Here is a 72,089-nt window from a genome sequence, read left to right as displayed (position 1 = left end):
TGGTAACAATAACCCTGTGTATGAGACAGCAAAAGAGACACTGATGTATAGACAGTCTTATGGACTCTGTGGGAGAGGGAGAGGGTGGGAAGATTTGGGAGAATGGCATTGAAACATGTAGGATATCATGTGTGAAGCGAGATGCCAGTCCAGGTTCGATGCACGATGCTGGATGCTTGGGGCTGGTGCACTGGGACGACCCAGAGAGATGGTATGGGGAGTGGGGAGGGAGGAGGGTTCAGGATGGGGAGCACATGTATGCCTGTGGCGGATTCATTTTGATGTTTGGCAAAACTAATACAATTATGTAAAGTTTAAAAGCAAAATAAAATTAAAAAAATAAATAAATAAACCAGAGATGTTTTCATATCATATTTAAAAAAAAAAAAGGAAAAAGCCCCTATTGGACAAATTTAGGACAATTTAAATAGCAGAATGGATGTCTTATGAGATTCTAGGAGTCCCTCCTGATGCAAAAATAACAACAATGACAATAATAAAATTAAAAATAATAGAAAAGGGAAAGTACTTCTTTACAGGATGACATCAATTAATGATATAATTAGAATGATATAATTCTATATATAAATCTATATCTGATATAAATTTATATATATAAATATATATTGATCCTATATTATACATTACTTTTTATACTTATTATAATTATATTATACTTATTGTATATAAAACATTTACATATATATGTATACATATAAATATAAATTCAGATTTAAATCTACATCTGAATGATACAATAGAAACTTTTTTTTTTTTTGCTTTAATTTCATTTTTATTTAGTGGGGTCTTTCTTTCTGTAGACTCAACCTGTGTTCTAGACATACTCTGGGATTCTTGTGTGGATTCTTTTTTTTTTTTTTTTTTCTAATTTTATTTTATTTTTAAACTTTACATAATTGTATTAGTTTTGCCAAATATCAAAATGAATCCGCCACAGGTATACATGTGTTCCCCATCCCGAACCCTCCTCCCTCCTCCCTCCCCATACCATCCCTCTGGGCCGTCCCAGTGCACCAGCCCCAAGCATCCAGCGTCATGCATCGAACCTGGACTGGCAACTCGTTTCCCACATGATATTTTACATGTTTCAATGCCATTCTCCCAAATCTTCCCACCCTCTCCCTCTCCCACAGAGTCCATAAGACTGTTCTATACATCAGTGTCTCTTTTGCTGAATGATACAATAGAAACTTATCAAGTTGCAATGACCATACTAATTGAATTAGGTAAGAATCATCAATGGAAACTAAAATCAATGGGTTAAAAGAAACTCCCTCTTAAGGGAATAAGAGCAAGAGAGACCTACAATCTTAAGGTATCATGTCGCAGATTACTCATTCATAATAAAGGGGAAAGGAGTACCTCTACAATAATAAATTTTAATGGAAACCTTTTTAAACCAAACCATTAAATTTAACATTAGCAATAATGGAACAAATTGATGTATTATGCCTCCTGCTGTGATTTTCTGAAAGAAATAACACAATGTCACTTAAAGTAGCCATCTGAGCCAAAGATGTTTAACCTGAATTTAATCACAAGGAGTTAGACAAATGGAAACTGAAAGATCTTCTATAACATAACGAACCATGTTCTTTTTAAATGCCAATATCATCAAAGACTGAAAAAGGCTGGGGAAAAGACTTTAAATTATGTATACTAAAGGGAAATGTCAATTAAATATCATGCTTAGTTAGCTCTTAGATAAAAAACAAAGCAAAAATAACCTATAACACACATTATTGGGGACAATTGAGGATATTTAAATGAGGGTTATGTGTTCATCAGTAAAACTGAGTCAATGTAGAATTTACTGAGTGAATAGTTGCATTATGATTGTATAGGAAAACATCTCCTTTCTTAGGGGACTTAAGCCAGACTGTTTAAAGTGTCATGATGGATTGCGAGGAGTCATTTTCCCAATGAGATGGCATTGTGTGCATGTGTGTGTGAGGGGCGGGGGTTTCCCAAATTAAACACAGTTCAGTTTTATGGTGACAATGGCCATGTTTTTCTTGTGTGCCTTTCTATCTCTAATATCTAGGGTAACAAATGACACACAGTTGTTCAAACAATATGCACTGAATGACTCAACAAATCTGAGAATAAGAGTGACAAGCAAGAATTTAATAAATGAAAAATAAGTACAGGTAATGTATGCAGTCAAACTCCTAGATGCATATATTTCTGTCTTCTGGGAATATCCCTGTCTAGTCTCTGTCTCTAGTTCAATATATTTCTTACACCTCTTCCTCAGTTTTCTCTTTTCTGCCTGAACAAATTGTTCTTATTCCCAGGTCACAATACAAGGGCTAGGCTGGAAGTGAAAGACAAATTGATACCCAACAACTGAGTTTCAAAAATATTAAAAGCTAACTTATTAAACACCACTTTATAGACATTACCTCATGTCATTCAGACAAAAGTCCCATGATCGAGAATCTCAATTTTTTAGGGTAAATAAATGGGAAATTTTAGATTCAGCAGAGAATAAGTTACTTATTCTCTGCTGAGTCTAAAATAAAGATCTCAGCTGATAAATGGCAAAAGAAGAATACTTTGCAAATTTATATATTCTCTGTTATCTTTATGAATATAACCATATTTGTACACTTTTTCCAAAAAATTAGAATTTTGATTTTTAATTATGTCTGTTTTTTTACTCTATTTTTTTATATATTTTCTCTGGTGCATTTTCTGATTTATTAATTTTTTTCTCATTTTTGGAATTAAGAATTTAATTTATATTCTAGTGTTTATTTTTGAGATATTATTTACATGCAGTGAAATGAACAGATAGCAAGTATGCAGTTGGATCAGTTTGAAAAATGAACACTCTGTGTAGCCTATACCCAAAAAAAGATGTAAAATATTTCCATAACTGAGAATGTTCCTTCTTGCCCATTGCTCACCCCCACCTCCAAATCACTACTGTTTATTAATTTTTAACCATAGCTGAGTTTTGTCTGTGGTTGATCTTCATATGAATTTAGGGGACAAGTTTTTCTCTCTGAGATAATTACCAGTAATCTTAGTTCATCCATGCTCTCTTCTGTTGGTACGAAAGCATGAAGTATAATATAAAATGTGCTCAGTCATGTCTGACTCTCTTCTCCCCCCCAACACACACACTGCAATCCACCAATATGTGGTTCTTTGCTATAAGTACTGCATCCTCACAGCTCGGTCATGATATCAATATTCTCAATATTTCACTATAATGGCTTGGGGATAGGAAAAAAAAAAAAGCTTCCCTTGGAAGTTTAAAAATACCTCTCTTTCTGCCTTTCAAGATGTTGAATCAGTTAACATCATCTGTTTTCAAACACAACCTTGAATCCACTTATTTATCAAGCACTTTCAAAATTGATATCTTCAACATATTCTTTTTCGTTGTTGTTCACTAGCCCTCCCTCTTCTGCCAAATCCTGTTCCTTGAATACAAGTAAAATTTCCAAATATTATATTGGCTATGAGAAAATCTTATTGTTTGATAAAAATGACCAAAATGCCTCAAACATTCTCAGGTACAAATATATATTTTGTAAGTAACAGTGCCTTTTGTCTCTAGACGAGAAAAAGAAATAACACAGAGCTCATGACAATTTTCCTCTGGTTCACTTCTTCCTCTCCGTGGAAATCTCCTTTGTTGGGGTGACTACTTTCCCCTAAGCACCTTCCTCAGTGCATTCTTCACATCCTTGTTCCTTAAACTGTAGATCAAGGGGTTCAGCATGGGGATCACGGTGGTGTAGAACACGGAGGACACTTTCTCCTGTTCCATAGTATTGCTCGAAGTGGGCTTGAAATACATGAATGTTATAGACCCGAAAAAGATAACCACAGCCATGAGATGGGAGCTGCAAGTGCCAAAGGCTTTGGACCGTCCCTTGATGGAGTGAATACAGAGGATGCTAGAGAGGATGAACGCATAAGAGATGAGTACAGCCAGTGTCGGTGCCAAGGTATTAACTCCTCCAATAATAAACAACAGTATCTCATTAATGTGGGTGCTGGAGCAAGAGAGACTCAACAAGGGAAGAATATCACAAAAATAATGACTGATAACATGAGACCCACAGAAGGACAACATTGACATGCGGATAGTATGAACTGTGGCCCCAAATAAGCCCAGTGAATATACTACACCCATCATTATGGAACAGACCCTATGGGACATGATAATATTGTAATGCAGTGGGCTGCAGATTGCAACATAACGATCATACGCCATGGCAGTGAGAAGATAACCTTCTGCTATTACAAAAATAAGGAAGAAGTAAAGCTGAGCCATGCATTCCAGGAAGGAAATAACATTCTTTTCTAACACAAAGTTCACCAGCATCTTTGGAGTAATGACAGAGGAGTAGCAGAGATCAATGAATGACAAATGGCTGAGAAAATAATACATTGGAGAGTGAAGTTGAGAACTGATAGCGATTAAGAAGATCATGCCCAGGTTCCCCACCACGGTGACCACATATATTCCAAGGAACAGGAGGAAGAGTGGCAACTGAAGCTCTGGGCATTTTGTTAACCCTTCAAGGATAAATTCACTCACTGAAGAATGATTCAAAGTAGTCATTCCTTACAAGATATTATCTGCAGAAAGAAGTGAGACAAAATAGGTGCATTAGAGTTATTTTCTGATTCCCAAAGCAGCATGAAAGGTCCTATCTTGATTGGGTCCATCTTTCATCTGTCCCATGTCTTTGTCCTTTCCAGTGATCTCTTAAAAGCTCAAGGACATGGTACCGATCAACCTACTTGCAGGGCAGGAGTAGAGATGCAGATATGAAAAATGGACTTGTGGACATAGCTGGGGCAGGAGAGAGTGGGACGAATTGAGAAAGTAGCATTGACATATATACACTACCATGTATAAAATGGGCTCCTCTGGCAGCTTATCTGGTGAAAAATCTGCCTGCAATGTGGGAGACCTGGGTTCCATCCCTGGATTGGGAAGATCTCCTGGAGAAGGGAACAGCTACCCACTCCAGTATTCTGGCCTGGAGAATTCCATGGGCTGTGTAGTTTATGGGGTTGCAAAGAGTCAGACACGACTGAACAACTTTCACTTTCATGTGTAAAATGGATAGCTAGTGGGAAGCTATCCATTTTACACGTGGTACTGTATAGACATCAATGCTACTTTCTCAGTTAGTATAGCCAGCATTGTAGAGCCCATCCTGGCACTCTGTGATGACCTAAAGTGGTTGGGGTGGGAGGGAGTCTCTAGAGGGATGGGATATACATATAACTATCACTGATTCAATTTCTTGTATGGCAGAAGCCAGCACAACATTGTAAAGCAGTTATCCTCCAATTAAAAATAAATAATAATTTAAAAGTAATAAGAATCTACCAAAAAACAAAAACAAACAAGCACTCAAAGACAAAGACTAGAAGTATAGCCCAGAGCCTCAGTGCTAACACGCAAATACCTGCCCTGTAAGTCATAGCCTTTTCATTTTACTCCAGGCTTAAGCCAACAACTACCTCACTTTGAAAAAAAAAGCACAAACTTTTAATATCTAATTAGTCTTTCTTTAATATACTTAAAGGAATGTTGCCCATCCCTTTCTCTGACATATATGAATAAGAACCTTCAAATTTGGTTGAAACATGGCTTCTAATCTAGCTCTAATGAAATGAAAGTCATCCTTTTCAATATCTCAACCCATCTATATGAATCATCATAATATTCTCTGAAACTGGGAATCTAGAAACATAATAGACTTATTAAAGAGATTGTTTATACAAAAAGAAATTCAATCAGTGCCTTTAATCAATTCAGACTCCCACTTATCTCTCTATTGTTCTCTGGATGGAAGACTTTAGTTAAGCCAGGAAACTCTTTTCATCCTCTGTCAGCAGATGCGGTTAACAGAAATAAGGTGCCAAAGGCTGTTCTTAGGCTGTATTTTAAAACTTTCTTGTTCAAGGAACAGCAAAGAAGGAAGATTAGCTTTCAGGTATACTTCCTGAACCATCAACAAATCAGTGTTTTATCCCTGGCTCTTCCCTACTGTCCGTAATCAGAGGCCAAACTTGCACTGAACTTTCTCTCTCAAAGCTGTTATATCAGAAACTGGAGATTTCTCCTCCACTGACTTAGTTTCCCCTAAAGAGGAATCAGAGGAAAGAGATTCCTGCTTTCAGTGCATGCACTCTTTATTACCTAAAGGAATCAAGCTTAATAACTTTCCATTGAGTGAAAAAAAAATCAATGGAGAAAATTTTCTGTACATAGAGTGATACAGAATTTGATTTTGTTTTGCATGAAAAATAAAAACAAATTTGGTTTCATCACAAGCAAAAATTTATAAAACTTTGCTTTAATTTATTTTCTCTCTCTACCTTCCACAACATGCTGAGGGTGCTCAATACATGTGTTGATTAAAAGGCTTAATTACACAGGGTCATTATCTTTGAGAGCACATGAGAATAAATATGTTTTGAAATTGCTTAGATGTGGAACCTAAACTATGACACAAATGAACTTATTTGTGGGACATAAACACACTCCAGACAGAAAACAAGCTTGTGGTTCCAAAGGGGAAGGAGGTAGGGCAGGGATAAATTAGCATTAGCAGACATGCACTATTGAATATAAAATAGATAAACAACAAGGCCATACTGTATAGCACAGGGAATTATATTTAATATCCTGTAATAAACAGCAATGGAAAAGAAAAATAAAGAATAGATGAGAAAAAAACATGGTTCTGAATTGAGAAAATTAGATAAAACTTAAGAAAAGAGAATCAGAGTTGCCAGGATAGAACTCAAAGTAACCAGATTAGCAAAAACCATGAAATTCAAACATCTCCAGGTAGATGCTCTGAATTTGTCCAAATAGAATTAAGACTGAAGGCGGTGGTTTTTGTTATTCAAACCAAATCAACACTCCATGAAAGGGAGAGGTGGGACATTTTGGGTTGAGATTCACTTTGGGTTGAGTACTACAGTTTTTAATAGGCTCACACATAAACTGACTAAAATTCTTTTTTTAATCCCAAATAATAATAAAATCATTACCAGTAAGAAGGGTTGTCCAGAGGTCAGAACCAAAAAAAGATTGTTTTCCTTGTCCAGATATTCCTGCTGATGTTGAGACTCAAGTTGCTGATCTGTCAAGTAAACAAAGCCCATTATTATATTATGCTTTGATGGAATCCAGTAGAATAAGAAAAGCAATATTATATGCATTAACTCTTCACTTGTTTAGAGATATTTATCTAGTAACTTACAATTTACCATGAAACTGAAGGTAAGTAAAAATACCTTGAAAAGTGAAAGTCATTCAGTCAAGTCCAACTCTTTGTGACCCCATGGACTCTATTGTCCATGGAATTCTCCAGGCCAGAATACTGGAGTGGGTAGCCTTTCCCTTCTCCAGTGGATCTTCCCAACCCAGGGATCAAACAGGGTCTTCTGCATTGCAGGCAGATTCTTTAACAACTGAGCAATCAGGGAAGCCCCAAATACCTTGAAGACACCAATATAAATGTCACACTATCATTTAATAAAATTTTTCCATTTGTCAATCCACTTAGGTTTCTCTTAGTGCCCTGTTATTCTTTTCCTTAAGAAATACTTCTAACAAACGTGGAGGAGATCAGAATGAAGTCAGAATTTTAAAAGGGGAGGGGAGACATGAGAAAGAAGCCTCAGGATAGCAAGAAGAGCAGCTTAATAGCAAAAAAGGAGGCCTCCAGAAGAGTGCTTAAAAAAACAAAAGGAAAAAATCCTCAAACTGCATAGATATATAGGACTCGAGAAAATTTGAATATATCAAAATGCAGATACATGCACAAAATACCTCATGTGCATAAAAATAATTGCCCTGAATCACCAAAAGAAAGTTAATTTTTAATATATTTAACTCAAAATGCCAGGGGAGCATGAAATGCAATATTTAAGTTTCCTATCAAAGTAATTCAGTAAATGAAACAAGAATAATGATATATTTACATATGTGAGATTTTTACTGGAAGTGAAATGTTATTATGCCAAATGAAATGAAAGTGAATAGCTACTATATATGTAGGTAATAGGCTTCTCTGTGGGGAGAGAAAAAAAGACAGTACTTTGTTTCCCTTTGAATTTCTCTCCCCCATAGCTAGTGGTCTAGGATGCTACTATTTTTAAACTTTTATAATACAACCAATAGTGCAGGCAGAAATGTGCCAGCTCCTATCCTTGGAGACCGTAAATGGAAGTAGGATCATTAACTACTCAAGGATGTAAGAATACTGCTCCTTATATCCTTCATCAAGTTACCCATAAAAGATTCAAAATTAAAATTTAAATATCTATACAGTATAAGTGTGCTTCCCTTGTGGCTCAGCTGGTAAATTATCCACCTGCAATGCAGGAGATGTGGGTTCCATCCCTGGGTTGAGAAGATCCCCTGGAGAAGGGAAAGGCTATCCACTCCTGTATTCTGGCCTGGAGAATCCCATGGACTGTAGCATTTGCATATGTGTATGTCTGTGTGTATGTGTCTGTATGCCTAATTAATTTTTTTTTAACTCTAAAGTTTTGTGTTCTTTAACGGAGATACACAAATCTAAGAAAACTCTTCTTGTAAAGGCCTACTTTTTTAACGCAGAATTATTTAGGGCAGATATTGATTTGCTATTTTCTCTCACTGAAAAATAACATAACACTAATAACATTTTCCTAAACTAATTTGTTGCAGGATCTGGAATACAGAGTTATAGTTACGGGAGAAATCCTGTTCTTATTCTTTCTACAATGTAACTTTATTTGAGAGAGAAGAATAAAATTGTCTTAATACCCGAATCTCAAATACTACTGGGAAAGTAGATGCCTGTCCCTTTAGGATCTGATGGAGTGGGTATTTTTGTCAAGAAAGTGGAATTCATAAAGTTTAATCTTTTGGGTAGAGAATGAAGCTTAATTCTTCATAGAAGTCAAATATTGTGGAAAGGAGATATTCCTGTTTGTTTCTTTATCCAAAGCAAATGTTATAAAATATCTGTATGATTTAGAACAAAATCTTTATTAATTTCAAATCTTAAATGCTATGATTGTATAATGACACACAGAGTCTGAAGAGGGGGCTAAGAGCACTTTGTATAGAGTCTGTGTGACTAAAGCAAGTCACTTACCCTCTCTGAATCTTTGTTTCCTCAACTAGGAAGAGTAACTATGAGGATAAAGACTTGTACAGAGATTTGAAAACTTTATAGCACTGGGTTACCATTTGTGATTTCTTACACTTACAAAACATATTCTGAGTTTACTTTACCTGTATATGCCAATGTTCCCCAAAGTAACAGGCACCCTTACCCATGTAATGAAAGTATAGGAGTGTATTCACCAAGAAAAGCATTGTTTGTTCCAGGATCTCATCAAGAAGGGCACTCTCTTTAACAATGAAAAGCAAAAAGTTTTTCAAATTATAATTTAAAAAGCAAAGCAGTCAGGAGATTCCAGGTGTTTCTACAGTGGCTTTGGGAGAACTCTCAAGAGTTTGGTGCACATTTGAGGCTATGAATAACGTAAAGTCTGGATTCAGATTTAAGAAGGAGCTGTTAGCCACTATATCAACTCTGTTCCTGCTGTCGTAGGAACAGATTGCAGTAAACTGCTCAGAAAAGCACTGGGAGCAACAGAAAGATGAGATCATTAAATGCTGGCAATCCCAGATGTGCTGTAATCCATGGGGTCACAAAGAATCCGATACAACTTGGCGACTAAAAAACAGCAATAACAATACAGCTGAGCATTCTGACCTTTTCATATCTAAATATTCTCACCAATTTCTTAAACTCTAACAATGACGGTTAACAGCCCAGTAACCTAAGTCTGATAATTTAGAGCTTCATTTGCCAGTTCTGCCTTGGATAGGGGACCATTTTGCTAGCAATTTCCATCTACATAAGAAAGATCATCTGGTGTTCAGTTGAGCCAATGTAACAGATTTCAGGACAAGAGGAATTTAAAACATTGGGCTCTGTGAAAACTGTTTAGTTCACTGGAGCATCTGATAGGAAATATTGAAACTGAATTGCAGATATTGGGTAATTAAATCAAGAAAATTGTCATCCAGTTTACAGACTGACTAAAAGCAAGTAAGTACATTTAAAGTTCAGGATTACCTTTCTCCAGGCAAAGTTTTCAGAATAATTGGCTTGTCTTGAAATGTATGTCTTTTTCTTCAGTCACTGAAAAATTAAATGAGTATAATATCAAAAAATAAAGAATAGAGTAACATATTGATTAGAGCTTTAATGACACTCTAGCCTCAGTCTTCCTAGAACCATATGTTGGTTTTACCACTTAAGATTTGTGTGATTTGGGACAATTATATCACTTGTTACTCAATGTTTTCATCTGTAAAATCTGTCTCCTAAGATTTTGTAGTTAATAGAGGTTAGTAAAAAACAAAAAAAGTGGTACATATTAAGTACTGAATAACTATTTCATACTATTAACCTAATATCATGAACAAAAAATGATTAATTAGGCTGTTTAAATAGAACCAATCCAGACAACACTTTAAACTTTTTCTCTGCTGAGAAGTTGATATACACTCACCTTAAGATATTTATTTATTTACCTTACAATATTGTAAAGTAATTAGCCTCTACTTAAAATAAATTTTTAAAAAAGATATTTATTTATTAACCTTCAAAGACTGCATCTTGATATTGTTTGCAAATATTGAGATGGGGCTTAGAAATACACAACAACTAATTCCCAAAGGTCTACAAATCTCTCAAGATTTGGCCCTATGTGTATTAGGCAATCAATGAAAAAAAAAATCAAAAAAAAAATAGAAATTACATCTCAAAAAGATTTCATCACCCAAGGAACTGGTCTCTGTTAGTAAAACACAATAAAAACCAATACAATATTGTAAAGTAAATAATAACAATAATAATTCATGTTGATGTATGGCAAAACCAATACAATATTGTAAAGTAAATAACCTCCAATTAAAATGAATAAATTTTTATTAAAAAAAAATAAAGTTACCTGGGAGCTTAAAAAAAAACACACAATAATAATACATACATTGTCTTCTGTAATAGAATTTACAAACTGTTTCACCAAACATTGCTCTTAGCAAAAATTTTTTGTCTGAATCCACTCTAGTTGTTCTCAGACAGCCCCAAAGAGATGTGCTATCTAGGAAAGCTTTTGAATTTTTTCTACTTAGTAGTCCATCTGTTTTCTGTCATAAAATTAACAAGGGAACATAGAGTGTCAAGTATAGTTGTTTCTGGAATAAATTTAATTCTTTTGTGTAGCGTATGATTTCAATATTTTAATTACTTTGGGTCACCAGGTCAAATCTCAGCTTCCTAAGCTGTGAAATAATGCTAGATAATTTAAGTATTTCTGTAGCATAACAGCAAAAGTAAATTTCTAATGCTTCTAAACAGCGTGAAAGTCATTCAGTCATGTTCGACTCTTGTGACACACGGACTCTATACAGTCCATGGAATTCTCCAGGCTGGAATACTGGAGTGGGTAACCATTCTCTTCTCCAGGGTATCTTCCCAACCCAGGGATCGAACCCAGGTCTCCCACACTGCAGGTGGATCCTTTACCAGCTGAGCCACCAGCAAAATCCTCCATATAGGTTGCTGCTGCTGCTGCTAAGTCGCATCAGTCGTGTCTGACTCTGTGCGACCCCATAGACGGCAGCCCACAAGGCTCCCCCATCCCTGGGATTCCCCTGGCAAGAACACTGGACTGGGTTGCCATTTCCTTCTCCAGTGCATGAAAGTGAAAAGTGAAAGTGAAGTCGCTCAGTTGTGTCCGACCCTCAGCGACCCCATGGACTGCATCCTTCCAGGCTCCTCCGTCCATGGGATTTTTCAGGCAAGAGTACTGGAGTGGGGTGCCATTGCCTTCTCCATCCATACAGGTTAGGTTGCCTTATTAATAGTTCTTTCTTATACTATCATCTTTTGGTGAGCTCTTAGTGTTATTGTTAACAATTTGAGGGAGCTATCCCTCTAGTTCTTCTCCTCAAAAATGTTCACATAAATTAGAGATATCTATGTTTGAAGTTATGTTATAATTTATATGTAAAATCACCACAGAATTTTTGTGAGGACAAAATTTTAAAATTTTTTAAAAACTGATTTGACTTTTTTTATTGTTTAAAGGTTTATTCAGACTATTTTAAGCTATTTTTAATTGAAAGATTATTACTTTACAATATTGTTTCATTTCTGCCATTCATTAACATGAACTAACCATAAGAGGGGACATATGCACAGACTATTTTTTGAAATGAGGTTGTGATAAGATGTCTTTTTACACAAAGTTACTGGTTGTATCTGAGCTTTCAAATTTATGTAAAATTATTCATATTCTCAGTATTTTTTTTAATATCTGACATTTTAAGTTTGTAACACTTCCTAATACATGATTATATAGTTGTTATTCTGGTCACCATGCTTCTCCCTGCAGTAGGAGGGCCTGATCTTTGGGATCAAGGATCACAACAGAGCACATGAATGCCAAAGAATTGATGCTTTTGAACTATGGTGCTGGATAAGACTCTTGAGAGTCCCTTGGACTGCAAGATCAAGCCAGTCAGTCCTAAAGGAAATCAATTCTGAATATTCATTAGAAGGACTAATGTTGAAGCTGAAACTCCAATACTTAGGCCACCTGTTGCAAAGAGCCAACTCATTAGAAAAGACCCTGATGCTGAAAAATCAAAGGCAGGAGGAAGAGAGGATGACAGAAGACAAGATGGTTGGGTAGTATCACTGACTCAATGGACATGAAGTGAAGCAAGTTCCAGGATATGGTGAAGGACAGGGAAGCCTGGCATGCCGCAATCCATGGGGTTGCAAAGAGTTAGGTACGACTGAGTGAAGGAAAAAGGAGAAGGTAAATGTTCTTCCCAATCAGGTAATGGCTAGCAAAGGGCGAGGTGATTTCACTAATGTTCCTACTCCGTATGGAAGGAAATTCTGAAAGCAGAGACTAAGTATCCCCTTATTCTCTTTTCTTGGCGTCCAAGTAGTCCCACAATATATTTTATAGATTAATATTCTACCAGTAAAATTGTTGAAGTTCTAATGTATCTGTTTGTTGTTTGTGCTACTTCCCACTCACACTGAATCATTCCTTTTTCTGTTTAAGTATTCAATTTCCCCTGAGAAAATCCCCTGCAGACTGACAAATGAGAAATTTCCACCCAGAGAAGTTTTGCATATTTTTCAGGCACCCCAGTATTATTATCTAAGATGAAGGAGCAATTGAATTCGAAGAAGAGAAAGACATTAAGCAAATATACACAGTTAGATATTTGGAATATTTCAGGGAAAAGTGGGTTTTGGGGGAGAGGGACTAGAAGGAGGCAGTATACCACGAGAAAATGCTATAGCTTTGATAGAGGCCAAATTATGAAAGGCAGTGTGGTTATGGTGTTTATTTTGAAATAGACATATGCTATGCTAAGTCGCTTCAGTTGTGTCCAACTCTGTGCGACCCCATAGATGGCAGCCCACCAGGCTCCCCCGTCCCTGGGGTTCTCCAGGCAAGAACATGTTTTGATAAGATGTCTTTTTACACAAAGTGGGCTACACAAAGTGGAGTGGGTTGCCATTTCCTTCTCCAATGAATGAAAGTGAAAAGTGAAAGTGAAGTCATTCAGTCGTGTCTGACTCTTAGCAATCCCATGGACTGTAGCCCACCAGGCTCCTCCGTCCATGGGATTTTCCAGGCAAGAGTATTGAAGTGGTGTGTCATTGCCTTCTCCGGAAATAGACATACACAGCGGCTATTTTTAATTTTTCCATATTATCTTATTCTGATAATTTAATGTAACCTACAAATCTGTACATGGTATATTAGTTGATCACTTTTGAACAGATATAAGACAGATTTGGTAAAAATAAATAAAATGTAAATATCCTGGATGATAAATTTAGAAGCATTGGGATTTCTGAGATAGGTTTCAAAATCATCTTCTTTGAAATACATCAGTAGCATATTTCTAAAGCAACCAGCTATATTTGCCCTTGAGATATATTCTTAGAAATTGCTACCAGTGTTAACAAAACATCTCTAACTGTTCTAAAACTCTTTTAATTTCTTTCTGCTTTTCATTTACCCTCAATAAAATTCCTTGATTTATATTTCCCTAAACAATTTCTCTTGGGAATGAGAAAAGCAATATGCTTGCCATGTGTTAATATTTGAAAATAGTCCTCTTATTTCAAACAACCTCTAAGACAAATATTCACCTAATTCATTGTCATATCAAAATGGAATTGTTTCTTGTCAGGAGTTAACAAATACTTTCATATATCTTATTTATGCCTTAAGATATGAAACTGCAACCACTTTTTAAAAATTTAAATTTATTTATTTTAATTGGGGGCTAATTACTTTACAATATTGTATTGGTTTTGCCATACATCAACATGAATCCACCACGGGTGTACACGTGTTCCCCATCCTGAAACCCCCTCCCTCCTCCCTCCCCGTACCATCCCTCTGGGTCATCCTGTATGCGAGAGAGCAAAAGAGACACAGATGTATAGAACAGTTTTTTGAACTCTGTGGGAGAGGGAGAGGGTGGGATGATTTGGGAGAATGGCATTGAAACATGTATAATATCATATGTGAAACGAATCGCCAGTCCAGGTTCGATGCAGGATACAGGATGCTTGAGGCTGGTGCAACCACTTTTATAATGATTTTTAATAAATTCATGCTCTAAAACTACAAAAATAAAATATACATGCATCATTTATATTGACTTTCTGAAAGTTTTAAATAAAAATATCACTAAGTTTAGATGCAAAGATAGTGCAGAATTGTTAAGCATCTTAATTATCTCTTAAAACTTTATATTAAGCAATATATTCTTCATACTGAATGGTTGAAACACAAAGTTTTATGTTTTAGAAGCAAAAAATATCATAATGTATTTTATATTACAATATTAAGAGTATAAAACACTGAATGATTTCCAAACAAAAACTGCATCAACACCAGGAATACAAAGATGAAAAAACAAAAACAGTCTGAGTTTTATAGGATTTCATAATCTATTAGGGGTAGCAGAGAAATAATTATTTTTCAAGATTAACTGTGTCAGGTAGTATAATAGGGTTAACAAAGACTACTTAAAATGATGAAAAACAGACTGATGCTAGAGAAGTTGATAGAAAGAAGACTGTGAAAGGCAGCGTTCACCATAGTACTTATTTTCAACACACATCTACACTAACAGCCATTTTATATTTTTTCATCTAATAATTTATACAGACTAACAGAAGTTGGTAAAAGTTTTGCAAAAGTTAATAAAACCAGGAAAGAATGAAAGCAGTAAATTACAAAAGCTCTTGTTCACTGCTTTTGTTTCTGTGAACAAATTTGAAACTGTGTTCAAATTTTTATATTCTTTGCAGCCAAAGATGGAGAAGCTCTATACAGTCAGCAAAAACAAGACTGGGAGCTGACTGTGGCTCAGGTCATGAAGTCCTTAGCCAAATTCAGACTTAAATTGAAGAAAGTGGAGAAAACCACTAGACCATTCAGGTATGACCTAAATCAAATCCCTTATGATTATACAGTGGAAGTGAGAAATAGATTTAAAGGACTAGATCTGATAGATAAAGTCTGCAACTGGTTAGTAAGAGAGAAGTCTGGCTCTACACAGAGTGGAAATAAATTGAGAGATGACTCAGATTTCCTTCTACCTGGTTAAAAAGAAACAAAAAAATTGTCAACAAAATTATTATGATTAAACACAGAACCTTTCTCCTGTGACCAACTGCACAGACAGATACCCTAGTATATTCAAAATTCTCTCCTACTCAGAGTTTTTCCTCAGAGCAGCTTTCACATTTTTATTTCTCAAGCTATAGATTAAGGGGTTCATCAAGGCAACCACATTGGTATAAAAGAGAGAAGAGACTTTTTGCTCATCCAGAGATCCAGCAGAAGATGGCCTGAGATACATAAATGCACATGATCCAAAGGACAGAGAAACAGCAATGATGAAGGAACAGCAGGTACTGAAGGATTTGGACCTGCCCTCCGTGGAGCTAATGTAGAAGATGCTGGAGAAAATGAGACCATAAGAGACAAAGATGGTGAGACTGGGCACAATGTTATTGATGTCACCACAATGAAAAGTACCAGCTCATTGATGTAGGTACTTGTGCAAGAGAGCTGGAGCAAAGGGTGGACATCACAGAAATAATGGTTGATGGTGTTTGCATCACAGAAGGTCAGTCTCAGCATGCATCCAGTGTGAGCTATGACACCAGATAATGCCATCAAGTAGGAACCAAGCATAAGGCTGGAACACACTTTAGGGGACATGACAACATTATACAAAGATGGCCACATAGCGATCATAGGCCACTGATGTCAGCACACAGAATTCAGAAATGACAAAAAAAATACAGAAAAAGTAAAAATGCAGCTGAATCATGAACCTCATGTGAGAAATAATATTCTTCTTCAATGAGAAATAAATCAGAATTTTGGGTATAAACACAGAATAATAACAGAGGTCCTTGAAGGATAAGTTGAAGAAAAAGTACATAGGGGTATACAGATGTAAATTCAGTGCAATTAGGATTATCAATCCCAAATTTCCCAGCACAGTGACCATACACATTCCTAGAAACAGAAAGAACAGAGGGAGTTGGAGATCAGGTCAGTCTGCTAATCACAATAGAATGAATTTGGTCACAAAAGAGACACTTCCAGTAGCCATTCTTCTCAAAGGGAATCTGTGGATACAGGAGGAAAGTGTTCCATTAGAGAACAACTCAGCTGTTCCCACAAAAGATCTCATCCTACAAAAGTATATTTTTTTGTTGTTGAGTTGCTAAGTCATGTCCAACTCTTTTGTGACTCCATGAACTGTAGCCCACAAGGCTCCTCTGTCCACAGGATTTCCCAGGCAAGAATATTAGAGTGGGTTGCCATTTCCTTTTCCAGGGGATCTTCCCAACCCAGGGATTGAATCTGCATCTCCTGCCTTAACAGACGGATTCTTAACACTGAGCTACCAGGAAAGTTCAGCACTAAAGAGTGCACACACTGCGGATGCCTGACACTATCCCAACCTAGTCCCATAGAATCTGCCTTCACCTTTGTCACAATATGGAGTGATGTGGACTTGCCCTTAATTAGAGCTTTTATAATCTAAATATAGCAAAGGATATCACAGACAGCCTACACAGGGAAGACCAGTGATACCATACACAACCATACCTGCTGGGAAAGCCAAGGTAGAGGAGGGGTGGATTAGTGCACTATCATTCTACTCTCATCTCAACATTTCCTCATTCACTTGAGCTCTTCCCTCACCAGTAGAACCACAAGTAGTGACCCTAGCAACCTGGTGCTGGCTTCTAATGCACATTAGACTTCATGTGGTCAGAACCAAGAATTCTGTTTCTAATCCAAGAAGATAGTCTATGAGAATTAAGTAGCTTCCCTTGTCATAAATGTAAAAGAGTGAGAGCTTTATTCTCTTACAGGAAACTTCCTGACATGTTTTGAGCCCACTCATGTCTTGGAACATTCTCTGATCTCTTTCCAACAGATTCTCTCGGTTCACTTGAGTCTCAGAACCACACAAAATGAGAAAGATTATGCATATATTAGGCTCCCCAACTTTCATCTCAAAACAAGAAATAAGTATTGTAAATTGAGTTAGGTCTGTAAGTTGAATTCAGAAACACTCTTCTTAGTTCAGAAAACCACAGAGCTGGTTCCCTTAGCATTGATTGTCACTCTGTTGGTATTGAAAACGTAACTTCAGGTTCTTGGGGCTTGATTTCTTTGATTCTAAGAGGAGACAACCTAGACATATGCCTAGGAAATGTTTATGATCTAGTGTCATTTCTGATTTTATTAAGTCCTTTCAAGAAGTAGAAAAAACAAAGCCTTTAATTACACACTTGTTAGTAATAGACAACAGAAGATTTAATGTGAGTATAATGATGTAAAGCTGTTAGTTAAAAACTTGGTAGAAGCTTTCTAAGTCTCTTCCTGGAGTAAAGAATATATATATAAATGGAATAAGGAAATTATAGATTCCAGTGTGTGATCTGTCTTTAGTTCTTATAGACCTACTCTTCTACTCATTTTTGCTTTACTCTGGGAACTGTACATCCCTCAGGTAGATCCAAAGTGAATTCCCATCTCTGCATTATCTTCACCTCTGAAGGGAAAGCTAGGACACTGCTTCAGTCCCTCTCTATGCCCATTTCCTAAGTGGACATATTTCCATAAGAGTCCTAATCCAGGTCTCTTTATTTCTTTATCTGAAATTTTTCAAATGTTGCAGTGTTCAAGTTTTGCAATAATATGCTCCATATTATACACATAAGCATCCTAACTTGATTCCCCTCCTTTTATCGAGGTCCAAGGAATGATGCTAAAGCTGAAACTCCAGTACTTTGGCCACCTCATGCAAAGAGTTGACTCATTGGAAAAGACTCTGATGCTGGGAGGGATTGGGGGCAGGAGGAGAAGGGGACGACAGAGGATGAGATGGCTGGATGGCATCACTGACTCAATGGACGTGAGTCTGAGTGAACTCCGGGAGTTGGTGATGGACAGGGAGGCCTGGTGTGCTGCGATTCATGGGGTCTCAAAGAGTCGGACACAACTGAGCGACTGATCTGATCTGAAACAGATACACAGAGCTTCATTTGCTAACAAGATATAATAATTAACTTGATTCCTTAAACCATTGCCAAATGTAAAGTTTAGAAGTATTATTTAAACTTCTATATTATTTTATACACAATATTCTGATAGAATGAAATCTAATTTGACAGAAAGTTTATTTTTAAAAAAAATGAAACAAATTCTATTTTGAGGCTTCTAAAATGGAAATCTTGTGACCAACTTTAACATATTTTAGCACATCAATTAATGCTAAAATACAAAAGAGTGGCTGTACCTCTGTATGCCTACAAGGGTTCCCAAATAGTGTAATTATTATTTAATTCTTTAGATACACTTCTTTTTCAATAAGGAAGACAAGTTTATAAAAAAGGGGTAAAATATAAATGAAAAAAATTGCCAACTAGGTCAACTATTTTATAAATATAGGCCTTGGTATGTGAAAATAATATATGTTGATATTGAGATCAAGGGATGTGGTATGAGTAACACTGAAAACAATAAATCAAAGATATAGCAAGGAGTTAAAAAATGTAAGTCAATGCTGAACATCTAAACTTACAACAAAAGCAAGCATATCAGTGTTGCTAAATTCATAATATCTAACTCTTCAGAAGAGGTTAGAAAGCAAGAAAAATTTTAAAATATTATTAAAGTTATCTTTTAAAATGCTGAAATTGCCACAAGTAAGACAAGCATTTTAATAACCATTTCCCCCTATTTTCTCAAAAGAAAAATAATCCAACATTCTATTCCAGAAAACACAGCGTCACAACATTTGATTCATCCACCAAATGTTTCTTGCAAATTATCATAGTTCTCATCATCCTAACTGCAGACTTATTTACAATTTCATGCCTTGAAATCCATAAGTACCATATGGAAGCCAACAGAAGCAGGAGTGATTTAGCTGTGCCCAGGTTACACCAAATGGATGCAGGTTCATGGGTTTAACTTTTTCTTTAAATATCAAACATTTTAAGTTTTTATCCTATCCAGACAAATCCTATGATCTTTATAATATTTCTGTGGCTGTCTAGAAACAGGAGACTTATAAATAGAGGTTTCTGTTTTCTATCATATTTTTCTAGATTCCATCCTTCTAATTTGAGCTTTAATTACTACTCACCATCTAATCTTATGAAAACGTATCCTATGTCTTTCTGGTTTTCCACAATTATGGCACAGCTTGTTCACCTTTATTCCTGCAAATACTACTGCTGTATGGTCACTATGCATTATAAGTTTAGAAAAACTTTATGGACTGGATATATTCACCTCACCAGATGGAACAGAATAAACATCCAGATTAAAATGCAGATCCTAAGCCTCACGACTACTCTCCACAGGGTCTTCTTATGTATTGGCCATGGATCTGTTGAGGTCCAGCCTCATGAGAGATTTCTGGGCTCCTTTCTCTCCCATGTCCTGTTCTCTGAATTACAAACATTGCAAGCATTCCAAAAACTAATTTTTAAATTTTGTGAATGAAGAAACATTCTTAGTCACCAATCTTCTCCCCAGTATACTAGCCCAAAAGGCATTATCTTTCCCATAAACAACTATAACAAAACCCCTGATGAAGTTTTCCTCAAAAATTTAAATAAAATTTAAAAAGAGCAATATGCACTCTGAGAGAAATTCATGTAACAACCTGAAACAAAGCATACTCAGATTAAAAACTAGGATAGTTTTTCCTGTGCCACGTTTACATAAACAAAATTAAAGAGATACAATAGAAGCCAAGTATATTGAGAAAAGTAGTCTTGAAATCAGAAACCTAAACTTATTCTAGACTATTTCATTAAAAACACATATGATTGTAAAAAAGTCATTAACCACTCTATGTAATGACCATATAATGAATACATTTTGACAATCCATTACATGCAGATAACAAAATCCTTTGTCAAAGGAGGCATTCACAGTGCTTACAGATACAAAGTGGGTTATACTTAACAGTCACTATAAAGTCTTCCACTTCAGAAATTAAAAGTGATATAATCTTGCTCAATGAAGCCTGGAGAGATGGAAAGAGGAAACATTCTCAGATTCATACTTCTAATGGCAATTGGCAGATAAGACATCCCCAGTGACATTATGTCACCCTCAGTTTCAGTCACTCAGTCATGTCCGACTCTTTGTGACCCCATGGACTGCAGGACACCAGGCATCCCTGTCCATCGTGAACTCCTGGAGTTTACTCAAATTCACGTCCATTGAGTCGGTGATGCCATCCAACCATCTCATCCTCTGTCGTCCCTTTCTCTTCCTGCCTTCAATCTTTTCCAGCATCAGAGTCTTTTCCAATGAGTCAGTTCTTTGAATCAGGTGGCCAAAGTATTGGAGTTTCAGCTTCATCATCAGTCCTTCCAATGAATATTCAAGACTGATTTCCTTTAGGATGGACTGGTTGAATCTCTTTGCAGTCCAAGGGACTCTCAAGAGTCTTCTCCAACACCACAGTTCAAAAGCGTCAGTTATGTCACCCTAGTGTTCCTTAATTTGATGATTTGTTGACCAGTCTTCAATTTCCACAGGTAAAGGTAAATTCAGACTAATGCAGAAAATATATTATAATAAATAATTTGATAAATAAACAAAATGATTATAATGAATTATAAGATGATAAATGTTCTTCTTAGTAGTATTAATAAATGGGAACATGTGAGGAAAGGAAATTATGCAAATGGTAAATAAGGAGAGAAGTCTACTCTGTGATAAGTTTAAATAAATTGAAACGTCAAAAAAGTCTTTCATATGATACAAACTAGAATAATAAGAGTGCTAATAAGATCATTAAAATTAAAAAGAGAATATCCCTATCCTGTGATTTTCTGCACAAAAAGGTGTTGTCTCTAATCAAAACTGTATTCCACTTACAGTTTTTCTCAGAGCAGTTTTCACATCTTTGTTTCTCAAACTGTAGATTAAGAGGTTCATCATAGCAACCACATTGGTATAAAAGAGAGAAGAGACTTTTTGCTCATCCAGAGACCCAGCAGATGATGGTTTAAGATACATAAATGCACATGATCCAAAGAAGAGAGAAACAGCAATGATGTGGGAACTACAGGTGCTGATGGCTTTGGACCTGCCCTCTGTGGAGCTGATGTGGAAGATGCTGGAGAAAATGAGGCCATAAGAGATAAAGATGGTGAGGCTGGGCACAGTGATGTTGATGCCCACCACAGTGAAAACAACCAACTCATTGACATAGGTACTTGTACAGGAGAGCTGAAGCAGAGGATGAATATCACAGAAATAATGGTTGATGGTGTTTACATCACAGAAGGTCAGTCTCAGCATGCATCCAGTATGAGCCATGGCACCAGAAAATGCCATTAAGTAGGAACCAAGCATAAGAGTGGAACACACTTTAGGGGACATAACAACATTATACAAAAGTGGGTTACAGATGGCTACATAGCGGTCATAGGCCATTGATGTCAGCACATAGATTTCAGAAATAACAAAAAAACAGAAAAAGTACAGCTGAGTCATGCACCCCATGTAAGAAATAATATTCTTCTTTGATATGAAGTTAATCAGCATTTTGGGTGTAAATACAGAAGAGTAACAGAGATCTATGAAGGACAAGTTAAAAAGGAAAAAGTACATGGGGGTGTGTAGATGTGAATTTAGCAAAATTAAGATAATCAAGCCCAGGTTCCCAATCACAGTGACTATGTACATTCCTAGGAACAGGAAGAACAAGGGGAGTTGTAGATCTGGTTGGTTTGTTAAACCCATCAAAATGAACTGAGTCACGAAAGACCCATTTCCAGGAGCCATTCTTCTCTAAAGGAATCTGTGGATACAGGAAAAAGAGTCCCATTAGAGAGCAACTCACCTCATCCAGTGCCCCATTCTCCAAAACAAAATACACAATGCAAACGCCTGACACTATCCTGACTCAGTCCCATACAGTCTGCTTTTTCCATTATCAGGATACAGAGTGATGTGGACTCACCTATATAGAGTTTCTATAAGCCAAATATACCAAAGGAGATCACAATCATACTAGAGAGGGAAGACAAGAGATGCCATATGCAAATATACCCTCTGGAAAAACCCAGGGAAAAGAAGGATGGACAAGGATGCAACTCTTCTACTCTCTTCTCAGCATTTTCTCTTCTCAGCATTCCCTCATTCCCCTGAACTCTTCCCTCACCAGTACAACTGGAGGCAGTGACCCTAGCAACCTGGCGCTGGCTTCTCATGCAGATACACCTTATGTGGCAGGAACCAAGAACACTGCTTCTAAACCAAGATGAGGGGACCTGAGTCTAGGAGAATTGTTACCAACCTTGTCACAGAGTGAAAATCATAAAGGAAGAAGAGTGAGAGATCAACCTACTTAGAGGAAATTTCCTGACTGATATGTCCTTTGAGCCCCTCTAATATTCTCTGATTCCTCTCCAACAGATATTTCTAGATGTTTACTTGCATCTCAGCTACACAAGACAAGAAAGAATGGACATATAATAGGTCCCTGAACTTTGAACACCAAACAACGAATAAATATTGTAAATTAAATTCAGAAACTCACCCAACTTTGATCTTAAAACCGCAGGACTGTCTCCCTTATCCTATGTCTTTACCCTGTTGGTTCTGGAAATGTCATTTCACGTTCTCCAGGCTTGATCCCATTGATTTCAGGGGAGAGGAGCTAGACATTAATTCACCTATGCCCTGGAAATCTTTCTGAGCTTTCATAATTTCTGATATCTTCAGCGTTTTCAAGCAACAGAAGAAAAATAATCCTTTTATTGTCATACTTGCTACTTGATTAGACACAGATTTAATGTGAGTGCAGTGATGTAATGCACTTGGTGAAATGTAGGTTAGAAGCTTGCTTGGTCTCCTCCCCAGAGTGTAGATTATATGTACAATATGGAATAAGGAAATTATGGATCCTGGTTCATGATCTGTCTTTAGTTCCTTAGGGGCTCACTCTTCCACTCATTTTTGCTTTACTCTGGGGACTGTACATCCCTCAGGTAGATCCAGAGTGAATTCCCATCTCCTCATTATCTACACCTCTGAGGGGAAAGCTACTATATTGTCTCATTTCCCTCTTTATTCACATTTACTAAATGGACCTATTTCTACAAAAGACCTACTTCCAGGTTTCTTTATTTCTTTATCTGAACACATCAAATGTTGCAGCAACTAATTTCAGTTGTTCTCTTTGTGAGATGTCTTTAAAATAATTTCAATATAGTATAGCCCTTCTATCGTTTATATTTTTTACATAGTCCTGAAATTTCTACCAGACGCTCCTGCTGCCTAATTTTCTGTAACATTTCAGTAAGTGAAGTTATCAGTTCTTCTCATCATAGAAAAGAGTATGGGTTATGAGTTAGAGAGTGCTATCAGTTCTTCTCATCATAGAAAAGAGTATGGGTTATGAGTTAGAGAGTGCTATGAATCCTACCTTCCTTCTTCCACTTTTACACACTATAACCTTTTGGAAAAGTTATTGAATCCCTTGGTTCTCCTATGTAAAATAAGGAATGTAAAAATAGCATCTCTTTCATTGAGCTGTTGTGTTAATCAAATGAAAAAAAAAAAAAAAAAACCAAAATGGTTGGGCCAGTATTGGCATATGAGTGTCAATAAAAGTCAGCTGTTATTACTCATGTTCTCATAAATTTCAGTAGATTCTCTTTCAGAATACTCATCAGACTTTTCCCCTTTAATTCATGCTTTTCTATAAACTGTATATTCTATGAGGACAAACATCTATTCTATCTTGTTAACTATTTGGACCCAGAAACTAAGAACAATGTTGGAACAATGCTGAGAACACAGAAAGAATTCAATGAATACTTCTGAAACTTAGAAAGATGGTAATGAAACTCATCTTATTTTTATCTAAGAGCTTTCAGAATACATTCAAAACTTCTCTTGTGCTAAACCACAACATCTGCAACCACAGTGACCTGCACCCATCTGTCCCCAGCCACCGCACAACTTCTGGCTTTATGATTAAACTGAACTAGTGTAATATTGAACTATAGTAGCTCCTAACTATTATTTTCACATTTTCCCACATATTCACTCTTATTTGGTCATGAATAATGCTACTAGATAACATCTGAAAACATGGCTCTGTCCCTCCCTAGTTCAAGAACTTTCAGTGGTTCTCCATTACCCACTTGAAAATTGAAGCTATGTTGTAAAAACGTAATTCTCAAAACTATGATTAAGGTTTGGTTAAAATTCAAGAAGAAACTGAGTCAGAGTTAACTTTGATGAGAAGCCTGAAAGTACCATTCTGATTAGTATCTTGCACACTTTAAATATGGTACAAAACTTTAACTTTATCAAAAACATAAAAAAGTAAGTAGGAGAATGTTTACTTAACAAAAACCATTCAATTGTCTTGGGAGATTCAACCCATTTTAGAAATATATATGTTTTTGTGTGAAAAATAAACCTACATGAGTCTATCTTTAAACACACTACTTATATTGAGTGGAAGGAGGGAGAAGAATATCATTCTAAGATAATGGAGTGTTCTCTCTCTTATTGATAGAAAAGCATCAAATGCTCAAAAATATGCCTTCAAAATGCTCCAGAAAAGAGGGCATCCACAAACAAAATAATGGCTTGTGCAGCTACCAAAATTATAGAATTTGTTTGTTTGTTTTTAGTGGGGCAAAACTTAAAAGGGAGATGGAAGAAACCACTAGGCACTGAATTTCTGAAGGACGAAAATTAAAATCATGCCATGTGAATATAAGCTTCTTTGAAACATCTTCTTAGTTCTCTATGTCTTGTTTAGAATCTTCCCAATATATTGTATAATATTTTAAATCACTAGCTAGCTAAATTAGGAAAGAAAATATATATTCATGATGCAACATTTTGGAAAAGAATCCAATTTCACAGCAATTTAGAAAAAGTTCTGTCCTGGTTGATGGGCAAAGGAGAAACCAAGGGCTTACAAGGTTGACTTTAAGATTGAACACCTTCAGCAGAACTGTAACTTCCCTCAAAACCTGTCAGTGCCAGTCACACAACTCAAGAAAGGAAGAACTACAAAGAGATCAAACCAGTCAGTCCTAAAGGAACTCAGTCTTGAATATTCATTGGGAGGACTAATGTTGAAGCTGAAGCTCCAATACTTTGGCCACCTGATGTGAATAATGGAATCATCAGAAAGGATGCTAATGCTGGGAAAGACTGAAGGCAGGAGCAGAAGGGGACGACAGAGGATGTGATGGCTGGATGGTATCACCAAATCGATGTACATGAGTTTGAACATGCTCCAGGAGTTGGTGATGGACAAGGAAGCCTGGAGTGCTGCAGCCCATGGGGTCTCAAAGAGTGAGACACAACTGAGCAACTGAACTGAACATTTAAAACACTCTGGCTTGTCTTTTGGACTCTGTGGGAGAAGGAGAGGGTGGGATGATTTGGGAGAATGGCATTGAAATATGTATAATATCATATATGAAATGAGTCGCCAGTCCAGGTTCGATGCACGATACTGGATGCTTGGGGCTGGTGCACTGGGATGACCCAGAGGGATGGTTTGGGGAGGGAGGAGGGTTCAGGATGGGGAACACATGTATGCCTGTGGCAGATTCATTTCGATATATGGCAGAACCAATACAATATTTTAAAGTTTAAAAATAAAATTTAAAAAAAAATAATAAAAAATCATATTAAAGTATAATAAAAAAAAAAATACTCTGGCTTGATTCCCCCTCCACTCAAAAGAAGTCCAAACACAGAGATGCACAGTTCCATTGCTAACTGAAACAATTCCATTGCTAACTGATTAATTTGCTGAACAATCAGCAAAGTTGCCTCCTTTACAATGTTACTACAGGTAATTATTACAAATTGTATTTTAAGTTACTTATAATTTTTTCAAATTAACCAAAGACATAAATTACTCATTTTAAAGAGTAGTTCTTTTATGTAAATGAACAGATTTCATTCTAATTTTGAGGATCATGAAATGAAAGATTAGTGCCAGGCTTAGTTCACTCCTAGGGATACTCAAATTTTTACAAAATACATAATAGAGCACATGCAGCTGTATTCTATAGGTTTCCAAATGACCCAGTTAATTTCACTTGTTTAGATACATTTCTTTCCATTCAAAAAAAAAGTTTATAGAGGGAAACATGAGTTTAAACAAAAAAACACAAAACTCTAACCAAGATCAACAATATTATGTAAATAGAACTTGTTAAGGAAAAATCAGTCATGTTCATATTGCAATCAGGAGATGAAATATGAGTGGTCATCTAAAAATATCAGCCAAGGATTAAGTTATGCTGAACATCTCAAACAAAAACAAGTCAAAAATCAGCTTTGCCAAATTTCAAAATACATAAATACGGACTGGAGATTAAGAAGAGTGTTTAGTAATTAATATTTTTCAAAATATCTTAGAAAATGATTAGAGGGTCACTGATACAGCATGTTGAGGATTTTTAAAGTAGCACACTTTTGCTTTCAAAAAATAATCCAACATTCATATCATAACTTGCTTTACTCTCCAAATATTTCTTTCACATTGGCATTATTCTCCCAGCTGCAATTTAATGTTTCTGTACCTAAAACTCCAATGAATGTAGCACACAGAGGCCAACAAAACCAAGAATAATCTACTTGTTCAAAAGGCATCTAGTCCTGTTGGTTTAACATTTTAAATCATAAATAACTTAAGCTTTCATCTTATATAGAGAAATTCTGTGATCTCAATAGTGTCTAGGGTCCTGCACAAGGAGTGAGTCCATAGGTAAAGGTTTTCTACTGAAATAGAATAACATTATCAGGAGTGTATAGAGTATACTGAAGAATAATATACTTGACTTGAAGTCAAAATGATAAGACTTTAGTCTACAATTTTTCTTTCTAAAGCTGTGTAACTTTAAGTAAATCATTATCCACTCTTGGCTTCACTTTCGCACCCATGCAAAACATGTATTTTGATGACTGGTTATGTGTCAGTTCTACTTACAAAGGTGAAAAATAAAACTCTTTGCTAAAAGAAGTTTAACACTAAAGGTTTACATATGGGAAATGGATTATCCTTGATACTCTTAGAACCATCAATCTCTGGTATTTCAAGAAGGTATATTATTGCTAAGTGAAATATGGAAAGATAAGAGTAGAAACAGAGTATCTTACTTATCCTTCTTATTGCAAGTTGACAGATTAAAAATAACCCATGTGATAGGTTTCAGTCTAATGTTATGTAATTCATTATTTGGAGGCCATTCATCTTTTCCCAGTGCAAAAATAATTTCAAAAAGATAAGGAAAAAAGATAATATATTCACTATTTAATGTTAGTACTATGCAAGAAAAAGAGATGATATGTATTTTTAAAACACTAAGAAAAACATATAAAAATGGAAATAAATTATTCAAACAGGATTTAAATTTCTTTAAGATACTAGGTTAAAAAAAGGTAATAAAAAATATGGTAAGAAGGTTTCCATTAAAATTAAAAACAATATATCACAATAAAAGTTACTTGTGCACACAGGCAGTTCTAATTAAAACTGTCTCCTACTCAGAGTTTTTCTCAGAGCAAGTTTAACATCTTTGTTCCTCAAGCTGTAGATTAATGGGTTCATCATAGGAATCATATTGGTGTAAAAGACGGAAGAGATTTTCCCCTCATCCAGAGACACAGCAGAAGGTGGTTTGAGATACATGAATGCCCCTGATCCAAAGAAGAGAGAAACAGCAACGATGTGCGAACTGCAGGTGCTGAAGGCTTTGGACCTGCCCTCTGTGGAGCTGATGTGGAGGATGTTGGTGAGGATGAGACCATAAGAGACAAAGATGGTGAGACTGGGCACAATGATGTTGATGCCCACTACAATAAACACTTCCAGCTCACTGACATAGGTACTTGTGCAGGAGAGCTCGAGCAGAGGGAGAATGTCACAGAAATAATGGCTGATGATGTTTGCATCACAGAAGGTCAGTCTCAGCATGCATCCAGTGTGAGCCATGGCACCAGAAAATGCCATCAAGTAGGAACCAAACATAAGGCTGGAACACACTTTAGGGGACATGGCACCATTATATAAGAGTGGCTTACAGATGGCCACATAGCGATCATAGGACATTGATGTCAGCACATAGCATTCAGAAATGCTAAAAAAACAGAAGAAGTAGAGCTGGGTCATGCACCCCATGTAAGAAATAATATTCTTCTTTGATAAGAAGTTAATCAGCATCTTGGGTGTAAATACAGAAGAATAACAGAGGTCTATGAAAGACAAATTAAATAGGAAAAAGTACATGGGGGTGTGTAGGTGTGAATTCAGAGCAATTAGTGTTATCAATCCCAAATTTCCCAGCACAGTGACCATGTACATTCCTAGGAACAGGAAGAATAGAGGGAGTTGGAGATCTGGCTGGTTGGTTAATCCCAACAGAATGAATTTGGTCACAAAAGAGCCATTTCCAGGAGCCATTCTTCTCTAAGGTGATCTGTGAGCACAGAAAAAAAAAAGGTTACATCGAGAACAATGTTTTCACACAGTATCTCCTCTCACAAGTGTGCTGCTTGGGCTGGAGATATCTGAGAGTAACCCAGCCTGGACTCATGGAATTGTCTTACCTACTCTCTCACGGAATTGTGTTACCATTATCCTGAAACTGAGTGACAGGGAATTTCACTTTTTGGTGTCTTTATAAACTAAGTAAGAAAGAGTATCAAAACTTAGCCTACAGAAGAAAGAAACCACTGCCCTGTGCAGACTTGACTGCTTGGGATAAAAAACAAACAGTGGATAAAGGAGAGGTTTGGACGAGGACTGACTCATTCTTCCCACATCTCAACATTTCTCCTTTCGCTTGGGGTCTCCCCTCACCATTAAGACTATGGGCAGAGACTCTAGCAATCAGGTGCTGGCCTTTAAAGCAGATTAGACTGGTGGGGTGAGAACAAAGGAAATTACTTCTTAACTAAAACTAAACGGCCAGAGTCTATGAGAGGTTAACTCTTCACCCCACATTACAGAGTAAAAGCTGTAACTGTAGATGAGTGAGACTTCCGTCCATGGAGAGGGAACTTACTGACTGATCTAATGCATCCTTTTAGGCCCCTAGTGTCTCTGAGTGTTCACTGATCCATGTCTTGAATAGACATTTTTCTAAGTTTTATTTGAGTCTCAAGGTGCTAAATTGGAAATAAACTGTGATATCTTAGATCTTTGAACTTCAATTTCAAACAAGAAGGACGTGAATAAATGGAATTCAGAAACTCACCTTCCTTTCTCCAGAAAACCCGAGGTCATTGGTTTTACCCTCTGGGCTTAGTAGGGCAATTTCAGGTTCTGAAGCTCTGGTTCCTTTGATTCTTAAGAGAATGCGGCTCACATATATTTTCTGATTTGACTTCAAAATCTTTTAGAAATATAGATCATAATTTCTGTTTATGACTTTCAGTCCACTCAAGCAGCAGAGAAAAATAAGCATTCTTATTATTATTTTTGCCACTTGGTAAGTCACAGATTTAATGTGAGGGTGATGCTATAATGTACTCAGTTATAAATGTGGCAGAAGTTTATTCAGTCTCTTCCCCAGGGAAACACTCTATGTATAATAGGGACCTGGGGGGATTGCATTTGCATCCTGTACCTTAATCTGTCCTTTGTCCCTTAGAGATTCAATAGTTTACTCAAGTTTTCCTTTCACTTAGGGATTGTCCATTCACCAAAGAAGAGCCAAATCTCCCATTTTTTGTACGTGTAGATTACAGAAATGAAGAGGAAGCCCTAGTCTCTTTTTTCCTACAAAAAAACAGCTGATTCAAAAACAATTTATGTACCGAATATGTAGGATTCAGAAACTTGTTAAGAGAGTCTTTCACCCAGTTCATGGAAAAAGATATACCACACAAATAGAGACCAAAAAAAAGCAGGAGTAGCAATACTCATATAAGATAAAATAGACTGTAAAACAAAGGCTGTGAAAAGAGACAAAGAAGGACACTACATAATGATCAAAGATCAATCCAAGAAGAAGATATAAAAATTATAAATATATATGCACCCAACATAGGAGCACCGTAATATGTAAGACAAATGCTAACAAGTATGAAAGGGGAAATTAACAATAACACAATAATAGTGGGAGACTTTAATACCCCACTCACACCTATGGATAGATCAACTAAATAGAAAATTAACAAGGAAACACAAACTTTAAATGATACAATAGACCAGTTAGACCTAATTGATACCTATAGGACATTTCACCACAAAACAATGAATTTCATCTTTTCTCAAGCGCACACGGAAACTTCTCCAGGATAGATCACATCCTGGGCCATAAATCTAGCCTCAGTAAATTCAAAAAAAATTGAAATCATTCCAAGCATCTTTTCTGACCACAATGCAGTAAGATTAGATCTCAATTACAGGAGAAAAACTATTAAAAATTCCAATACATGGAGGCTGAAAGACACACTGCTGAATAACCAACAAATCACAGAAGAAATCAAAAAAGAAATCAAACTTTGCATAGAAACAAAGGAAAATGAAAACACAACAACACAAAACCTGTGGGACACTGTAAAAGCAGTGCTAAGGGGAAGGTTCATAGCAATACAGGCATACCTCAAGAAACAAGAAAAAAGTCAAATAAATAACCTAACTCCACACCTAAAGTAACTAGAAAAGGAAGAAATGAAGAACCCCAGGGTTAGAAGAAGGAAAGAAATCTTAAAAATTAGGGCAGAAATAAATTCAAAAGAAACCATAGCAAAAATCAACACAGCCAAAGCTGGTTCTTTGAGAGGATAAATAAAATTGAAAAACCACTAGCCAGACTCATCCAGAAATGAGTCCTAGAAAATCAGTGCTGGTGCTGTGCTTACTCACTCAGTCTTGTCCAACTCTTTGTGACCCCATGGACTGTAACCTGCCAGGCTCCTCTGTCCATGGGGATTCTACAGGCAAGAATACTGGAGTGGGTTGCCATGCCCTTCTCCAGGGGATTTTCCCAACCCAGGGATCGAACCCATGTGCCCCTCATTGCAGATGGATTCTTTATTATCTGAGAAACCAAGGAATCCCAAGAATACTGGAGTGGGTGGCTCATGCCTTCTCCAGGGGATCTTCTTGACCTAAATAGAACAAGGGTCCCCTGCATTGTAGGTGGATTCTTTACCACCTGGGCTACCAGGGAAGCCCAATTAACTGGCCTATCAATGACTCACTTATAGGAAAAATGTTCCCTCTGAGATTTTCTAATCCATCAATTCTCTACACAGTCTAGAAATTAACTCTTATTAAAGAGTAAAGGAACAATGGGTCTTCAGGTAAAAGCTTTCTTATAATTTAAATGGTTCTGAAATAACAATTTTCTTCTGTATCAGAACTTGAACAGTGCAAAAAACTCAGGTTCTTGAGCACCCTCACCGTTTTTGGTTTCCACACCGAGGTAGAGTTTATAGTGAGACTGTATCTCAGCCTGTTATATCTACCTCTATGTGGCCTTTTTCTCACCTTACAAGGTGAAGAAAGTGCTCAGCAAGTTTTCAGATCTTTTTCAGAGGTGATTGTTTCATATATAGCTGTAGAATCACTGCATTCATGGAGGGAGGTGAGCTCAGGATCTTCCTATGTTCCCATCTTGAACCACGTTCCCTAAAACTGGGCTTCGCTGATAGCTCAGTTGGTAAAGAATCCGCCTGCAATGCAGGAGACCCCGGTTCAATTCCTGGGTCAGCAAGATCTTCTGGAGAAGCAATAAGCTACCCACTCCAGTATTCTTGGGCTTCCCTTGTGGCTCAGCTGGTAAAGAATCCACCTGCAATGCAGGAGACCTGGGTTTGATCCCTGGGTTGGGAAGAACCCCTGGTGAAGAGAAAGGCTACCCACTCCAGCATTTTGGCCTGGAGAATTCCATAGACTGTATAGTCCCTGGGGTTGCAATAAGTCAGACATGACTGATTAGTTTTCACTTTCACTAAATGTATACAGTCAATTTTTTCTCAATAAAACTGCATAAGTATGAAAAAGTTACTAAATAAGATACTTTATTTTTTTAATTTTATTTTATTTTTAAACTTTACATAGTTGTATTAGTTTTGCCAAATATCAAAATGAATCCACCACAGGTATACATGTGTTCCCTTATTTTTAAATGACAGAAAATGTATGGCCATCGGACTTCTACCACTTTACTACTGGTGGCCCAGTAGTAAAGATTCCACCTGCCAATGCAGGGGACATGGGTGCAATTCCTGATACAGGAAGATTCCACATGTGCTGGTACAACTAAGTCCATTCACCACAACTACTGAGCCCTTGGGCCACAACAACTGAAGCCCATGCTCTAGAGTCCAAGTGAGGCAATTCCTGAGTTTGCAAGCCACAACTTGAGAGTAACCCCCACAGGCCACAACTAGAGATAGCCCAGATACATGTTTGGAAAAACTTAAGTATGGGATTCTGTCTCTTCAACTGTAAATTTAATGAAATTTAAACAGAGGTCAAGTGCTCTTAATTTTTAAAATTTAGTGTCACATTGATCTGGGCTGTTCTGACAACACTTTGAAGGCTTAGTACAATAAAAGGTAAAAATATCTTAATTTTTATATTGGTTTCATGATAAAGTGATAATATTTTGGCTCTATTGAGTTACAGGAATCACTATTGTAATTAACGTCACATCTTTCTCTTTTATCTTTTTAATTCGGCTAGCAGAAAATTTGAAATCACATGTAAAAGGACTTGAAGTATATTTAAATTGGATATTGCTATAACCACTCTTTTTTTTTTTTTAATTTCCTTCCCATTTAGGTCACTACAGAGAATTGAATAGAGGTTTTTGTGCTATACAAGAGGTTCTCATTAGTTATCTATATTATACATAGTACTGTTTATATGTCAGTCCCAATGAACTAATTCATCCCACCTCCTCTTCTTATTTTTTTTGTTGTTGTTCAGTTTCCCAGCCTTGTCTGATACTTTGTGACCCCATGGACTATAGCATGCCAGCCTTCCCTGTCCTTCACTATCTCCCAGAGTTTGCTCAAACTCATGTCCATTGAGTCGATGATGCCATCCAACCATCTCATCCTCTGTCATCCCCTTGTCATCATGTCCTAAAATCTTTCCCAGTATCAGTGTCTTTTCCAATGACCTCATTCTTTGCATCAGGTGGCCAAAGTATTGGAGTTTCAGCTTCAGCATCAGTCCTTCCAATGAGTATTCAGGGTTAATTTCCTTTAGGATTGAGTAGTTTCATGTCCTTTTTGTCCAAGGGACTCTCTGCAACCCCATGAACTATAGCCCACCAGGCTCCTATGTCCATGGGGATTCTCTAGGCAAGAATATTGGAGTGGGTAGCCACTCCCTTCTCCAGGGGATCTTCCTGACCCAAGGATCGAACCCAGGTCTTCCATGTTATAGGATGATTCCTTACCTATCTGAGCCACCAAGGAAGCTTCTTCCCTTCTTAGTACCCATAAGTTTGTTCTCTACATCTGTGACTTTATTTCTTCTTTACCATTTTAACTAAAGGTAGTTAATCTCTGCCATTTTTCAGGATGTAATTTAAGAACTTTCTGGTCTGTGATTCAGAGAACCATTTTTGATAAAACTAGAAAACCAGACCTTCCAGCTCTGTTTAGTACATAAGTATAGTCACATTCCATAGTTTACCTGATGGACTCTCAGTTGTGAAAATTTCAACAATTTCCCTTGTTACTTTTTTGCTCCATTCACATACGTTAAGAAAGCAAAACCAACTAAGAATAACTATGCTGTGCAAGCAAAATACCCTGACCCTCTTTTGAAGGAAGTTCAAATAGACAGACGTTGTACTTATTTCTAACTAAATTGTGTTCAAATTGCTCAACTCTCTGCTAAGTTATCTCTTTAGAAATGTCACCACTCTTTATTATAACAAATACTATTTAAACTATTTTATTAATTTTTTCCAATCAGTCAAAGACAAATTACTTTCAAGGAAACATTTTCTGTAAATGAAGCACATTTCATTTGCATTTTGATGTTCATGAAAGATTAGTAACTGGTTTTCAGCCACTCTTGCGACCACCTCAAATTATGATAGAACATATAATTTAGTGGACACACCTCTGTGATGTCCACAGATTTCTAAATAACACTGATATTATTTATACCTGTTTATATATACTTTTTTTTCAGCAAAGAAAACAAGTTTTTAAAAATGAAGAGTAAGTAAAAGAAAGGGAAAAAAGCAAAAAGCTGCAGCCAAGATCAACTATTTCACATAATTAGAACTTGTAAAGTTAAAATAAATTGTGTTAATATTGGAATCAGGGGAGGGGATGAGTGGTCTTTTTAAACTAAGACAGGATTTAACAATCACAACATTCAAAAAACTAACAGACAAACCAGTTATGCTGAATTTTAAAATAACTGAATAATGAGTGGAGACTAGGAATGTGGCAAATGGTGAATATCATCAAAGGTATCTCAGAAAATATTTAAATTATCACTTGATACATTGAGTTGAGGGTTTTTAGAGTTTCCTTTTTTAACCTTTTTTCCCCAAAATGATAATAATTCAGGATCCTTTCCAGAAGTCATGGTCACAACTTGGTTCATTCATCCAATATTTTTTTTTTAATTTCTTTAATTTCTCATTGCCATACCAACTGCAGTTCAAGGTTTTCATACCTAAATATCCAAATGGAAATAGCATATGGGAGCCAACAAGAAGGTGTTATTTAGTACTTTCCAAGTCCTCCAGTCCTGTGAGTTTAGTTTATTTTTTCTTTTACATCAAGTAAATTATGCTTTTATCATCCAAATAAATTATGTGACCGCCACAATATATCTAGGGCCTTCCAGAATGGAGAAAGCAATAGGTAAGGGCTTCCATTATCTACCATTCTTTGTTCTAAATTCCTTTTTCTTAAATTGAGTTCCAGTTATCCCTAGCTATTTTATCTCCTGGGGCTTCCCAGGTGGCTCAGTGGTAAAGAATCTGCCTGTCAATGCAGGAGATAAAGGTTCCATCCCCAGGTTGGAAGATCCTCTGAAGAAGGAAGTGGCTACCCACTCCAGTATTCTTGCCTGGAAAATCCCATGGACAGAGGTGCCTGGCAGGCTAGAGTCCATCAGCTTGCAGAGTTGAATGTGACTTAAGCTACTGAAAAACAATTTTATCTCCTGAAGAGCTGTCCTTTCTCTACCTGCTTCCCCAAACATGACTATAACTTTTCCATCTTAATTTCCAAACACCACCAATGTATGGACACCGTACATTATAATTTTATCAAGCCTTTATGGACACTGGAATGTATTTATGATACTCAATGGGATATAAATTCAGATTGAAACTGTATCATGACCACTCCCAAGGGGAACCTCTTATTTACTGCCCATGTGTCCTGACATATTGCATGATTTAGGCTCCTTTTTCCCACATGTGCTGTTCCTGAATTACAGATAGTTGCAAACTTTCTAAATTCAAGTCTTTAATTTTTTTTTTTTCAGAAAAAGTAACTTCCTTGTTTGAACCAATCTGCTCCCCAATATATTAACCCCAAAGTTTTCCTAAGTCCCAAGAAAAAGAACAATAAAGCTATTTTTCGACAAAATAATTTTAAAAAGTAATAGCCACACTGAGGGAAATTCATTTATCATCTTGGGACAAGACAGAGTCACCTTTGAAATTAGCAGTGTTTTCTCATATTCCCCCATAACTGAAATAAAAGTAATAGAAGAAAGTAACAGCAAAATAGATTACAAAGTAGCAAACTTGAAATCAGGTTTTCTTTGTAAAGTTAGGTGACTTAAGTAAATCTAACCACTCTAACCTTAACTTTTGCTTGCATACAATAAATGTAGTTTGATGACCTGTTATGTCTATGCTTGACTGTACAAAGGTTAAAAAAAAAAACTCTTTGCCCTATCCTTGATAGTCATCATAGAACTTTTAAACTCTGGCATTCTTGAAAAGAGCATGAAAAGAGTAGAAATATTTAATTCATGCTTTTAATAGCAAGTGGCCGATAAAAACACCCTCAGTGATACAATGTCACTCTATTGTAGAATGCCGTTATTTGAAGACCATGCATAATGTTCCAAAGGAAAAAAAAAAAAAGAGTTCAAAAGTGACAACGAAATAAAAAGATGGAGACAATGTTATGATTTAATTAATGCTATTACTAAACAGGAAAAAAAAAAGGTAGAGAAGATATTTTGGTAATAGTGAGGAAAAAAAAAAAGACCCACTCCAAAAAGACTAGAAATTACTTATGAAAAAAGACTCAAGTTTCTTTTATCAGGTTAAGGAAAAAAATAGGATTAAAAGGCTGCCATAAATAATATATGATTTCAGCAAGAATCTCCTTGTCATATAACCAACTGCACAGACAGATACTCTTTGTTCATCACTATCTCATACTCAGGGTATTTCTCAGAGCAAGTATAATGTCTTTGTTCCTCAAGCTATAAATTAAGGGGTACAGCAAGGGAACGGTGTTGGTATACAAGACAGAAGAGATTTTTCCCTCATCCTTGGACCCAGAAGAAAATGGTTTGAGATACACAAATGAACCTGATCCAAAGAACAAGGAAACAGCAATTCTGTGGGAATTGCAGGTGCTGAGGGTTTTGGGTTTTCCTTACATGGACTTGATATGGAGGATGCTAGAGAAGATGAGACCATAAGAGATAAAGATGGTGAGACTGAGCACAATGATATTGATGCCCACTGCAATGAAAAGTACTAGCTCATTGACATGGGTACTTATGCAGAAGAGCTGGAGAAAAGGGAGCATGTCACAGAAAAAAAATGGCTGATGATGTTTGCATCACAGAAAGTCAGTGTCAACATAGAGTGTGAGCCATGGCACCAGAAAATGCCATCAAGTAGGAACCAAGCACAAGGCTGGAACACACTTTAGGGGACATGGCATTATACGAAAGCGGGTTACAGATGGCCACATAGCGGTCATAGGCCACTGATGTCAGCACATAGATTTCAGAAAGAGCAAAAAAACACAAAAAGTTAAGTTGGGTCATGAACCCCATGGAAGAAATAATGTTATTCTTTGATATGAAGGTAACCAGCATTTTTGGTGTAAACACAGAAGAATAACTGAGATCTATGAAGAACAAGTTAAAGAGGAAAAGCACATGGACGTGTGCAGATGTGAATTGATCCCAATTAAAGTTGCCACGCCCAAGCTTCCCAACACAGTGACTGTTTTATGTTACTAGGAACAGGAAGAACAAGGGGAGTTGGAGATCTGGTTGGTCTGTTAATCCCAATAGAAGGAATTCAGTCACAAATGAACCATTTCCAGAAGCCATTCTTCTCTAAGAGAATCTGTGGACACAGGAGAAAGAATTACACAGAGAAAAATTCAACTTTCCCACAACATCTGTTCTCAAAAGAATGCTGCATGCACTGGCAAGATCTGAGACCCGACCAATGTGGACCGTTGCCTATTTTACCATTATCATGAAACTGAGTGACATGGGCATTCCCTTGTTAGTCTTTATAAGCTGTATGAGCAAAAAGTATCAAGACTTAGCCTACAGCATGAAGCACTTTGCTTCCAGATGCAAACATGACTGCTGTAAAAACCACAGGATTGTGGAGAAGTTTGGACAAAGACATAGTCACCCTTCTATCCCTCATCAATTCTTCCTTCACATGACCCTTCTCTTCACAGTAAAATTGGAGACAGCAACCCCACTAACCTGGTACTGACCAACACAGATTTGACTTGGTGGAGGGGGAATCAAGAGGATTTTCTAAACCAAAACTAAGGGACCAGAATCTAGGAGGGATTAAGTTACTGCTCCATGTCACAAAGTAAAAACCATAAATATAGAAGAGTGAGATGTCTTTGATGCAACTGATTGAGATAACACATTCTCTGAGTGAAATAATGTCTTTAGTCTTTCCTGGCACCCTTCCTTTAATGTATCCTTCTGCCAGTTTCGCTGAATCCCAGGACTACAAAAATGAAAAAGAAAGTCATCTATCTTAGCTCCCTGAACACTCATCACAAAAGGAGGGCATTAATATAAGTGGAATTCAGAAACACACCTTATTAGGCCATCAAACCATGCAATTGCCTTATCTGAGTTCTTACCCCATGTCTTAGAAGAGCAACTTCAGGCTCTGAGGCCTTCTTTCCTTTGTTTCTAAGAGGATGCAGCCTACACTTAATGTCTGATATGCCCCATAAATCTTTCAGAACTACAGCTCATAATTTTTGAGCAAATTGAGTTTTAATTATTATTATCTTTGCCACTTGGTAAGCCACAGAAGATTTCATGTGAGTGTAATGATGTCATACAATCAGTTATCCCAGGGTAGAAGCTTGCTCAGACACTTCCTCAGGAAAACATTCTAGGTGTAATAAGGACCTGAGGGGATTTTATTTACAAATATGACCATTATGTGTTTTTCATCACTTAAGGATTCAAATGTTTACTCAAGTTTTCCCTTCACTATAGGTATTATTGTCTTCCCTGGCAGTCCAGTGCTTAAGACTTTGAGCTTCCAAAGCAGGTGGCCGAGTTCAATCCCTGCTTGGGGAACTAAGATCCCACATGCCACGTGGCGCAGACAAAATACATTTTGGGCTTCCCTGGTGGCTCAGCTGGTAAAGAATTTGCCTGCAGTGCGAGAGACCTGGGTTCAATCCCTGAGTTGGGAAGATTCCCTGGAGAAGGGAATGGCTACCCATTCCAGTATTCTGCCCTGGAGAATTCCATGGACTGTATACTTCATGAGTTGAAAAGAGTCAGACACAACTGAGTGACTTTCACTTTCATAGAGATTATACATCCCCCAAGGAAAAGCTGAAAATAAATTCCTGTTACCTATTCAGCAAGATGATAGAAAAGGAAGCCCTAGAACTATCTACCCACCATGAACACACTGATTCAGAAACATTTCAAGTACAGATTTCCTTTGTAAGAAATCCAGAGTCATTAAAAAGGTCCAGCTCCTAGTAATGTATGAAACCAGTTATACAGAAACTGTTAGGGAAATTCAGGAAATCCTCTTTTCATAGGACTTATTCTTCCAAAGAACCTTCAGGTTGGGACCAACTCCCCAGCTCTAGCTTCTCCCTGGGGAAGGAAAGGTATGCACTATGTGGCCAATGCCCCAACTTTTCTTCAGGCTGCGCAGGAGACTGGCTTCAAGACAGCCTGTGTGTCAGAAAGCACAGGGGACCCAGGATAAAGAATTAGTAGCTATCCTGGGTGAGAGAGAACCACCCAGGGCTGGAAGCCACCATAGCTCCCCCTCACCAGATCAGCTGAGAACAAAGTACTGAAAACCCCTCTCTCACAGCTTTCCCTGGAGAGGAAGGAAGTGCACCATACATCTCAGGACACAGCATATCTGAGGGCTGCATGTGGACTTGGCTTCGGTCTTGCTTGTTTAGACCACTGAGGGGACCACGCACACTTGGAATACCTGGAAGCCCACCAAGAACAAAGAGAGAAGGCTGAACTAACAGAAAGGTTGAGCAGTCCACACTGGCCAGGCTTATTAGTGCTTTCTCCAGCACAAGGCCAGCCCATGAAAATTAGGACAGGTGAGTGTTTTGTGCAACATGCAGACACCAAAGCAGAGTCAATGAAGATGAAAAATAGTTGAAATATTTTCCAAAAGAGTTTAAGATAAAGTACTCCAAACTGACTTTAATGGAATGGATATGTAAATTACCTGACACAGAATTCAAAAAAGTATCACGCTTACTATAATCAGAGAATAATACATAAACAAAGTGAGAATTTCACAAAGATACAGAAAACTTAAAAATACTAAGCAGAAATCATGGAGCTGAAGAATAGAACAGAGAGAACATAGAATGTCACTCAGTCATGTCTGACTCTTTGTGACCCCATTGACTGCAGTCTGCTAGGCTCCTCTGTCCGTGGAATTCTCCAGGCAAGAATACTGGAACTGGTTGCTCCTTCTCCAGGGTATCTTACCAATCTAGGGATTGAACCCGCACACTGCAGGAGAATTCTTTACCATCTGAGCCAACAGGGAAGCCTAAAGAACACATAAGTATGTGTTTATTTACACACATACACATATTTAGTAGGGCTTCCCTAGTGGATCAGTGGTAAAGAATCCACCTGTGAGACATGGGTTCAATCCCTGGGTCAGGAAGATACACTGGAGAAGAAACTGGCAACCCATTCCAGCATTCTGGTCTAGAGTCCATGGGGTCACAGAAGAGTCAGAAAAAACCTAGAGAATAAACAACATTTAGTAGGAAAAAACAGTATCATTTTTACCTATATAGCAGGGTACCCTTTGGAGAAGGCAATGGCACCCCACTCCAGCACTCTTGCCTGGAAAATCCACGGACGGAGGAGCCTGATAGGCCGCAGTCCATGGGGTCGCGAAGAGTCGGACATGACCGAGCGACTTGACTTTCACGTTTCACTTTGATGCATTGGAGAAGGAAATGGCAACCCACTCCACTGTTCTTGCCTGGAGAATCCTAGGGACGGGGGACCTTGGGGGGCTCCCGTCTATGGGGTCACACAGAGTCAGACATGATTGAAGCGACTCAGCAGCAGCAGCAGGGTACCCTTAGTAGTAAAAGAAAATACCAGACTCTCTGAAATTTGTCAAACTGCACAGAATAAGAAATGGTCACAATTCAAAACCCAGAACAATGACCTGTGCTACCACAAATATGGGATATTTTTTGCAAGGCAACTCTAAAGGGAGACATATTGAAAAGATTAAAAGACATTGTATGATTCCATTTTGGCTGCTACAATAAAATCTGGGGCTTCTCTGGTGGCTCAGATGTTAAAGTATCTGCCTACAGTGTAGGAAACCCAGGTTCAATCCCTGGGTTGGAAAGATCCCCTGGAGAAGGGAATGGCAATCCACTCCAGCATTCTTGCCTGGAGAATTCCATGGGAATTCAGGACAGAGAAGCCTGGTGGGTTACAGCCCAAAGGGTGGCAAAGAGTCAGACATGACTGAAAACTAACACACACATGCACACACACATGCACACACACACACACACACACACACACACACAGTAAAATCTACAGATTGGGGGGCTTCATAGAAAAGTAAAGTTTATTTCTCAAAGTTCTGGATCCAAGGAAGTCCAAGATCAAGGCCTTGAAAGATTCAGCATCTGGTGAGATCCCTCTTCCCAGTTTACAGCCTGCCATTTCTTGCTATATCCTCTCAGGACAAAAGAGAAAGGAGACCTCTCTGCTGTCTCTTTTACAAAAGCACTGATCCCATCTATGAGAGCTCTATCCTTATGATGTAATCAACTACCACAGTTCTCACCTCCTAAGGCCGTCACCTTGAGGATTAGGTTTCAACATATGAATTTCAGGAGGACACAAACATTCAGTCTATAGTAATCGTCACTCAAAGATTACACATTCTGACATTTTAATTTTAGGTTTCACTTTGAATTTTTTCCTTCATTCTTTGTATCAACAACCTAAGATCTATGTTTAGGATCATTCCAGTATATCGCATTGGATTTTGAAAATGCTATACTCACACAATTAGGTAGAATGGGGAAATTCATGATGTACTATTTTGGAAAAAAATCCAAATAAATAGACAATTATTAATTATGTGAATTGTGATTAAATATCCTGCTATGAAACTCCAGAAATGTTTGTGATATTAAAAAGAGACAGCAGACTCTCTTCAGAAGAATAATTTTAACAACCAAAACTCCCCATTTCAAAGCAAATAGCCATGATTGAGGGATATTCTTTTAGTCAAAACTTGTCATATTTTGAATTTTTAAACAGAAAAAAAGAATAGAAATCCTAGGTGCAAATGCAATGAATAATTGCATTTCTGGGCAACAGAACTTAGAAATGTGTTCTGGCAAATCCCACAGTGTTACCGTACGTGTATTATTAGAAGAGAAGTGCAGTTATCTGCGGTTTAACCTACTATGCATATTAACAGTCCTATCAATGACTTGTAGGATAAAGGTTTTCTCTTAGATTCACTAGTTCATATACATAAATTATCTACATAGTCTAAAACATAACTCTTGGCAAAGGAAAGGAAGAACACCAGTTTTTAGGGGACAGATTTCTTAAAATTTCAAGTATCTCAAAATAAGCTTTTCTTCTGTATCAGAACTACAACCTTGTGTGAAAACAAATAATGTGTTAATTGTCCCTGTGTATTAAGGAATAGAGTTGTGAGGTATGAAACAGTCCTTATCAGTGAAGAGAATTAGTCTCAATTGGAAATTGTTTCAGCAATAATCTAAGTAAACAGCTCCCTCTGATGGGGACTTCTGTCTTAAATAATATTGGAACTAACTTAACAGAAAAAAAATTGCTGTAAAAAATATACCAAGAGTATAGATGAGATTTTCCTAGAAACACATAACCTACCAAAAAGTAATCAAATAAAGATCTGTGGCAAGCAAAAGAGTAAAATTAGACCATTATCTTACACCAAACACAAAATTAATTCAAAATGGATTGAAGAATTAAGTGAAAGAACTAACACCATAAAATTTCCAGAAGAAAACACAGGTGGTTTTCCATAACATTAATACTAGAAATGTTTTTTAATTAATTAATTTTTAATGAAAGCATAGTTGATTTACATTGTTATATTAGTCTCACATTAGTTATATTAACAGCATAGTTACTCATTCATTTAAATTTTTATATTTCATTTATAAGTTAAAAATGTACAATTTATCTTTCTCTATATGACTTATTTCACTAAGCATAATAACCTCCCAAGTCCACCAGTCTTCCAAATAGCAAAGTTTTTTTTTGACTGATTAGTACCTGCTGCATATATATTCCAAATCTGCTTCATCCCATTCATTTACTAATGGACACTTAGGTTGCTTCCACATCTGGGCAGTTATAAATAATGCTGCTATGAACAATGGGGTTGGAATTAGTGTTTTCATTTTCTTCAGATATATACCCAGAGTAGGATTTGCTGGATCCTACAGTGATTCCATTTTTACTTTTCTGAGGAACCTCCATAATGCTTCGCATAATGGCTGTATCAGTTTACATTCCAACCAGACTCCATGTGGGTCTCTCTTTACAGCCTTGGTTGTGAACAGCTGTTCTGCTAGTCCCCACGCTGATTTCAGCAAGAGTTGCTCTATGTGTGGTTGTAGTCTGATATGTTCTTCAGGGAAGGTGAACCCACTGTCTTCCTACTCTGGTACCTTGATCTCCCTTTTCATATTTGTAGTTTTGATTGTTATAGGCAATCTCTGTGCTGAGGGTCAGTCTCAGGCAAAACAAGTTCTTCTCTGGTCTGTTTGAGCTTGCACCTCTCACTGTACATGCGTGAAGACTTTCTAATTTTTTGTGTGTATGTTTCTTAAAAGTCCTAGTCTTTAATGTCAGGCTCCCAAAATACCAAAAAAAAAAATGAAGATGGGAGGGATACAAGGTCAGTTCAGTTCAGTCGCTCAGTCGTTTCCGACTCTTTGCGACCCCGTAAATTGCAGCACGCCAGTCCACCTGTCCATCACCAACTCCCGGAGTTCACTCAAACTCACATCCATTGAGTCGGTGATGCCATCCAGCCATCTCATCCTCTGTCGTCCCCTTCTCCTCCTGCCATCAATACCTCCCAATATGCTATCTAGGGATACAAGGTGCTCTGCTGCTGCTGCTAAGTCTCTTCAGTTGTGTCTGACTCTGTGCGACCCCACAGACGGCAGCCCTCCAGGCTCCTCCGTCCCTGGGATTCTCCAGGCAAGAATACTGGAATGGGTTGCCATTTCCTTCTCCAATGCACGAAAGTGAAAAGTCAAAGTGAAGTTGCTCGGTCGTGTCCGACTCTTAGCGACCTCATGGACTGCAGCCTACCAGGCTCCTCCTTCCATGGGATTTTCCAGGCAAGAGTACTGGAGTGGGGTGCCATTGCCTCCTCCGGGGATACAAGGTACTGATCTTTAAATTCCCTGAAACTCACTTCAGCTGGGCTGGGGAGGGGCAAAGCCATGGTGGGGAGATGCACCAATTACAGCTGCTCTCCTCTCTGCACCTCTGATTCAGAAGCAACAATCAATAATCAGAGAACAGATATTGGATATTTGGAGGAAAATGTCCTATTTACCACCTGCCTCCCATAAGCATTCTTGCAAAGTTCAACTGGAACTTATGCAGGTGGGTTAGCCATAGAGTTATGTGGGAGCGTGGGTAGCTGCACTATAGTGAAAATGACTGAAATCAACCACAATTAACTATCCAAATGTCCCGGAATTTGGGCTTCAATAGACTACACAGCTCCAAAATAGTTATATAAGGTAGATTCTGGAAGTGCAATTGTTTTTAAGTGGGCAAATATTTGCAGGGCTTCCTGTTTGCCCTCTTCCCAGGATCCTCCTCCTTCCCCTTTTACATAGCCATCTGTTTCCTTTCACAGCTACCCTCCAGCTCATCAACCCAGTTACACATGATTAAACCTAGCATACCCTCTCATATTTTCTTACTTGTTCAATATACTCAAATACATTTAGAGGGGCTATGTCTTTGATTTAAAATAAACATTATTTAAAAGAGCATCTGACCTTTTGTTTTTGAAGAGCATTTCTGACCATTTAAAACAACTTCATTGAAACCTCTTCAGTGTTCTATGCTGTAAACATAATTTATCCAACCATCTCACATAGACAGAGATTTTATATACTTCCAATTTTTATCATCAAAAACAATGACAAAATAAACACCAGTATACATACGTCATTTTATGCCAGTACTTTTACTTCAATAACATCCCAGAAGGTTGTCTTTCTGTGTGTATATAAATCAAATATTTCTCTGAAGTGAGTCGGTCAGTCAGTTCAGTCACTAAGCCTTGTCTTTGGAATCCCATGGATGGCAGCATGCCAGGCTTCCCTGTCCGTCACCAACTCCCAGAGTTTGCTCAAACTCATGTCCGTAGAGTCAGTGATGCCATCCAACCATCTCATCCTCTGTGTCCCCTTTTCCTCCTGCCTTCAATCTTTCCCAGCATCAGGGTCTTTTCTAATGAGTCAGTCCTTCACATCAGGTGGCCAAAGTATTGGAGTTTCAGCTTCAGTATCAGGTCCTTCCAATGAATATTCAGGACTGATTTCCTTTAGGATTGACTGGTTGGATCTCCTTGCTGTCCAAAGGACTCTCAAGTGTCTTCTCTAACACCACAGTTCAAAAGTACCAGTTCTTCAGCACTCAGCTTTCTTTATGGTCCAACTCTCACATCCATACATGACTACTGGAAAAATCATAGCTTTGACTAGATGGACATTTGTTGGCAAAGTAATGTCTCTGCATTTTAATACGCTGTCTAGGTTAGTCATAGCTTACCTTCCAAGGAGCAAACATCTTTTAATTTCATGGCTGCAGACCCCAGCTGCAATGATTTTGGAGGCCCAAAAAATAAAGTCTCTCACTGTTTCCAGTGTCTCCCCAGTAGTTGCCATGAACTGATGGGACCGGATGTCATGATCTTAGCTTTCTGAATGTTGAGGTGTTTTTTTGTTTTTAATTTATATTTAATTGAAGTATAATTGCTTTACAGAATTTTGTTGTTTTCTGTCAAACCTCAACATGAATCAGCCATAAGAAAGAAAAGAAAGAAAGTCACTCAGTCGTTTACAACTCTTTGCGACCCCATGGACTGTAGCCTACCAGGCTCTTCTGTCCATGGGATTTTCCAGGCAAGAATACTGGAGTGGGTTGCCATTTCCTTCTCCAGAAGATCTTCCTGACCCAGGGATTGAACCTGGGTCTCCCACATTGTAGGCAGATGCTTCACCATCTGAGCCACCAGGGAAGTCATAGGTATACATATATCCCCTCCCTTCTGAAACTCCCTCCCATCTCCCTCCTCATCCCAACCCTCTAGGTTGATTCAGAGCCCCTGTTTTAGTTTCCTGAGCCAAATTACCAATGGCTATCTATTTTACATATGGTAATGTAAGGTTTCATGTTACTCTTTCCATACATCTCACCCTCTCCTCCCCTTTCCCCATGTCCATAAGTCTATTCTCTATGTCTGTTTTTCCACTGCTGCCCTGTGAATAAATTCTTCAGTACCATTTTTTCTAGATTCTGTATATATGTGTTAGAATACAATTTTATCTTTCTCTCTCTAACTTACTTCACTCTGTATAATAGGCTCTAGGTTCATCCACTCCATTAGAACTGACTCAAATGTGTTCCTTTTAATGGCTGAGTAATATTCCGTTTGCATATGTATCATACTTCTTTACCCATTCATCTGTTGATGAATATCTAGGTTGCTTCCACATTCTAGCTATTGCAAATAGGGCTGTAGTGAACAATGGGATACATGTGTCTTTTTCAATTTTGATTTCTTCAGGGTATATGCTTAGGAGCTGGGTCATAATGTGGTTTTATTCCTAGTTTTTAAAAGAATCTCCATACCATCTTCCATAGTAACTATCAATTTACATTCCCACCAACAGTGCAAGAGCATTCCCTTTTCTCCATACCCTCTCCAGCATTTGTTTGTAGACTTTTTGATGATGGCCATTCTGACTAGTGTCAGGTGATATCTCACTGTAGTTTTGATCTGCATTTCTCTAATAATGAGGGATGTTGAGAATCTTTTCATGTGTTTGTTAGTCATCTCCATGTCTTCTTTGGAGAAATGTCTGTTTAGGTCTTTCCCCTATTTTTTGATTGGGTTGTTTGTTTTTCTGGTGTTGAGTTGTATGAGCTGCTTATATATTTTGAAAGTTAATCCTTTGTCAGTTGTTTCATTTGCTATTATTTTCTCCCATTCTGAGGGTTGTCTTTTCACCTTGTGTATAGTTTCCTTTGCTGTGCAAAACCTTTTAAGTTTAATCAGGTCCCACTTGTTTACTTTTGTTTTTATTTCTGTTACTGTAGGAGGTGGGTCATAGAGGATCTTCGTTTGATTTATGTCATGAAGTGTTCTGTCTATGTTTTCCTCTAAGAATTTTATAGCTCTGGTCTTACATTTCTGTCTGTAATCCATTTTGAGTTTATCTTTGTGTACAGTGTTGGGAATTTTTCTAATTTCATTCTTTTACATGTAGCTGTCCAGTTTTCCCAGCACCATTTATTGAAGAGGCTGTCTTTGCCCTGTTTTATATTCTTGCCTCTTTGTCAAAAATAAGGTACCCATAGGTGCATGGGTTTATTTTTGGGCTTTCTATCTTGTTCCATTGACCTATATTTCTGTTTTTGTGCCAGTACCATCCTGCCTTGATGACTGTGGCTTTGTAGTATAATCTGAAGTCAGGAAGGTTGATCAATCCATTCTTCTTTTGTGTGTGTGTGTGTGTGTGTGTGTGTGTGTGTTTATTTTATTTATTTTTTTAAGCATACTAATTTCTTTCTTTTTTTTTTTTTTACAATATTGTATTGGTTTTGCCATAGGTGGGAGGGGGGTTCAAGATGGGGAACACGTGTACATCCGTGGCGGATTCATGTTGATGTATGGCATCCATTCTTCTTTCTCAAGACTCCTTTGGCTATTCGGGGGTTTTGTGCTTCCATGTGAATTGTGAAAAATTTTGTTCTAGTTCTGTGAAAATGCCATTGGTAATTTGATAGGGATTGCATTAAGTCTGTAGATTGTCTTTGGTAGAATAATCATTTTCACAATATTGATTCTTCCTAACCAGGAATATGGAATATCTCTCCAACCGTTTATGTCATCTTTGATTTCTTTCATCAGTGTCTTATAATTTTCTGTGTACAGTTCTTTTGTCCTCTTAGGTAAGTTTCTTCCTGGATAGTTTATTCTTTTTGTTGCAATGGTGAATGGGATTGATTTCTTAATTTCTCTTTCTGATTTTTCATTGTTAGTATATAGAAATGCAGGTGATTTCTGTGTATTGATTTTATACCCTGCAAGTTTGGTAAATTCCCTGATTAACTCTAGTAATTTTCCGATACTAACTTTAGGGTTTTCTATGTACAGTATCATGTCATCTGCAAACACTGAGAGCTTTATGTCTTCTTTTCCAATCTGGATTCCTTTTATTTCTTTTTCTTCTCTGATTGCTGTAGCTAGGACTTCCAGAAATGTGTTGAAAAACAGTAGTGAAAGTGAGCATCCTTGTCTTGTTCCTGATCTTAGAGGGAATGCTTTCATTTTTTTCACCATTGAGAATAATGTTTGCTGTAGGCTTATCATATATGGTCTTTACTATGTTGAGGTAGGGTCCTTCTATGACTGTTTTTGAAGTTTTAATCATAAATGGGTGCTGAATATTATCAAAGGCTTTTTCTGCATCTATTGAGATTATCATATGATTTTTATCTTTCAGTTTGTTAATGTGGTGTATCACATTGATTGATTTGTGTATATTGAAGAATGCTTGCTTGCCTGGAAAAAAACAAACTTGATCATGGCATATGAGCTTTGTGATGTACTGCTGAATTTTGTTTGCTAAAATTTTGTTGAGGATTTTTGCACCAATGTTCAAAAGTGATATTGGCCTGTAGTTTTCTTTTTTTGTGTTTGTCTGATTTAGGTATCAGGATTATGGTGGACTCATAGAATGATTTTGGAAGTGTTCCTTTCTCTGCAATTTTTTGAAAGAGTTTTAGGATAGGTATTAGATCTTCTCTAAATGTTTGATAGATTCTACTGTGAAGCCCTCTGGTCCTGGGCTTTTGTTTTTTGGAACATTTTGATCACAGCTTCAATTTCACTGCTTGTAATTGGGTTGTCCATAATTTATATTTCTTCCTGATTCAGTCTTGAAATATTGAACTTTTCTAAGAATCTGTCCATTTCTTCCAGACTATACATTTTATTGCCATATAGTTGTTCATAGTAGTCTCTTATAATTCTTTGTATTTCTGCATTGTCTCTTGTAACCTCTCCTTTTTCATTTCTAATTTTGTTGATTTGATTCTTCTCTTTTTTTCTTGATGAGTCTGGCTAAATGTTTGTTAATTTTGTTTATCTTCTCAAAGAACCAGCTTTTAGTTTTATTAATCTTTACTATTGTTTCTTTCATTTATTTTTCAATTATTTCTGCTCTGATCTTTATGATTACTTTCCATCTACTAATTTTGGGGGTTCTTTGTTCTTCTTTTTCCAGGTGTAAATTTAGGTTGTCTATTTGATGTTTTTCTTGTTTTTTGAGGTATGACTGCATTGTTATAAACTTCCTTCTTAGATCTGCTTTTGTTGCATCCCATAGGTTTTGAGTTGTCGTGTTTCATTGTCATTTGTTTCTAGAAACTTTTTGATTTCCCTTTTGATTTCTTCAGTGACCTGTTGGTTATGTAAAGTTTAAAAATAAAATAAAATTTTAAAAAAAAGAAAAAAAAAAGAATTACACATTAAAAAAAGAAAAGAAACGTGTTGTTTAATCTCCATGTGTTTGTGTTTCTTACAGACTTTTCTTATAATTGATATTGTCTCATAGCATTGTGGTTAGAGAAGATGCTTGACACAATTTAAATTTTCTCAAATTTACTGAGGTAATCCTGGAGAATGTTCCATGTGCACTTGAGAAGATGTGTATTCGTCTGCATTTGGACGGATGTCCTGAAGGTATCAATGAGATCCATCTCATCTAATGTATCATTTAAACTTGTGTTTCCTTATTAATGTTCTGTTTTGATGATCAGTCCATTGGTGTGAGTGGGGTGTTAAAATCTCCTACTATTATTGTGTTACTGCCAATTACTCCTTTTATATCTGTTAGTGTTTGTCTTATGTATTGAGGTGCTCCTATGTTGGGTACATAGATATTTACAATTGTTATGTCTTCCTCTTGGATTGAGCCCTTGATCATTATGAAGTGCCCTTCCTTGTCTCTTGTAATATTCTTTATTTTGAGGTCTATTTTGTCTGACGTAAGTGTTGCTAACCCAGCTTTCTTTTGCTTCCCATTTGCATAGAATAAATTTTTCTATCCTCTCACTTTATTCTACATGTGGCTTTAGGTCTGAAGTGGGTTTCTTGTAGACAGCATATATATGGGTCTTATTTTTATATCCATTCAGCCAATCTGTGTCTTTTGGTTGGAGCATTTAATCTATTTACATTTAAAGTAATTATTGACATGTATGTTCCTATTGCCATTTCCTTAATTGTTTGGGGTTCATTTTGTAGATCTTTTTCTTCTCTTTTATTTCTTGACTATATAAGTTCCTTTAGCATTTGTAGTGAAGCTGGTTTGGTAGTACTGAATTCTCTTAACTTTTGCTTGTCTGAAAGTTTTTTATTTCTCCATCAATTTTGAATGAGATCTGTTCCAGGTGCAATAATCTTGGTTGTAGATTTTTCACTTTCAATACTTTATATCCTGCCATTCCCTTCTGGCCTGCAGAGTTTCTGCTGAAAGATCAGCTGTTAAACCTATGGGGTTTACCCTGTATGTTAATTGTTTATTTTCCCTTGCTGTTTTTAATATTCTTTCTTTCTATTTAGTCTTTTTAGTTTGTGTATGAGTCTTGGCATGTTTCTCCTTGGATATATCCTCTACGGGACCCTTTGTGCCTCTTGGACTTGATTGACTATTTCCTTTTCCATGTTGGCGAAATTTTCAACTACAGTCTCTTCAAAAATTTTCTCATACCCTTTCTTTTTCTCTTCTTCCAGGACCCCTATAATTTGAATGTTGGTGCATTTGATATTGTTGCAGAGATCTCTGAGACTATCCTCAGTTATTTTCATTCTTTTTACTTTATTCTGCTCTTCAGAAATTATTTCCACCATTTTATCTTCCAGCTCACTGATTCATTCTTCTGCTTTAGATATTCTGCTATTGATTCCTCTAGAGGATTTTTATTTTCAGTAATTGTCTTGTTTGTCTCTATATGTTTATTCTTTAATTCTTCTAGGTCTTTGTTAATTGATTCTTAAATTTTTCTCCATTCTGTTTTCAAGATTTTGATCATCTTTACTATCGTTATTCTTAATTATTTTTCAAGTAGTTTGCCAATTCTTTTTCATCTATTTGGACTTCTGTGTTTCTAGTTTGTTCCTTCATTTGTGTTGTATTTCTCTGCCTTTTCTTTATTTTTTTTTTAATTTTATTTTATTTTTAAACTTTACTTATTGTGTTTGAGGTCTTTTCCCAGGCTTCAAGGCTGAATTCTTTCTTTCTTTTGGTTTCTGCCCTCCTAAGGTTGGTCCAGTGGTTTGTGTGAGCTTCATATAGGGTGATATTTCTGCTGAGTTTCCCTCCCCCTCCCCGCTCTGATGGGCAACACTGAGTGAGGTGGTAATCCTATCTGCTGATGATTGGGTTTGTATTATTGTTTAGTGTTTAGATGAGGCATCTGGCATATGGTGCTACTGGTGGTTGGGTGATGCCAAGTCTTGTACTCAACTGGTTTCCTTTGTGTGAGTTCTCACTACTTGATACTCCTTAGGGTTATTTCTCTGGTAGTCTAGGGTCTTGGAGTCAGTGCTCCCACTCCAAAGGCTCAGGGCTTGATCTCTGGTCGGGAATGAAGATTCCACTAGTGGTTTTCTATGTCATTAAGTGACATTAAAACAAACAACCAAAAATGAGAAACCAAAGACAAACCCCAGACAAGTGGCAGTTTAAAAATCAGGCAAATAATAATTTTTTTTTCAATATATGGAACACTTCACTACTTTTCAGGCCATCCTAGCACAATGGCCATGCTCTCTTCTCTGTAAGGTTCCAGTTTTAGTATATGTGCTGTTGAAGCGAGCACTGAAGATTGAGTTTTAAGCCAGCTATTAGACTCGCCTTCTTCAATTTCATCAAAAGTCTCTTTAGTTCTCTCACTTTCTGATGATCCAACAGATGTTGGTAATTTGATCTCTGGTTCCTCTGCCTTTTCCAAATCTAGCTTGAACATCTGGAAGTTCATAGTTCACATACAGTTGAAGCCTGGCTTGGAGAATTTTGAGCACTATTTTACTAGCATGTGAGATCAGTTCAATTGCACAGTAATTTGAAGATTCTTTGGTATTGCCTTTCTTTGGGCTTGGAATGAAAACTGACCTTTTCCAGTCCAGTGGCCACTGCTGAGTCTTCCAAATTTGCTGGCATATTGAGTGCAGCACTTTCATAGCATCATCTTTTAGAATTTGAAATAGCTCAACTGGAATTCCATCACTTCCACTAGCTTTGCTCATCATGAAGCCTCCTAAAGCCCACTTGACTTCCAATTCCAGGATGTCTGGCTCTAGGTGAGTGATCATACCATCGTGATTATCTGGGTCATGAAGATCTTTTTGTATAGTTCTTCTGTGTATTCTTGCCACCTGTTCTTAATATCTTCTGCCTCTGTTAGGTCCATACTGTTTCTGTCCTCTATTGTGCCCATCTTTGCAGGAAATGTTCCCTTAGTATCTCGAATTTTCTTGAAGAAATCTCTGGTCTTTCACATTCTATTGTTTTCCTCTATTTCTTTGCACTGATCACTGAGGAAGACTTTCTTATGTCTCCTTGATATTCTTTGGAACTATGCATTCAGATACTTATGTCTTTCCTTTTCTCCTTTGTCTTTAGCTACTCTTCTTTTCTTAGCTATTTGAAAGACCACCTCAGACAACCATTTTACCTTTTTGCATTTCTTTTTCTTAGACTTTGGTTTTTTTTTTTGTTTTTTGTTTTTTGTTTTGATCACTGCCTCTTGTTCAGTGTCATGAACCTCTGTCCAAAGTTCTTCAGGCACTCTGTGTATTAGATCTAATCCCTTGAAACGATTTGTCACTTCCACTGTATAATCGCAAGGGATTTGATTTAGGTCATACCTGAATGGCCTAGTGGTTTTCCCTACTTTCTTCAATTTAACTCTAAATTTGGCAATAAGGAGTTCATGATCTGAGCCACAGTCAGCTCCTGCTCTTGTTTTTGCTGACTATATAGAGCTTCTCCATCTTTGGCTGCAAAGAATAGAATCAATCTGATTTTGGTATTGACCATCTGGTGATGTCCATGTGTAGGGTCTTCTCTTGTGTTGTTGGAAAAGGGTGTTTGCTATGACCAGTGCATTCTTTTGGCAAATATCTGTTAGCCTTGGCCCTGCTTCATTCCGTATTCCAAGGCCAAATTTCCCTGTTACTCCAGGTGTTTATTGACTTCTTACTTTTGCATTCCAGTCCCCTATAATGAAAAGGACATCTTTGGGGTGGGGGGGGGTGTTACTTCTAGAAGGTCTTGTAGGTCTTCATAGAACCATTCAACTTCAGCTTCTCCAGCATTACTGGTTGGGGCATGACTTGGAATACTGTGATATTAAGTGGTTTGCCTTGGAAATGAACAAAGATCATTCTGTAATTTTTAAGATTACATCCAAGTACTGCATTTTGGACTCTTCTTATGACTATGAGGGCTATACCATCTCTTGTAAGGGATTCTTGCCAGCAGTAGTAGATATAATGGTCATCTGAGCTAAATTCACCCATTCCAGTCCATTTTAGTTCGCTGATTCCTAAAATGTCTATGTTCACTCTTGCCGTCTCCTGTTTGGCCACTGCCAATTTACCTTGATTCATGGACCTAACATTCCAGGTTCCTATGCAATATTGTTCTCTACAGCATCAGACTTCACTTCCATCACCAGTCACATCCACAACTGGGCACTGTTTTGACTTTGACTCTGTCTCTTCATTCTTTCTGGAGTTATTTCTCCACTCTTCTCCAGTAGCATATTGAGCACCTACCAACCTGGGGAGTTCATCTTCAAGTGTCCTATCTTTTTGCCTTTTCATACTGTTCATGGGGTTCTTGAGGCAAGAATACTGAAGTGGTTTGCCTTTCTCTTCTGCCGTGGACCACATTTTGTCAGAACTCTCCATCATTTTCTCAAGGGCTATAACAATTCCATTTTCACAGGGAATAAATGAAATATTTATGTCTTCGCCAAACTTTTCTGAATTACATTTCTCTATTATTCAACTTGAGAATCTTTTCATTAATTTCTAAATCAACCTGGGGACTAGCAGAACAGCTGTTCACAATCAAGGCTGTTAAGAGAGATCCACATAGAGTCTGGTTGGAATGTAAACTGATGCAGCCATTATGTGAAACATTATGGAGGTTCCTCAGAAAAGTAAAAATATAATTACTGTTCAGTTCAGTTCAGTTGCTCAGTCGTGTCCGACTCTTGCGACCCCATGAACCACAGCATACCAGGCATCCCTGTCCATCACCAACTAACAGAGTCCACCCAAACCCATGTCCATTGAGTCGGTGATGCCATCCAACCATTTCATCCTCTGTCTTCCCCTTCTCCTCCTGTGCTCAATCTCTCCCAGCATCAGGGTCTTTTCCAATGAGTCAGCTCTTCGAATCAGGTGGCCAAAGTATTGCAGTTTCAGCTTCAACATCAGTCCTTCCGATGAATAGCCAGGACTGACCCCCTTTAGGATGAACTGGTTGGATCTCCTTGCAGCCCAAGGGACTCTCAAGAGTCTTCTCCAACACCACAGTTCAAAAGCATCAATTCTTTGGCACTCAGCTTTCTTCATAGTCCTACTCTCACATCCATTCATGACCACTGGAAAAACCATATCCTTACTAGACAGACCTTTGTTGGCAAAGTAATGTCTCTGCTTTTTAATATGCTGTCTACATTGGTCATAACTTTCCATCCAAGGAGTAAGCGTCTTTTAATCTCATGGCTGCAATCACCATCTGCAGTGATTTTGGAGTCCAGAAAAATAAAGTCAGCCACTGTTTCCACTGTTTCCCCATCTTTTTGCCATGAAGTGATAGAACCAGATTCCATGATCTTCGTTTTCTGAATGTTAAGCTTTAAGCCAACTTTTTCACTCTCTTCTTTCATCAAGAGGTTCTTTAGTTCTTCACTTTCTGCCATAAGGGTAGTGTCATCTGCATATCTGAGGTTATTGATATTTCTCCCGGCAATCTTGATTCCAGCTTGTGCTTCCTTTAGCCCAGTGTTTCTTATGATGTACTCTGCATATAAGTTAAATAAGCAGGGTGACAATATACAGCCTTGACGTACTCCTTTTCCTATTTGGAACCAGTCTATTGTCCCATGTCCAGTTCTAACTATTGTTTCCTGACCTGCACACAGGTTTCTCAAGAGGCAGGTCAGGTGGTCTGGTATTCCCATCTCTTTCAGAATTTTCCACAGTTTATTGTGAACCACACAGTCAAAGGCTTTGGCTATACTTGTTACTTGCAGTTAAATTCAATTTCTTCCTAATCTACTATTGTCCACTGATTTACTTAGGATATATTTTGACAAAAAAAAACCATTAAATTTAACTCAATAAAACATGACTACATTTTTATTTATTATATATATATATATACATACATATATATATATACACATACATAAGATTAGACTCAGACGGTAAAGAATCTGCCTGCAATGTGGGAGACCCAGGTTCAGTCCCTGGGTTAGGAAGATCCCCTGGAGAAGGAAATGGCTAACCACGCCAGTATTTTTGCCTGGAGAATTCCATGGACAGAGGCGCTTGGCTGGCTACAGCCCACGGAGTTGAAGAGAGTCAGACACGAATGAACGACTAACACAACATTTACACAACAACAACATCCTATATATCACATCTATGACACCACTACCTTGATTTGAGAACCATAGTCAGTTACTGTTACTAGTGCTCTACAAACCTCTCCAAAGTAGATCTCTCATTTATTCGTTGCCTTCTACAGTTTATTCCTCCCATTAGAATCATGCTTAAAAATCTTACGTCAACTTATTTTTACTTTTCTGGACTCTATTTCACTCAAAGAAAAAGTTCGATTTTCACAATAACCCCTAAGATCCAAGGTGATCTTCCTCTTGTTACATCCCTGTCCTCATCTCTTTTAACTCTCTCCTTTACTCCATCATTCAGTACAGTAGCCCTTATTATTTCTCAAACACATTAGAAATATCACCTTAGGAGTTTTGTATTGGCCATTAATCTCTCCAAAACTATTTTTGCAAGTATCCACTTTAAACATCACTTTCTCAATGAAACAGGATTTATGTCTAATTTATCTTTGTATCATTGATCTTTAACACATTTTGTGACCTAGGGATTGTGGTATATTTGAATACGTTTTCCTTCTTACATGTCACCTAAGCAGGGGTGGGGTTACTGTGAGGATCTCTTAAAATGCAAGGTTAATTTGACTCTCTTTAAAATATTCTGAAGTGAGTGAAAATATTCTAGTAGAATAATTCCTTTAACAGCCTTTAATAATTCCTTTTTAAAAATAATGACGAATTTTTCTAACAACCTTTAACAATTCCTAATAATTAATTAATTAATAATTCCTTTAATAATTCCTTTTTAAATTAATGACATATTTTCTTTTGAAGTTTGAAGAAAATGTATGGTCATTTTTGTTGTTCAGCCCCTCAGTAATATCTGACTCTTTGCAACCCCACGGACTGTAGCACATCAGGCTTCCCTGTCCTTCACTAGTTCCCAGAACTTGCTGGGAATGGATAATACCGTCCAACAATCTCATCCTCTCTTGCCCCCTCTCCACCTGCCCTCAATCTTTCTCAGGATCAGGGTTTTTCCAATGAGTTGGCTATTCACATCAGGTGGCCAAATTATTGGAACTTCAGATTCAGGATCAGTCCTTCCAAGGAATATTCAGGGTTGATTTCCTTTAAGATTGACTGGTTTGATATTGCTGTCCAAGGAACTCTGGTCATAAAACAGATAATCAAATGTCAGGAGCAATGCTGATTATATAAGGTGAATTTTAGAATTCATTTCTGTGTAAGATATTATTCTATTGTGTTGCATTATCAAAATCTGTCATTTATCAGTCTCTTACATGGTCATTTTTATGTCTGTCAAATACAGCATATTGCAACACATTACTAGGGTCTCAGTGGATGAAAAAAAAAAAGTTGCTGCTGTTGGGTTTTTATCTAAGCAAATTAATCTCTGAAGCAATAACTATACCTTCTGATTAGATTCAGCAAGTACTTCTCACTCAGTCTGGGAGCTGGAGCAGGAACCATCTACCTGAACGTGCTTGAAAAGATTAAAAGTGGGCTCCACACCATGCAATAATAGACAGTGATCTCATCAAATACAAGACTTGAAGACACTGTGTGTGTGTGTGTGTGTGTGTGTGTGTGTGTGTGTGTAATCCCTGTAAAGGAAAAATAGAGGATGAAATTCAATATAGTGCAGTTTCAGGAAATAAACCGGTAAACAACTCAAAATTCCTTTTACTTCTCGTTTCCATCAACCCTTAACCACAGTGACCCTTATCATGCTCACTCCAAACCTGATCTTGAGTAATTAATAATATCAGCTCTCTCAGAGAACATTATTGAAAAGCAGAGACATTATTTTGCCAACAAGGTCCATCTAATCAAGGCTATGGTTTTTCCAATGGTCATGTATGGATGTGAGAGTTGGACTGTGAAGAAAGCTGAGTGCCGAAGAATTGATGCTTTTGAACTGTGGTGTTGGAGAAGACTCTTGAGAGTCCCTTGGACTACTAGGAGATCCAACCAGTCCATTCTGAAGGAGATCAGCCCTGGGGTTTTTTTGGAAGGAATGATGCTAAAGCTGAAACTCCAGTACTTTGGCCACCTTATGCAAAGAGTTGACTCATTGGAAAAGACTTGATGCTGGGAGGGATTGGGGGCAGGAGGAGAAGGGGACGACAGAGGATGAGATGGCTGGATGGCATCACTGACTCGATGGACGTGAGTCTGAGTGAACTCTGGGAGTTGGTGATGGACAGGGAGGCCTGGCGTGCTGCGATTCATGGGGTTGCAAAGAGTCGGACACGACTGAGCTACTGAACTGAACTGAACGAGAACATTTACATTGAACAAATTTGGGATGTGACCAGGGAATTTTCTTTCTGCTCTTTAACTTGGAGGACCATTTTCTGTTAAACTTACAAACATGAAGTTTTCACACTGACTCAGACACAGCTTTGTCCTTTTACAGCAGCACAGGGGAATCCCACGGCTTACCCAATTGATTCTCAGCTGTGGTAACTTCAATAGAACCATTCTGAGAGGGTAACAAGCATGAAGGAATAAATGGAGGAAATAGGATGCAAGTGTCGGACATTTTTTCTCTCTCTCTTAAGCAGCTGCTGCTGCTGCTGCTAAATCACTTCAGTCATTTCCAACTCTGTGCAACCCAATAGACAGCAGCCCACCAGGCTCCTCCCTCCCTGGGATTCTCCAGGCAAGAATACTGGAGTGGGTTGCCATTTCCTTCTCCACTCTTAAGCAGCAGGAATAAAAAAACTATAAATGTTAGATTTTTTTCCCTTTCTCTATACAAATTTAAAAGAGGTTTCTTTTAAAGTTCTGTGTTGCCCTGATGACACCTGGTTCCACCTGAACTTATCTTAAACCTTGACTTAACCAATGCATTTTTCTATGGAAATGTTTGTTTTAATCTATGTTAATGAACTATGTATTTGCCCTAGCCTCTGTGTTCAAGTCAGTTCACCTAAGACTCAAAACCAACTTGACAAACCAGTATGTTTTACTCATGCAAATGTTCTCTTAAGCTATGTTAATGAGACTGTATTTGCTTGGAAACCTGCCTTTCTTCAAGATTCATGTCAATCATTTTACGGCCCAGGACAACTCACCTTCCGCCAATGTTATCTCAAAATGCATGTTGTGGATGAGGGGCCTGGTGCTAGTCTCTGAGTTTTGAGACATTTCCTTTCTCCAATTAGCAGACTGCTAGTAGCTATATAACATCTGGCTAAAGACTAGCAGGGGGGCACTCTTTCTGCCCTCTTCTGATGTCTATGTCAGAAGTTTTCTTTATATCTTTTATACTTAATAAAACTTTATTAAACAAATGCTCTGAGTCATCTAGCCTCATCACTAGCCCTGGATTAAATTCTTCTCCTCTGGAGGCCAAGAATTCCAGCATCTTTCATGGCTCGGCAGCAACCTTTCAATTCTTTCCCTCAAAAGATGTCAGTGTCATTCATATACTGTGTCACAAAAGCAAAAATGATTAAGAAAAACTATGCTGTACATGTAAAATACTCTGACTTGATTTCCCTCCTTTTGAAGGAAATCCAAATGATAGACAGGCTTATTGTTAAATAAAAAATGCTTAAATTAATAAGCTATCAGCAAACTTGCCTCTCTTAAATTTAAATTGCCAGCCTTAACTATTACAAACTGTATTTTAAATATATTTATTAATTTTTTCAAATAAGTAAAATATAAAATTAACTGTGAAGACAATTAATCTTCTCTGAAAATGAACACATTTTATCTGAATTTTTAGGCTCATGAAATTAAACATTAGTGACCACACTAACCCACCGTTTGTTTTTGTTGTTGCTCAGTTGCTAAGTTGTGCCAACTGTTTTGCAACCACACAGACTGTAGCCTGCCAGGCTCCTCTGTCCATGACATTCTTCAGGCAAGAATACTGGAGTGGGTTGCCATTTCTTCCTTCAGGGTATCTTCCCAACCCAGGGACTGAACTCGAGTCTCCTGCATTGTCAGGTGGTTTCTTTATACTGAGCCACCAGGGAAGTTGTAACTTTGGAAAACCTCAAATATTTATAAAATACCTAACAGAGTGAATGGATGGAGATATGAAACATTTCCAAATGGCTCGACACATGAACTTGCTTAGAAACACATTTGTTATTATAGGGGAAACAAGCTAGAAACAGAAAATAAAAAAACAAAAGGAAACTCCAACCAAGATCAACTATTTTAAGTAAATATGATCTTTTCAGTGAAAAAGAAGCATGTTGATATTAGAGGTCAGGAGATGGGAGATGAGTGGTCATTTTAACCATAAAACAGGGATTTAGCCATGCTGAACAACTAAAAATTAAAAAAAAATTCAACATATCAGCTATGCTAAATTTCACAACACCCAAATATTGAGTGGAGATTAGGAAAATGATATATAATAATATTGTTAAAGTATCTTGGAAATTATTTTCATTATATTTTCACATATCATATTGAGGAGTTTTAAGGTAGTATTTTTCCTTTAAAAAAAAATCCAACACACTTTGCAATAAAGTCAGTGCCAAAATTTAGTGTATTCACCAGTTTTTTTCAAGTTATCATTATACTACCAGCAGGACTCTGAGGCTTAGCACCATAAAGTGTATATGGAAGTAGCATTTGGAAGTCCACAGAAACAGGAATGATTTAGTTGTTCTCAGGCTCTCCAGTTCTATTGATTTAACTGTTTCAAAAAAGTCCAATAACTTGAGCTTTCATCCTATCCAGAGAAACCCTGTGAGCTCCATAATATATCTAGGCCCTTCCAGGAAGGAGAGGGGAGTCATAGATATGGACTTTATTTATCCATCATTTTTCTTCTCTAAATTCCTATTTCCTAACTGAGTTTCAAATGCTCTTAACAATTTTATTACTTGTACCTGCTGCCTTCTTTCCTTGTTCCAAATGTGACCACAGCTTTTTCACCTTCGTTTCCCAAAGCACTATTAATTTACAGTCATGTGCACCATAGCTTTATCAAATATCTATAGACAGTGAAATACATTTACAGTCCTGTATGGAAAGCATACAGATTCACACTATTTGTCTCCTAATGTGCATGAATGCCTCCCACACAAGACCTCTTATTTGTTGAACACGTGTCTTTTTGAGGTCTGTCATAATGACATGATTCTGGACTCTTTTCTCACCCATGTCATATGCTCTTAATAAAAAAATCTCAAATTCAATTTTGTTAATTTTGCAAAAAAAAAAAAGCTCCCTATTTGAGTCAATCATCTTACCAATACACTAGTCCAAAAGGCCTTCTTTACCCACCCAAATAAACCCATGAAACTCTTTGCCTAAACAAACCAACAATAAAAAAGCAAGAAACAGCATGAGAGAAATTCATGTATTTCCCTGGAATGAACAAAAGTTAAGCTTCAAATTTAAAATGTCTTCTCATTAATGATCATACTGAAGCAAATAGAGTAGAATGAAGTGGATGTAAGCAGACTACAAAAGTAGCAGACTTGAAATCAGAAGGCTAACAGTTTAGTCTAGATTTTTCTTTATGAAGCTGTGACATTAAATCATTAACCATTCATTTCACCATCTATGAAATAAATATATTTATATGATCTGTCACTTGCTGGTTTCATTGAATTAAAGTAAAAAAAGAAAACACTTGCCCAAAGAAGCTTGATGTAAAATATTTAGAGATGCAAAATAAATTTATAGTCAATATCTTAATGAAGGCTTCAATCTCTGATATTTAAAGGTGACATACTCTTCCTAGTCAGATAATAGAAAAATGGGAGTAAAAACAGTAAAAAGCATCTGATACATGCTTCTAAAGCATGCGGAAGATATGCACAACTCCAATAAAATGATGCTACTTTAGCGATATCTAGCTGATTTCATCATTACTGTCTCATTATATCAAAGGTATCTCAAATTTGATCACTTGGAGACCATTTTTCTTCAGTAAAAATTAAAACTTTGAAATGAAGCTAGAAAATAACAGTTACATTTATAATTTAATACTATTAGCTAAAAGGAAAACCAGAGGAGATATTTCACAAATCATTTAAGGAAAAAAGAAGTCCAGACAGAAAAATTGGAAATACATTATTATGAGAAGGCTTAAATTTTCTTAGGCATGTTATTTTAAAAAATAGAAAAATAAGGCCATGACTAAAAATATTTAATTGAACACACAGAATCTCCTTGTCCTGTAACTATATGCACAGACAGATAATGTCTCTGATCAAAATTCTGCCACACATAGGGTTTTTCTCAAAGCAAGCTTAACATCTTTGTTCCTCAAGCTGTAAATTAAGGGATTCATCATGGGAATCACATTTGTGTAAAAGACAGAGGATATTTTCCCATCATCCGCAGACACAGAAGATGGTTTGAGATACACAAATGCACTTGATCCAAAGAACAGAGAAACAGCAATGATGTGGGAACTGCAGGTGCTGAAGGCTTTGGACCTGCCCTCTGTGGAGCTGATGTGGAGGATGTTGGAGAGGATGAGACCATAAGAGACAAAGATGGTGAGACTGGGCACAGTGATATTGATGCCTGACACAATGATAACTTCCAGCTCAATGATGTAGGTACTTGTGCAGGAGAGCTGGAGGAGAGGGTAGATGTCACACAAATAATGGTTGATGGTGTTTGCATCACAGAAGGTCAGTCTCAGCATACATCCCATGAGGGTTGTTGCCTCAAAAAATGCCATCAGGTAGGAACCAAGCATAAGGCTGGAACACACTTTAGGGGACATGGCAGTGTTATACAAGAGTGGGTTACAGATGGCCACATAGCGGTCATAGGCCATTGATGTCAGCACATAACTTTCAGAAATACCAAAAAAACACAAGAAGTAAAGCTGGGTCATGCACCCCATGTAGGAGATAATCTTCTTCTCTGATGTGATGTTAATCAGCATTTTAGGTGTAAACACAGAAGAATAACAGAGATCTATGAAGGACAAATTAAAAAGGAAAAAGTACATAGGTGTGTGCAGGTGTGAACTCGACCCAATTAGGATGATCAAGCTCAAATTTCCCATCACAGTGACCATATACATTACTAAAAACAGGAAAAACAGGGGGAGTTGAAAAACTGATTGGTCTGTTAATCCTGCTAAAATGAACTGAGTCATGAAAGAGTCATTCCCTGGAGCCATTCTTCTCTAAGGGGATCTGTGAAAACAAGGAGAAGGCTTACATAGAGGAAAAAGTATTTCTCACATCTCCTCACATAAGTGACATATGTACTAGGAATGACTGTGGGTAGCCCAAACTGAACTCGTAGAATTTACTTACCATTACCATGGAAATGAGTGACAAGAATTTCCTTTACAAAAAATGCTTTATAAACTAAGTAGCAAAAAGCATCAAAATTTAGCCTTTTACCCAAAAGGATATTGGAAAAGAAGTTTGAACCAGGAGAGAATTTTCATTCTCTCATCTCACCATTATTTCATTCACTTGGACCCTCTTCTTACTTCTCTTCTTTTGGCAGCAATCCCCAAAGCCTGGTTTTGTCTCTAGCGCAGATAGGAATTTACAGGGTAGGAACCAAGAATATTGCTTCTAATTAAAAAAAGAAACACAAGAGCAACCAAAGTCTAGGAAAGGTTAAGTTACGCCATATGTCACAGAGTAAAAGCTATAAAAGTAGAAGAAAGAGTGTTCTATCCATGGAGAGGGAACTTATTAAGAAACTGTATCACCTGTATCCTTTAATATTTCTGAACATTCCCCACTCTCCCTTCAAACAGTTTTCGCTGCAAGATTCAGTTGAATCTCAGGACTGCACAAATAGGAAATGAACTGTCATATCTGAGTCTCAATCGTGTCATATCTCAGTCTGCATCTTGGACAAAGAAAACATGAATGTAAATGTAATTCGGAAACTCACTCTTGTAAGCCAGAATATCCCAGGCCTTTCTTCTTAGTGATTTTACCCCATGGTCCTAGAATGGCAATTTCAGGTTCTCGGGCTTTGGTTTTATTTTTTCTAAGAAAATGTCACCTGTAAACAATTTCTGATATACCTTAGAAATCTTTCAGAATTATAGATCATAATTTTGATTATGATTTTTGTCCTATCCAGCAGCAGAAAACAATAAATGGACTCTAAAATCATTTTGGTGCATACTAAGTCACAGAGGATTTTAGTGTGCATGTAATGATACAACGCACTCAGTTATAGACATGGAAGCAGCTTGTTCAGTCTCTTCCCTAGGGAACAGTTTCTACATGTAATAGGGAACTAAGGGGTTTGTCTTTACAATCTGTCTTTAGTTCCTTATAGCTTCAATATTTTACACAATTTTATCCTTCACTATCAGGATAGTGCATCACCCAAGGAACAGCAAAATTAACAATTTCCCATCAACAAGACTACAGTACAGCAAGCCCTAGAATCTCTTTCACTGCATGGACACAGTGACTAAAAATAATTTATGTACAGATTCTCTCTGTAAGAAATCCAAAACTTAGTTAAAAGGATCCTGAACACAGTTCAATCATGATACTAGTTACATTGAAGCTGTTAAGAAAATTCAAGATACGTCTTCCATATACCTATGGAGGTCCAGAACCATGTGACTGGGACAAAATCGCCATTTCCCAGGTTCTCCCTGGGAAGAGAAAGAGATGCACAATACATCCAAAACTCCAACTTTTCTAGGGGCCATCCAGAAGACTGGCTTCTGTGTAGCCTGTGCCATAAAGCAGGACAGGCACAGGATATGGCATAATCTAGCTGCCTGAGATAAGAGAGAAGAGAGACAGCAGTTTATGCTAAAACTCTCTGTAGCCACCCACCTCACTTTGGTTTAACACAGCTAGAAGTAGAAAATACTTTCCCTACAGCTTCTCCTTATAAAGGAAAAGATGCACTGTGCAGCCATTAACGCAACTTACCTAGGGGCTGCCAAAGGAATTGACTTTAATCTCCCATGTTAAGAGTCTAATGGGATCCTGACATTCTCCTGACTCCTGGGAGCTACTAAAAACTAGGAAAGTGGATTGTACTATCACAAGATTGAGAGGTCTGCCTTTTCTAACCAGGCTTATTAATACGGTCAACTCCAATACAAGGCCAGTTCATGAGGATTAAAATAGTTTTCTATTTTTGTCTGCGTGCAGACATGAGTGCAGAAAGTCAAGGGAAAATAAAGAAAAGTTCAATTAAAAAAAGAAACATTCCAAGAAAATGAGCATACAAAGTGGACCTAAAAAAAAAAAGAAAGAAAGAAAGAAAGAAATGGAGATATATTACTTAAGTGACAGAGAATTCCTTTAACTGTCATAAAACAATACATGAACAAAGTGTGACTTTTTTCTTCAAAGAGTACCAAACAGAAGTCATGAAGCCAAAAACATGATAATTGAACTGAAAAATTCAGTAGAAGGTCAAAACCACAGACTAAACAGACAAAGCAAAGGATTATAGAATTTGGGAAAAAGGACAATTGAAACAATTCAGTAAATGGAGTGAATAGATAAAACAATGAAAAATAATGTCAAAAGTCTAAGATTTATGGAATGTATTATATTACATGATACATAGGCATTACAGGGATCACCAAAAGAGAAAAATGTGAGTAATAGTCTAAAAGATTTCCCAAAGAAAAACTAACTGAAAAAAATTCCCAAATCTGTGCAAGGAACTGGACATCTTGAAACAAGAAACAAAAATATTCCAAATAAGATGATCCCAAAGAAATCCACAAGGGACATTATAATTAAGTTATCAGAAGTCAAAGAAAGATTTTTTATTGAAGTATATTTGATTTAAAATACTATGTCAATTTTAGGTGTACAACATAGTGATTCAATATTTTTATAGCTTATAGTTCACTTAAAGCTATATAAAAATATTGGCTATATTCTTCATTGTATCCTTCTTCTTTATATATTTTATATATAGGTCTGTATATCTTAATGCCCTCCTCCTATATTTTCATTTACCCCTTCCCTCTCCTCATTGATACACACCAGTTTGGTCTCTATATCTGTGAGAATGCTTCTGTTCTGTTATATTCATTTTTTTTCTTGTATTTTTTAATATTACACATATGGCTAATAACATACCATACTGATCTTTGTGTTAGTTCCCTGAATATACTATTCTCTAGGACCAGATACACGGAGAAGGCAATGGCACCCCACTCCAGTACTCTCGCCTGGAAAATCCCATGGACGGAGGAGCCTGGTAGGCTGTAGTCCATGGGGTCGCTAAGAGTCAGACACGACTGAGCGACTTCACTTTCACTTTTCACTTTCACGCATTGGAGAAGGAAATGGCAACCCACTCCAGTGTTCTTGCCTGGAGAATCCCAGGGACAGGGGAGCCTGGTGGGCTGCCATCTATGGGATCGCACAGAGTGCGATCTGACACTACTGAAGTGACTTAGCAGTAGCAGTAGCAGGACCAGATACATGACTGCAAATGGCAAGATTTCATTCTTTTTCATGACAAATATAATATATATATATGTAATTGAGCAATTTACATTAAATGTAAATGTATAATTGAGCCATTAAAAGTTATGATGTATGAAAAAAAAGTTATGATGTATGTATATATATCCATGTGTGTATATATATATATATAATTAATCTGTTAATACACATTTAGGTGGCTTTCACATCTTTGCTATTGAAAATAATGCTGCTGTGAACACTGGTCACATGTATTTTTTCACATTACTGGTTTCATTTTCTTCAGATATATACTGATTGTTAGATCATAAGGCAGTTTTATTTTCAGTTTTGTGATGAACCTCTGTACCTTTTTCCAAGGGCTTCCCTGGTGGCTCAGAAGGTAAAGAATCTACCTATAATGCAGGAGACCTGGGTTCAATCCCTGGTTCAAGAATGTCCCCTGGAGAAGGGAATGGCTACCCACACCAGTATTCTTGCCTGGAGAATCCTAGAGACAGAGGAGCCTGGCTGGCTACAGTCTATAAGGTCACAAAAAGTCGGACACAACTGAAGCAACTTAGCACATAAGCATATTAGGTTCATATGCGTTTCTGAACATTATGTTCTCTTCTTGCATTGATCCTTTTAATGTCCTTCTTGTCTTTTACTATCGACTTTGTTGTAATGACTTGTTTGATATGGGTATTGAATTCCCCTATTTCTTTTTTTTTCCACTTGACTTGAATATCTTTTACTGTCCCTCATTTTAGTCTGGGTGTCTCTTTAGATCGGAAGTGAATCTCTTGTAGGCAAAGAAGGCTCTTTTTTTGTATCTTTGTTTTGTTTTATTTTAATCCATTTAGCCACACTATGCTTTCCTATTGGAGCATTTAGTCTATTGACACTCAAATATGTATCTACTTATTATCTTTTGTTATTTGTTTTCTGGATGTTTCTGAATGTCTTCTCTGTTCTTTTTCTATTTGTCTCTTCCATTTTGGTTTGATGATTTCTGTAGTGTTATGTTTGTGCTTCCTTCTCTCTAGTTTTTATATCTACTGAAGGTTGTTTATTATAATTACCACCAATTTCGTATACATTGACCTATATCTATAGCCACTCATTTTAAATTCTAGTAACTTAAGTTCAAACAAATTCTAGTATATTTACATTTTTACTAGCTTCCCCTAATTTTGTGATTTAGATGTTGTATTTTACATTTTCATGTCTATCCCATTTGTTGTAGTTATGACTGAATTTATAATTTTCACCTTTTTATGGAGGATGATATCTATCTACAATATTATATAAGTTTCAGGTGTACCACAGAGTGATTCAAATTTTAAAGATTATATATTTTTTTATATTTATTATACAACACTGGTTATACTCCCTGTGTATACAGGATATTCTTATAGCTTATTTAATTTATACATAGTAGCTATATCTCTTAGAGATAAGAAAGGCTTCTTCAGCGATCAACACAAAGAAATAGAGGAAAACAACAGAATGGGAAAGACTAGAGATCTCTTCAAGAAAATTAGAGATACCAAGGGAATATTTCATGCAAAGATGGGCTCAATAAAGGACAGAAATGGTATGGACCTAACAGAAGCAGAAGATATTAAGAAGAGGTGGCAAGAATACACAGAAGAACTGTAAAAAATGATCTTCACAACCAAGATAATCACGATGGTGTGATCACTCACCTAGAGCCACACATCCTGGAATGTGAAGTCAAGTAGGCCTTAGAAAGCATTACTATGGGGCAGCGGCGGGTCCGCATGTGCCCCCGCGCTGGCTTTGTACGCGGAGCCGCCTGCCGGTCCTTTAACAATGGGCGGCGCGAGCGCCCTGGCGCTGGGTCGGAGCTGAGGCCGGCGCTTTGCTGCCGACTGTCCGCAGCATGAGCGGGGTCGGCGTTCCCCGCATGTCGGCGGGGCTGGGCCTGTGAGGGCCGCGGTTCCGGACTGAAGTTGCCTCGTCTGGCCAGGCACGCCGCCGGGTCCCATGGAGCTGGAGGCGCAGTGGTGGCGGGGACAGCTGGCTGCCGACATCCATCAAGCTCTTCGGTACAAGGAGCTGAAGTTGCCTTCCTACAAAGGCCAGTCCCCTCAACTAAGTCTCAGAAGATATTTTGCTGACTTGATTGCCATTGTGAGCAATCGTTTCACACTCTGCCCTTCTGCCCGACATCTTGCTGTCTATTTGCTGGACCTGTTTATGGATCGTTATGACATCACTATCCAGCAGCTGCATTTAGTTGCACTTTCCTGTCTGCTTCTAGCAAGTAAATTTGAAGAAAAAGAAGATAGTGTGCCTAAGCTGGAGCAGCTCAACAGCCTGGGTTGTATGACTAATATGAATCTAGTATTAACAAAACAAAATTTGCTACATATGGAACTATTATTATTAGAAACCTTTCAGTGGAACCTTTGCCTTCCAACAGCTGCCCATTTCATTGAGTATTATCTCTCTGAAGCAGTACATGAAACAGATCTTCATGATGGCTGGCCAATGATTTGCTTGGAAAAAACTAAACTCTACATGGCCAAGTATGCAGATTACTTCCTGAAAGTATCCTTGCAAGCTGCAGCATGTGTGGCTTCTTCAAGGGTTATACTTCGTCTCTCTCCAACGTGGCCTACAAGATTGCATCGTCTTACTGCTTACTCCTGGGATTTCTTAGTGCAGTGCATTGAACGGCTATTGATCGATCATGATAATGATGTGAAAGAAGCAAACAAACAGAGAGGACAGGCAGGACCTCAGCCAGCACAGCTAAGTGTGTTCCAGGCAGCCTCCCAGCCCTCTAGGGCAGTTCACTTTCAGCAGCCTCGGTATCTCCATCAGACTCACCAGACCTCACTGCAGTATCGCCATCCTGTATCGGAACAACCAAGCTGTCAGCAGATTGTATCTACTACACACACCTCATCTTACACACTACCAACATGTCCTGCTGGCTTCCTGCTGGCTTCAGGGCCTTGGGCATGCGCCAGCTGGTGTTGGGATGTCACTGGCAATACCGGTAGAAGTTAAACCCTGTCTGAATGTTTCTTACAACCGGAGTTATCAGATAAATGAACATTACCCTTGCATTACTCAATGCTTTGAAAGGTGATTTTATGTGAAGGTAAGACCTGACCCAGACTGTTTATGACTTGAAGCTCTGGGGCAAGCTTTTTGTAAAACTTCTCTTCAAAAGGAAAGGGATCCAAATTTCATCAGCACTCTTCAGATACCAGCACCAGGAAGACTGATTATCCCTTCCAACACACCGTGAATATCTGGGAGGACTAAGGTAACACTGCAAACACTTTAACAGTGTATATGTCAAATCCTGTTAAAACAAATTTCTATATGACACATTTTAAAGCCCCAAGTGATGGTCCAAATATTTCAAAAATATTCAACCCAACAGAAAATTTGTACAGACTCCAAATTTGCTGTTTCAAGATTTGACCTGTGGTGGCTCTGGGCCTAATGTTGGCTTATATGTCAGAGATTAATGTTTATCTGTGGACTTGCCAAACATTCTTTTTATGAAGGAAAGTTACAGTATTAATTTTTGAAGAGATCCTTTTTTAAGTCTCCAGTTTTGATTTATATTTTTGATCTGCATCTGCAAATGAACTTCTGACTAAGTTTCAACTCATGAATTTCTTTGCTATACCAGTCAGTGTGGTTAAAAAAAAATTTTTTTTAGATATTCTAAATAACTCCTTATCACAGATAGTATAGGTATCTGGATTTATGCACTAAAATTAAGATTGGAGTAGATTTCTTAAAATCATGGTCATACGTTTTTCTTATTTTTCCCCTGTGGTCAACCTCAAGTCTTTAGAATTAAACACATTTAACTCAGGGAATTGTACTACTTGGAAACACTTAACTGTAATGCAACATGCTTTGGGAATGTTATAGTATGACTACCTTAATAACATAGGTTAGTAGACTCCTGCTAGAGTGTGTTTTCAAATGAGAACATAATTGTAGCTTAGAATGAATGAAGTGGTGGTTCCTGTCATTCATAATACACATACAAGTTTTGCATTTCTCAGTGCAATCAATGATTTATACTCAGATTTGATATTATTCTAAAAAAGTTTTTTCAAGGGAAGGTGTAATTGTAAAATGTCAGTACTAGAATAAAGTCCCGTAAGTTTGTTTTGAGGTGGAATGTGGCCAGGGTAGTTCTCAGGTTGTGCTAGAGCAGCACTTTGTTACATGGAAGACAGGTTTTATAAGCAGCCTTTGAATCCAGCTAGTCAAGTGTAACGGAGAAGGCAATGGCAACCCACTCCAGTGTTCTTGCCTGGAGAATCCCAGGGACGGGGGAGCCTGGTGGGCTGCCGTCTATGGGGTCGCAGACATGAATGAAGCGACTTAGCAGCAGCAGCAGTTAGGTGTAAGTAGGCAAAGGTGACTTTCATTGGACTGGCCCCAGAACTGCCCTGGGACATTTCACTATATTGGTAATGAGTGAAAACAGCAATAGGTCATTACAGCAAGGGCAATTTGGGGGTAAAGAGTTTGGAGGAAATAAACTGCAAAAAGTAAAAAGAAAAAAAAAAAAACATAGTAATAACTGAAACTATATACATTGTGCTCTTATCTGTGGGAGAAGAGATTTGGTGGAGGGAAGCTTTCTGATAGAAAAATTAGTAAAGTGTGTCATTTTGTTTGTGTGGTTTTTTTTTTAAAGATAGCACTTGAATAGAAGGGAAACTGCATGGCAGGTATGTGACTGCCGTAATATGCATTGAAGACAAGCTTATTATAAAGATGTTATGGGTATGCAGCAGGAGTCTCAATAATCAAGCCAATGGCTTTTGTTAGGAAGGGAAGGGACTCATCACAGCAATGGATTGATCCAGATGGCTCCAGTAGGTGGATGTGGGTGGGTGGGTTCTGTCAGTGTGAGTTCTTACAGAACATCCTTTCCTTAAATGAAAGGTAACTTTTATCATTAGAGTACATAGGGCATGACATGGATTTATTAGTCTGGTAGATAAAATGAAAAACTACTCAGGTAAGAACACTCGTGGCAGATTTTTCAAGCATGAAAATTGTTTTCTGAAAGTATCATCACTTTTCTCTTTACAGAAGGCTGCTTATTGGATTTTAGTAGTCCTTACCTCAAGAGAACTTGAATTATCTGGGGTAAAGTGGGTTCAAAAGAGAATATATCATTCACATTCAGAACCTAGCAACCTGGAGTCCAATTTTCAGTATTTTAACTACCTCAATAATACTATGAATGTAAGATATTGGGATAGAGATCCCAACTTGAAACAACAACTGGTGCCTATGGTAATTTAAATGTCTTGTCAAATGCTTTTACTGATTGGTTTAAATGTCATTCTTGTTATAGAAGAATATGCCTTTTTAAAAAGCCTGTAACACTTTCCCAGTTTATATTTTAAAAAGCTAAAGAACACTGGACTAATTTGGGTTGCGGGGGGGAGAGTAAAATAAATAATTGGTTACTATTGCTGCATACTCAGGGTAGGGTGGGATGGGGTGGTTGGAGAAACCAGTACTATTTTTAA

At 37.4% G+C, this 72,089-nt stretch overlaps 4 protein-coding genes, 1 non-coding gene and 3 pseudogenes across 6 annotated transcripts in view; 1 reads left to right on the top strand and 7 right to left on the bottom strand.

The window, feature by feature from the left end:
• Positions 1-3,679: 3,679 nt before the first annotated feature.
• LOC147342311 (olfactory receptor 8D2-like) lies at positions 3,680-4,612 on the bottom strand. The gene has a single exon (XM_086384530.1). The coding sequence runs from the start codon at positions 4,604-4,606 to the stop codon at positions 3,680-3,682; it is 927 nt and encodes a 308-aa protein (XP_086240656.1). The 5' UTR covers positions 4,607-4,612.
• An 11,238-nt stretch (positions 4,613-15,850) lies between these two features.
• On the bottom strand, positions 15,851-16,765 carry LOC147342310 (olfactory receptor 8B3-like; annotated as a pseudogene).
• Positions 16,766-21,555: 4,790 nt separating this feature from the next.
• On the bottom strand, positions 21,556-22,503 carry LOC147342309 (olfactory receptor 8B3-like). Its single transcript, XM_086384059.1, has one exon. It carries the CDS (start codon positions 22,486-22,488, stop codon positions 21,556-21,558), a length of 933 nt encoding a protein of 310 aa, XP_086240185.1. The 5' UTR covers positions 22,489-22,503.
• A 5,719-nt stretch (positions 22,504-28,222) lies between these two features.
• LOC147342308 (olfactory receptor 8B8-like) lies at positions 28,223-29,170 on the bottom strand. The gene has a single exon (XM_086384041.1). The coding sequence runs from the start codon at positions 29,153-29,155 to the stop codon at positions 28,223-28,225; it is 933 nt and encodes a 310-aa protein (XP_086240167.1). The 5' UTR covers positions 29,156-29,170.
• A 7,913-nt stretch (positions 29,171-37,083) lies between these two features.
• Positions 37,084-38,005, bottom strand: LOC147342307 (olfactory receptor 8B3-like; annotated as a pseudogene).
• A 14,255-nt stretch (positions 38,006-52,260) lies between these two features.
• Positions 52,261-52,366, bottom strand: LOC147342306 (U6 spliceosomal RNA). Its single transcript, XR_015158186.1, has one exon. It is a non-coding gene; the product is annotated as a U6 spliceosomal RNA (small nuclear RNA).
• A 9,985-nt stretch (positions 52,367-62,351) lies between these two features.
• On the bottom strand, positions 62,352-63,296 carry LOC147342305 (olfactory receptor 8B3-like). Its single transcript, XM_086384330.1, has one exon. The coding sequence runs from the start codon at positions 63,279-63,281 to the stop codon at positions 62,352-62,354; it is 930 nt and encodes a 309-aa protein (XP_086240456.1). The 5' UTR covers positions 63,282-63,296.
• Positions 63,297-68,312: 5,016 nt separating this feature from the next.
• LOC147342304 (cyclin-J pseudogene) overlaps positions 68,313-72,089 on the top strand; it is a 4,143-nt pseudogene continuing 366 nt past the window's right edge. Inside the window, exon 1 of the transcript XR_015157976.1 lies at positions 68,313-72,089. This exon is cut by the window's right edge and continues 366 nt beyond it. The product of XR_015157976.1 is annotated as a cyclin-J pseudogene (transcript).

Source organism: Bos grunniens, chromosome 29, assembly GCF_055505025.1.
Source record: "Bos grunniens cultivar Pamir isolate PY7600 chromosome 29, Bosgru_T2T1.0, whole genome shotgun sequence".
Taxonomy (NCBI): Eukaryota; Metazoa; Chordata; class Mammalia; order Artiodactyla; family Bovidae; genus Bos; species Bos grunniens.
Note: the sequence above shows the minus strand (reverse complement) of the source record. Positions and strands in the feature narration are given on the sequence as shown.

Coding starts and splice junctions, on each gene's coding strand:
- LOC147342311 (XM_086384530.1), bottom strand. CDS start 4,606: ATGACTACTTTGAATCATTCTTCAGTGAGTGAATTTATCCTTGAAGGG.
- LOC147342309 (XM_086384059.1), bottom strand. CDS start 22,488: ATGGCTCCTGGAAATGGGTCTTTCGTGACTCAGTTCATTTTGATGGGT.
- LOC147342308 (XM_086384041.1), bottom strand. CDS start 29,155: ATGGCTCCTGGAAATGGCTCTTTTGTGACCAAATTCATTCTGTTGGGA.
- LOC147342305 (XM_086384330.1), bottom strand. CDS start 63,281: ATGGCTCCAGGGAATGACTCTTTCATGACTCAGTTCATTTTAGCAGGA.